Source organism: Hemicordylus capensis, chromosome 2 (genome assembly GCF_027244095.1).
Source record: "Hemicordylus capensis ecotype Gifberg chromosome 2, rHemCap1.1.pri, whole genome shotgun sequence".
Classification (NCBI taxonomy): domain Eukaryota; kingdom Metazoa; phylum Chordata; class Lepidosauria; order Squamata; family Cordylidae; genus Hemicordylus; species Hemicordylus capensis.
In genome coordinates this window covers 244886652-244957506 of record NC_069658.1, presented here as the reverse complement: position 1 = coordinate 244957506, position 70855 = coordinate 244886652, and the positions used below count along the sequence as shown (strand labels likewise).

The 70855-nt window shown below is 46.0% G+C and overlaps 2 protein-coding genes across 5 annotated transcripts in view; one reads left to right on the top strand and one right to left on the bottom strand.

Moving 5' to 3' along the window:
- LOC128342610 (zinc finger and SCAN domain-containing protein 22-like) overlaps positions 1-13426 on the bottom strand; it is a 14450-nt gene extending 1024 nt beyond the window's left edge. The window contains exons 1-6 of one of the 4 annotated variants that reach the window (XM_053290124.1): positions 13171-13426; positions 10412-10558; positions 9281-10300; positions 8897-9029; positions 3535-3768; positions 1-1171 (exon numbers count right to left, since the gene is read on the bottom strand). The exon at positions 1-1171 is cut by the window's left edge and continues 1024 nt beyond it. In XM_053290124.1, coding sequence (XP_053146099.1) covers positions 249-1171; positions 3535-3768; positions 8897-9029; positions 9281-10087 — 2097 coding nt within the window. In that variant the 5' untranslated portion in view covers positions 10088-10300; positions 10412-10558; positions 13171-13426 and the 3' untranslated portion in view covers positions 1-248. The remainder of the gene's footprint in view (positions 1172-3534; positions 3769-8896; positions 9030-9280; positions 10301-10411; positions 10559-13170) is intronic. The other 3 variants (XM_053290123.1, XM_053290126.1, XM_053290125.1) reach the window with 3 other exon arrangements.
- Positions 13427-20712: 7286 nt separating this feature from the next.
- On the top strand, positions 20713-70546 carry LOC128343916 (zinc finger protein 616-like). Its single transcript, XM_053293347.1, has 10 exons — positions 20713-20733; positions 28084-28213; positions 31035-31117; positions 31751-31877; positions 32324-33409; positions 50149-50344; positions 59376-59460; positions 60923-61049; positions 63607-63693; positions 65923-70546. Exons 2-10 carry the CDS (start codon positions 28162-28164, stop codon positions 68202-68204), a joined length of 4125 nt encoding a protein of 1374 aa, XP_053149322.1. The 5' UTR covers positions 20713-20733; positions 28084-28161; the 3' UTR covers positions 68205-70546.
- The last annotated feature ends 309 nt before the right edge of the window (positions 70547-70855 follow it).

The following is a 70855-nucleotide window of genomic DNA, read 5'->3' as shown; positions in this document are numbered from 1 at the left end:
AACAGGCTAGGGAGACAGCCCAACTCTGCAACCTGTCAACAGAGACTATTTTAGTTTTGGCAGGTCCAGAACAATATGGATTCATCACAGTGAACCCCACAAAATATTTTCTGCCTGGGTCCCACACAAGCTGGAGCCAGTCCTGTGCCCAGAGGTTCTTTTCTGTCTTACAGGAAGCACCTTTTTAGGTCCATTGCTCTGAATGCCTGCAAATCCCGTTTCTAGGAAGGTGCAATTTGCCAGATTATTCATGTCGTTTCTGTCTCAGCTGCATGGATTCTTTCATGATTAATAAGACCTGAGTCCGAATAGAACCTTTTCTGACACTTTGAGCACTCATATGTTTTCTCGCCGGCGTGGAAACTTTTATGCATAGCATAAAGCCAGTGGCGACTGAACGATTCCTCACACACTGAGCATTTATATGGCTTTTCCCCATTACATTGTTTTGCCGTGGTATGGGTTTTCTCATGGATGATCACCTGGGACTTCCAACTGAAGCTCTTCTCACAGTATGAGCATTTGTAGGGTTTTGCTCCTACATGGGTTGTTTCATGAAGAAACAGCAGCCAATTCCGACTGAAGCTCAGCCCACAAGAAGAGCACCGATAGATGTTCCCCCTGGCGTGGGTTCTCTCATGCGCCATACGCTGCACACACTGGCTGAAGGTTTTTGGACACTGAGAGCATTTGTACACCCTTGTGTGAGCTCTCTCGTGCATGGCAAGACGCAACCCCCGACTGAAGGTTTTGCCACAAGAAGCACATCTGTGTGAGCCGTTCTCTGCATGGATTCTCTGCTGCCTTATTGTTTGGTCCGTGCCACTGGGCCTTTCATCATTCTCACCACACAGATATGGGGTCTCCTGACTCCCACTGGACCTGTCCTGTTCAACGAGGCCCGAGGCCTGTTTGACACTTTCTGCAGACTTGGACTGTGCATTTTGTTCTAACTGTTGCGGGATTTCACGGACGCTCTTCTGGTTTTCCATGCAAGAAACAGCTTGGCTCTTTCTGTTCCTGCGGCGGTATCTTCGCCGCTGCTTTGGTTGGCGTTGATCTGCAGTAGCCAATTCTTCTTCCTCTCTTGCTCTTTTTTTGAATGCTTCCATTTGCTCAGGTCTTTCCCATTGATTGTTTTCCCTCTCACCCTCATTCACTTGTCCACAACCTGTTGGAAGGAAAAAGAAGAGAATTTCAAACAAATCTCTTTGGGTTAACTTGAAAGAAGGCTCGAATGGTCCAACGCGAATGAGAGGCATCACTGAGCTGCACAACTCAGACCTCCAGCTGCTGTTGGACTACAATTTCTATCATGCCCAGTCACTGTGGTCAACGTTCAGGGATTATGGGAGCTGTAATCCAACCACCGCTGGAAGGCCGGAGTTTGGCAGCTCTCAGAGAGCGCTTTCTAGGCTCTCAACAGATGAACTACTAGATCTCTGCCTATTAAAGCTGTACAGGAGAACTTTATTATACGTGGATTCTGTATCTCAGTTTCAGGTATTCGCGGGTGTCTAATTTACACCCAATTTCAGTATCCAAGGATACTAAAGGGTTAAAACCCATGTATCCGCAGTTCCTAGAAGGCCGGAAGTGACTGCTGAGGTCACTTCTGCCCCTTTTGTCAGCAGGAGCCATTTTGTGGCTTGTTTCTTTGAGGAAAGCTCCCCCCCGATATTTTTGAAGTTTTGGGGGGCATTTGGCAGTCTGGCAGACATTGCTGGGCACAAAAAGACCCTACAGAGCAAGATAGAGTACTCACCCCCCACTGTTTTGCACCATTTTTTGCCTATTTCCTTAAAAAAACCAAGCATTCCCCCCACCCGGTTTGGGGAGACATTGCTCAGCACAAGGAGACCCCAAGGAGCACACTACAGTAGTTTTTTTTGCTGGTTTTTTTTGGGGGGGGGCAGGTGTTTGGTTTCTTTACAACTTTTTTGAGCATTCTGGAACCTAACCCCCCTTTCCCCATAGGAATAACACCTCATTACTCGTGGTTTCGTTATTCACAGTAGTAGGTGAGGAACTGAAACCCCCTCCCCCTGAGTAGCACGGTCCTCCTGTACCTGACTACCCAAAGCTGAATAATGTGCACCACCCTTTTGGAACCATGTGGAGATGGCTGCTCCGAGCTCACATGTTCCCACTCAATCCAATTTCCATATTCATTTCAGTTCACTGTAGCAGAACTGTGGGAAGAGAGCTGGTCTTGTGGCAGCAAACATGACTTGTCCCCTTAAGCTAAGCAGGATCCGCCCTGGTTGCATATGAAAGGGAGACTAGAAGTGTGAGCACTGTAAGATATTCCCCTTAGGGGATGGAGCCGCTCTGGGAAGAGCATCTAGGCTCTAAGTTCCTTCCCCGGCTTCTCCAAGATAGGGCTGAGAGAGATTCCTGCCTGCAACCTTGGAGAAGCCGCTGCCAGTCTGTGCAGACAATACTGAGCAAGATGGACCTATGGTCTGACTCAGTATATGGCAGCTTCCTATGTTCCTAACTTCCCAACAGACACACCATTGCTTTCTTCCTTCCACCAACATTTTAGGCTAAGATTGCCTCCTGCCTCCCCACCCTAGTCTCTGCCTCCCATTCTCCAATTACTATTAAGCATCAGACTGCAATTCAGTCTTTCCCACTAACTGAGCATTCATATAATTTCTATGTCACATGGATTATCTGATGAGTGGCAAGTACTGAACCCAATCCCCCAAATTTCCTCCACACAATCCAAGTTGTGAAATTTTTTATTCCCTCCTGTGGATTTTCATACATATATGATGGGTGTAATGTAATACTGGTCGTAGCTCAGTGGTAGAGCATCTGCTTTGTGTACAGAAAGTCCCAAGTTTAAGCCCTGGGAACACCTCCAGATAGGGCTGGGAAAGACCCCCCTGGAAAGAGTCTGGAGGGCTGCTGCCAGTCAGTGGTGATAATACTGAGCTAGCTAGTCCAATGGTCTGACTCAGTATAAAGTAGCTTCCTGTGTTCCTGTTTCCAAGAGTGGATGCAGAAGGTCCCAGCTTCAATCCTTGGCATCTCCAGTAGAGCTGGCAAAGACCTCTGTTTCTAACTGCGGCCAGTCAGGACTAAGCTGGTCTTGTGGGAGCAAGCATGAATTGCCCCCTTTGCTAAACAGGGTCTACCCATTGACATTTGAATGGGAAACTACACGTATGAGCACTGTGAGATGATGGGGTCGCTCTAGGAAAAGCACCTGCAAGCTTGCATGCAGAAGGTTCCAAGTCCCACCTCCACCCCGCACCTCCAGCATCTCCAAGATAGGGGAGAGACTCCTTCCTGTAACCTTGGAGAAGCCACTGTCCATTTGTGTAGATAATACTGAGCTAGATGGACCAATGATCTAATGGTATAAGGCAGCTTCCTCTGCACCTATGAGCTAGATGGACCAAAGGTCCGACTCCGAATAAGGCAACTACCTATGCAAGTGGTGAGCCACAACTGAGGCTCCCCGGAAAATACTACATGTGGTTCGTCCCTCACCCATGCAGATGTTTTGGTGGGCTGTCATACCATTGAGAGAGTGGCCCTGCTCACCTCCCCTAGGCAAGCTGCACAGCCTCTCCTTGTGCTGCAGTTCCTTGTGGAATTCTGCCCTGTGTTGAGCCTCAGAGGCATTTTCTTGTTCATGACGACATAAGGAAATATAATCTTCTCTCCATCCAGATGCCCCATGGTTTCCCTCTGGCTCTGACTGTTTCGGTGCCTCTCTCTCCTCCTCCTTTAGGCTCCATTGCTCTTTGCCTGCTCAAGATGAGACAATCACAAATATATACATCAAGCAATACTCAAGTATCTACATGCTGCGGTCATCCTTATGGGTGATTTCAATTCTAGATGCGGTACAGATGACAGTGCCTTAATGGCTTCTCATTTATGGAACTGGGGGGATTGCATTGAGGGATCTTCTGTACCAAATCAGCTATCAAAAGATCAAGTTATCAATAAGTCCGGAGTTCAACTGATCCACTTAGCTAGAATATTTGAGCTGCTATTATTAAACGGTACTATTTCGCCGGATATTCCTGGCAAATATACATTCCTTTCTTCGCGGGGGAGTAGTGTAGTCGACTATGTTATGGTTTCGCGCTCCCTACTCCCCCAGGTTAATCTTTTGAGGTGGGTGAGCAAACTTTTAGTGACCATCTCCCGATGCTCACTTGTTTAGATCTACCTCGGGTGAAGGGGGACACCTCTTTCTCTTGTTTGTTTGAGCAAAGATCAGCTAAGTTGGGTTGTAAAATCAAGTGGTCAAAGGAAGTTGAAAATGAGCTGAATACTTTATATGATTCCCCCAAAGGAAGTAATCTGTATAATTTAATTGTATTTGGAATATATACATCAATTTGTTTAAAGAAAAATAATGATCTTGAAATTGGGAAAAGCTTCATAGCTCAGTTTTCCTCTCCCCAATATTAAAATAATTTATGTAGAGTTACTACTACTACAACAATTACACCGCTTTTCAACAAAGTTTCCAAATCGGTTTACATAGAAAGAGAATAAATAAATAAGACTAGCTGGGCTGGGAGCAGAGTATCTGCGCCTCTAGTTCTCCTCCTCCCGCCCTCCCTCTTGGTTTCCCTTCTGTTCTCAACTAGCCCCCCACCCCCTTCAGCCTGTCGGCTGGCACCACTGCTTTCCTCTCCCCCTGCTGGCAGCTCACTCGCAAACTCTTGCGAGGACTGCCACACATGAGATTAACTACAGGTTTACAGGGGGCGGGGCGGGGGGGGGAGAAAGAAATATGGTTACCTGTCCCCGAAGGGCTCATAATCTAAAAAGGAAATATAAAGTAAACACCAACAACAGCCACTGGAGGGATGCTGTGCTGAGGTTTGTAGAACCCTAGGATGGGGAAACATAATAGCTAATTTAGCCACTTGGCTTGACCAAAGTTTCAGGTTTTGAGATCTGTGCTAGGCCTCTATAGAAGGAAAAAAAGTTTATCTTCTTGCGCGCGTATGTGTGTGCGCGCATGTACACACACTGAACTGTCAAACAACAGGAAGGTGAGAGGAGAGCTGGTCTTGTGGTAGCAAGCATGACGTGCCCCCTTAGCTAAGCAGGGTCTGCCCTGGTTGTATATGAAAGGGAGACCAGAAGTGTGAGCACTGTAAGATATTCCCCTGAGGGGATGGAGCCACTCTGGGAAGAGCAGGAGGTTTCAGGTTTCCTCCCTGGCAGCATCTCCAAGATAGGGCTGAGAGAGATTCCTGTCTGCAACCTTGGAGAAGCCGCTGCCAGTCTGTGAAGACAATACTGAGCTAGATAGACCAATGGTCTGACTCAGTATATGGCAGCTTCCTATAGGACAGGTGTAGTTCCGTGTACCCAAGAAATATGCCCACCACAGAGCCCTGGCATTTTAAGTTTTGAAAAAACAATGGCTCCAGATATAAGGCTCAGGACTTGCAGGGGCAATTTGGGGGCACCAACCAATCACTGGAAAAGAAACAAAGGGATGGGTAATTAGGTGAAAGGTAACAAGATTGTGCAGCCTTGCTTCCTTGGGTGAGTGGCACTGTTCCATCTAAGGTGTACGTGTGTGCGCATGCTCACACATTTTTTGATGTCTGTTCACAATTTTAGATTCTGCTCAGGCTGAATCAGGAAGGTCCCACTCTGAACGCATGTGCGTGCACACTGCTTTGATACTGCCGTCCAGAACAAAACTCATTCCGCACACAGGTGAAAAAGATTAGCGAGAACACAGGTCAGTGGGCAACAAATGAACAATAACCCTAGACTTCCAATTCCCTTGAGGGATAATTTCCATATAAAAATCTCTAACAGATTGGATAGGGCCAGTTGCTCTCCCCACTGCTAAATATCAGAGAATCACCACTTTAAAAAGGTGCCCCTTTGCTCAGTAAAGGGGTTAGTATCCATGCTACCTTATTTATCAATATTTGCATAATGTATGTATATTTTAGGTTAATTCAAATCTTTTGGGTGCAGAAAAAGACAAACAAACAACAACACAGTCCTGCCCTGGAGACAAGGAGGAAGATCAAGACGGGGATGGATGAGCAGCCCTTTGAGGGGCTTGTTAGCCTCAGGACAAGATTCAAGTTTGGGATGAAAGAAATCCTGAGTTAAGATCCCAGACAAGCCCATAAAACCAGAGAAAAAAGTGCAGTTCAAAAGAGAGAGCGAGAGAGACAAGCGGCCACATTTGGAATACTGTGTACAGGGGAGCAACAGCAGGAGAGAGAGATGCCTTCACCTTCTTGGCTGTGGGCAGTGTCCCCTCTAACAGGGATTCCCAGATGTTGTTCACTACAACTCCCAGCATTCCCAACAGCAGTGGCCTTTGCCTGGGGATTCTGGGAGTTGTAGTCCACAGCATCTGGGATTCCCTGTTAAAGAGAACACTGGTTGTGGGCTTCCAAGGGTAGGCCACTGGGGAGAACAGGGTACTGGACTAGATAGGTCTTGGGTCTGATCCAGCAGGGCTCTTATGTTCACAGCTCAATTGCTAGAGCACATGCTTTACAGATATAAAGAAGCCAAGTTCAGCTCCAGTTTAAAAGATCTCAGGTAGAAAAAAGACCTCTGATCAAGACCTTGGAGGTCTGCTTCCAGCCAAAGCAGACAAGGTTTTGTTCAATGGGCAAACTGACTGACTCCGCATAAGGCAAGTCCACAGATCCATGTTTAAACACATAGGGCTCATAGGCTGAGCAACACAGTGGGAGTAAATTCTCCGCAGGGCGAGGTGATCTAGAGCAGGGATTCTCAATGCTGGGTCTCCAGATGTTATTGGACTTCAACTCCCATAATCCTCAACCAAAGACCACTGGGGCTGGGGATTATGGGAGTTGAAGTCCAATACCATCTGGAGACCCAACGTTGACAATCCCTGATCTAGAGCAGGAATTCCCAATCCTGGTTCCTAGATGCTGGACTACAATTCCCATCATCCCCCAGCCAAAGGCCATTGTGGCTGGGGGATGATAGGAGTTGTAGTCCAACATCAGAGGACTCAAGGTTAGGAACTCTTGCCCTGGGGCACAGCCTAAAGGCATATGGAAGAGCCCCTGGTGGCGCAGTGGTAAAACTGCCACCCTGTAACCAGAAGGTTGCAAGTTCGATCCTGACCAGGGGCTCAAGGTTGACTCAGCCTTCCATCCTTCCGAGGTCAGTAAAATGAGTACCCAGAATGTTGGGGGCAATATGCTAAATCATTGTAAACCGCTTAGAGAGCTTCCAGCTATAGAGCGGTATATAAATGTAAGTGCTATTGCTATATGATGCAACCACCTTGCTGAAACTAAGCAGGTCTGTGTATGATCAATTTTTGGATGGGAGATTACCCTGCAAGTCAATTTATGCTACCTTGAGGAATGGGAGAAAGATGAGATACAAATTATATAATGATAGGACTGAAAGGAAACCTGGAAGTCTTCTAGGCAATGTGTGGGTCCCCAGACTTCAACTCCCATAATTCCAAGCAAAGGCCACTGGGGCTGGGGATTATGGGAGTTGAAGTCCAATAACATCTGGGGACCCACACGCTGATAAACCCTGTTCTAGGCCAAAGCTCTTGTTCAGTGCAGGAAACTGCTACAGCCTCCCTGAGAGACGGCCATCCAGCCTTTATCTACAAATCCACTTGCTCACCAGTGGCAAGTGCCCCCAGCTGTCTGGCAAGCAGGACACCCAGCACCATACAGATCTCCTCAGAGGTCTCATTTTCACTACCATTTCTGAGACGGGAAGGAACAGCAGCAAACCTCCTTTAACAGTAGGTGAGGACTCCCACTGTTTCTTACCATCTCCATGTCCGAGTGCAAAAAACCCTTAAAATTACTTATTTATTGTATGTGTACATCGCCCCAAACTCACATCTCTGGGTGAAAAATAAAACAGAGCATACATAAAAGAAAACACAGAAATTAAAACAGTTTAAAACCACAATTCTCGTTTTAAAAGCTTGGGTGAATAAATGTGTCTTAAGAGGCTTTTTAAACGTTGTCGGAGATGGGGAGGCTCTTATTTTGACATGTAGTGTATTTCAAAGCTATAGGGGGCAGAATGACAGAAGTTCTGCTTCTCTCCCAAGCCCTCTGTCTGTGTGCCAGAAAAGGATCAGAGGGAAAGAGGAGAAACTGGTGACAACCACAAATCATGGCTGGCTAGTGAGCTAAGCCTAAGTTTGCAGATTTCCGACTATCACATCTCCCTCGAGTCTTCCCTTCCCCAGACTAAACACACCTGGCTCCATCAACCATTCCTCACAGGACTTGGTTTCCAGACCAACCATCTTTGCATGTTTTATCGTCACACAGGACGCTTGAGCCTGTCCCTTTTGCCCTATTGGTCAGTTCCACTCATGAGGTATGGCCGAGACTGAATGCTTGCACCCCAGGGGAAGGGGCTGTGCCCAGTATTCCCTCTAACAGGTATTCCCAGATGTTGTTCACTACAACTCCCAGAATTCCCCCCTTCCCCTACCAATGGGTACCAAAAATAGGACCTTACTTAAAATGTGCAGAAGCACAAATGTGCAGGAGCATGCTACTTGATGCCGGACTGGGAGGAAACTATTAAGACAGCAACTTATCTACAAGACAGATTACCCACTAAAACCAAAGATTTAACAACATTTGAATTGTGGAACAGGGGAGAAAAAAAAACACAGCTTAAAGAGTGTCTGGAAGTAAAGCATATGTGTTCATCCCCAAGGAGCAGAGGGGGAAATTAGACTGTAGAAGCGAGGAAGAAATGTCTGTGGCAGATGAATCAGGCAGTAAAAATGAGAGAATCCTCGACCCTGCTAGAGACACTATCAACCTGAAATAAAGTGGACAGGTGAGCTACCCAAGGTACTCTGGAGCATTTTGAAATTAAAACATAAAAGAAAGCTTACTGCACAAGGTCACTTCTCTGTCGTCGTCCTCCTCCTGCTTCACTTCCCTACACAGCTGCTTCTGCCCAGCATCCGACGGAGCCTGCTCTACCTCAGAGGAACTCACAGCCACTTCCACAAGTGGTGCCAGAACCTGAAACAACAGTAAAGATGCCCTTCAGGGTTAAGTGCGGAAAGGAAGTCAATGGGGTCAAGCCCCAGTGCAGTCTTCAGCTGTCATTCATGCCGCCAGCAACCCACTGGAATTCAGAGTTGCTTTCCACCTTGGTCAACAGTCGAGACCTTTCCTCAAACAGAAAGGGGAGCTGCAGTCCCGACACCAAGGTGATGTCAGCCATGTCCCCCTTTGGGGCCATGAGAATTCCCAGAAGAAACTGCCCTCACCCGCTGTGGCCACCATCTTTCGGCTTCTTTCTGTCTCTGCAGGAAAACCTCAGCCAGGATCACGGCCTGGGCACAGGTCTCTGGGCCACGTTCCTGGACCCAGCTCCGGATCTCCGGGGGCAGGATGGCCAGGAACTGCTCCAGGATCAGCAGCTCCAGGATCTGCTCCTTGGTGCGTCTCTCTGTTCTCAGCCACTGATGACAACGTTCCTGAAGTCGGCTGTGGGCTGCTCTTGGTCCCTCAGCCTCTTGGTAGCAGAACTGCCTGAAGTGCTGGCGCTGCTTCTCCCTCCTCTGGGCGGCCCCTTGCAGGATGGCCACCTTCACCTTTCTGTAGTTCCCTGCAGTTCCGGCCTCCAGTCTGTGGAAGGCCCGCTCGGCTTCCCCGCTGAGGGCCGGCCGGAGTCGGGTCACCCACTCTTCCTTGGGCCACCGGCAGGCTTCGGCCACTTGCTCGAAGGAGGCCAGGAAAGCTCTGGCATCGTCCCAAGGAGCAGGCTCCTCTGGCAGCAGAGGGGCTCCCCAGTCTGAGTGAGGGGTCTCCACCGTCTTCAGCAGCACCTGCCATTGGGCCTCCCATCGCTGAAGTGGCCCCTCAGCCAGCTGCTGTTTAACTACTTCTTCTGGTCTCCTTTGCAGGAATTCCCCGATACTTCCAGCCTGGATAATGTGAGGGGTCTTGTCAAATCCTGGTTTGGGGCCTAACGAAGCTTCCTCCTCCACTTTTATCTCCAGGCGTTTCCATGGTTCCAATGGAGATGGGGCCTGGGGACTGGAACCCAAGCATCTCCCCTCCTCCCCAGCCATGGTCTCCCTCCGAACACAAACGCTCAGAGACCCTTTGCCCCCAATGTTTACAGCCAAAGGGCCCTTTGAATGGCTAAGTGTTTTGCATATGAATTTCTGCCCTTGCTACAACAGGCACACTGGTGCTGCCTTTCTTCACAGCACTTGTATTCATAGATCAGGAAGCTGATATGCAGCAAGCGGCTTCTGGGGTCCAGGAATGGAAGGATTTTCCTACAGAGAAGGGAACAGGAAAATGAGAATAATGAACACTTTACACTCACAAAATGCCAACAAAGGTGAGGAACACAGGAAGGGGTGGTGACACAGGAAGCCATATTCTACCATGTCAGGCCCCTCTTGGTGCATCTATTTCAGTGTTGTCTGCAGTGCAGAAGTTCTGGAGAGCTTCTCTGCACTGACTGGCAGAAGTTCTCCAGCAGGATTTCCAGTCTCCTGCCTTTGGGCTTCTCGGAGGCATCTGGTGGGCCACTGTGGGGAACAGAAACAGACCAGATGGGCCTTGAGCCTGATCCAGCAGGGCTGTTCTTATGTTCTCGCCCTACTTGGAGATGCTGCCAGGGATTGAACTTTTGGATCTACTGCATGCCAAGCGGGTGCTCTGCCTCTCAGCTACAGCCCCTCCCTATATTATGGAGCCCTACTACAGCAAGTCAGACCCGTGGCCTGTCGTGCTCCGGATTGTGTGCTCTAACTGGCAGAAGCACTCCAGGGTTTCAGGCTGCCTTTCCCAGCCCTACCTGAGGATGTCAGGGGTTGAACCTGGGACCTTATGCATACAAAACAGCAGCTCTACTACCAAGCTACAGGTCAATATGATGCTGCCTTATATCGAGCCAATCCCTTGGTCCATCTGTCCCATTATTGTCTATACCAGGGTTTCTTAACCTTGGGTCCCCAGATGTTGTTGAACTACAACTCCCATCATCCTCAGCCACAACGGCCATGTCTGGTGATGGGAGTTGATGATGGGAGTTGTAGTCCAACAACATCTGGGGGGCCAAGATTAAGAAACCCTGGTCTACACTACAGTGACTGATAGCAGTTCTGTAAGGATCAGGCTGGTTTTCCCAGCTGTACCTGGAGATGCCAAGAACAGACCAAATGAATTGGGGCAGCCCGATAGGCTTATGGTAGCAAGCATGGATTATCCCCTTTGCTTAGCAGGGTCTGCCCTGGTTTGCATATGAATGGGAGACTACATGCATGTACTATTAAGATATTCCCCCTTAGGGGATGGGACCACTCTGGGAAGAGCATCTATGCACTTGCAATCATTCCCTGGCAGCATCTCCAAGATAGGTCTGAGAGAGACTCCTGCCTGCGACTTTGGAGAAGCTGCAGCCAGTCTGTTCAGACAGTTCTGAGCTAGATGGACCAATGGTCTGACTCTGTATAAGGCAGCATCCAATGTTCCTTCCATGACCACTGGTGCCATATAACTGGTGAGATAACAGAAACTCATATCTTGGATTTTTGCTGTAGACAAGCCACAGGACAGAAAGAAAAGATAATTCCAGCCATGACAGGAAGATAAAGGCCCTATCTACCCCCAGCACAGTACCTCCAGTGACTGTTGCTGGTGTCTAACTTCTGTTTCTTTTAGACTGTGAGCCCTTTGGGGACAGGGATCCATCTTATTTTTGTTGTTATTTCTCTGTGTAACCCACCCTGAGCCATTTTTGGAAGGGCGGTATAGAAAATAAATAAGTACTGTAAGTAAGTTCACTGTCATCTGAAAGGTTTCTGCCAGAGGGTTACATTGCCCATCAACCAATCCCCAAATCTGGAGCTCTGCTGACATCCCCTTTATTATTATTATTAATTTGATTTCTATACCACCCTTTCAAATATGGCTCAGGGCAGTTTACACAGAGAAATAATACATAAATAAGATGGATCCCTGTGCCCAAAGGGCTCAGTCAAAAAATAAACATAAGATAGACACCAGCAACAGTCACTGGAGGTACTATGCTGGGGGTGAATAAAGCTAGTTACTCTCCCTCTGCTAAATAAAGAGAATCACCACGTTAAAAGGTGCCTCTTTGCCAAGTTAGCAAGGGTCCTTTAATAGATGTGGTGGCCACTGACAGCATATGATTCTCCTGCATTGCTCTGGTATATCTGAAAGTCTGAGCCATGCAGGTGTCGGAAACAGACAGCACAATCCCCTTCTGCACTTCCCCTCTCAGATCCCAGAGCAGTGCTGGAGTGGCAAGGAACCTTGTCATGTGGCCCAGAACTTCTGACAATGCTGGAGATTCTGGGAGGAGTCTACAGTTGCTATGCCACTCAACATGACTTTAGGATGGGCCTTGCTGAACTCAAGATTCAGCCCCACTCTGGGGGAAGTTACCAACCAGCAAAGTACTACTAGACTACAAGTTCTCAGTGGTGTTTACTTTTTTTTTAAAGTGATGGTTCCCTATCCCAAAAGGGCTCACAGTCTAAAAAGAAGCTTAAGACACCAGCAACAACCACTGGAGGAATGTTGTGCTGGGATTCAATAGGGACAGTTGTTCCCCCCCCTGCTAAATAAGAGGACTATCACTCAAAAAGATGCCTCTTTACTCAATTAATAGGGCAAACTAAGGAATAAGCCTAGGAATAATCCCAGCCACACTTGTAGGGACTTATCTCTGTTTTAAAAGGGCTTACACTACACTGAAAAGCTGATGGGCTCTCTACCAATGGAGTCCCATAGGAAGGTACAATTTTCTTCTTCTTCTTCAGAGAGAGGGGGTGGGGGGGACATGGCATACCAGGCCATTCGAGGCCCACAAAAGCCAGGGTGCAATTTTTCTGAATCCCTAGCTTAATATATATAGCCTGACCCCTAATAAACAATGCAGCCTTTTACAGAGTCAGACCTTTGGTCCATCTGCTCAGTTTCACCTACTCTGACTAGCAGCAGTCCTCCAGGGTTTCGGACAGCAATCTTTCCCAACCCTGCCTGCAGAAGCCAGAAATTGAACCTGGCACGGGTTACTTTTAGTAGAGAAAGAACTAAACTCCCGTCTCCCTCCCTTTGCCCATGACCTAAGCAGGCTGCACAGACAGGGATAAAAAGGTTTTTTACTCACTCCATCCACCGGTTGATTCACTCATTCATTCTTCCAGCAAGAGACGTCTTGCATCTTCTCTTTTAATCGCATTCCCCCCTCCCTTTCACCCAACTCTCTAAAGTCACTCCTCTTCCCGCGTTCTCTTGCAGCAACACAAGTCGCATTCGCACAAACATGCAGACGGCAGAGCATTTTTTTTAAACCGAAGGCGGGGCTACAACAGGAAGAAGCTTGCCAGCACCGAGTCTCTCGCAATTCTAGGTCCTTTCTAGGAATCGGAAACTCAGTCTTTTTAACCCTTTATATAGCTCTGCAAGAACACCTCAATGAAATGCTAATACTCTTTACTGGTGGTGGCTAGGCTTACCTTTTGCAAAGGGGTCTCTCCCCTTCAACGTTTTTCCTTCTTGGTGTTGCACCGATTATATATAAAGTATTTCAATAGTAAGTTGTTATTTATTTATGTATTTATTTATTGGATTTATATACCACCTAGTATAAAAATCTCAAGGCGGTGTAGAGAATTAAAACATTATTAAACAGAATTAAAAAGTATAAAATATAAAACACTAAACATTAATAAAAGGATAAAAGTTATAATAGATAAATAGTTATATCAAAGTGGCAAATGTAATCATTATTAAATGTTTGGAATCGTATGTAGTAGTTCAGCAGCAGTAGTAAATTGTATCCTGTTCTTCCTACAAGGAGCCCAGAGCAGTAAACATGATTATGTTTATCCTCACAACAACCCTGCGAGGTAGGTTAGGCTAAGATAAATGACTGTCCCAGAATCACGCAGCACATTTCAGGGTGAGGCTGAACAGGGATTCAGAAATGTCTCCCTCATCCTAGATCAGGGGTAGGCAACCTTGGCTGTCCATGCTGTTGTTGACCTATAACCCCCATCATCCCCAGTGACAATTTTGTGGCTGGGGATGATGGGGGTCGTAGTTCGACAACAGCTGTAGAGTCAAGGTTGCCTATCCATGAACTAGCCCAACATTCTAACCCTTTCAACACACGGGTAATAATTCAGTAATTATTTGCATAGAAAACATATACAAATAATACAACTGAATACACATATTTACAAATGTAGGGGAGCTGTATAATGGAACATTTTAGAGTATCCGGGGTGTAACTATAATAAGGCAAGGGGAGACAGTTGTCTGGGGGCCCACTGCCTTGGGGGGCCCCCAGAGGAAGTCACATGACTGACTCCTCCAGCCGTGCACCCGCCTGGGCTTCCTTCAGTTGTATTCATCCTCCGAAACTGATGTGAGAGTTAAGACCTGGAGCTACCAGAACAGCATGTCTTTCTCTAGTCCCATGAAATGACTTGCATCGTCCACAATTTACAAAGCCTTTTAAAAATAATTTAGGATGATGTTCTATTGTGGCACATAGGTTTTAGTTTATATAGATATAGATATAGATATAGATATAGATATAGATATTTGTTACCACTATTCAGCCTCATTTAAGATTTCTTTACTTCATGAGATGAGCTTCAATCGGGGGGGGGGATTTTAAAACCTTGTCTCTGGGCTCACTCCAACCTTGCTATGCCCCTGGAGTAGATAACTATAAGAGTACATTAGATTCAGAGAGATAGTATAGCGCAAAATACAGTTTAGCATAGAAATTTTAGAATAGACACTAGAGTTGAGAACAGTGTAAAAGAAAAAACTGCACAAGCCAGAACAACTGATTAAAAATCAAGCTGGACCCCCTCAAAAAACACCCCCAACAGAGTGCATGAGAGATATTTGAGAACAATATTTTAGAACTGAAATATCTTCACTATACTTTTATTAACCAATTCCAGCCAAAAATGAAACAGAATAGTCATTTTGTAAACTTTTTCTTTGCCAAAAAAAAAGGGATACATTAGAGACGTGGAAACAGTATTTTAGAACTGAAATATTTCCAGTTTTATACTTTTAGTAGCCCCTCCATGGCCAAGAATGGAACTGAACAACCTGGAATGGCCATTTCATAATAATATATTTGTCAAACACAGTGGGGGCTGCTAAATACATTCAAACTGAATTTGAATAAGATGGAGGTACTGATTGTGTGGGATCGGGACCCGAGAAATGGTTCAGATCTGCCTGTTCTGCATGAGGTTACACTCCCCCTGAAATATGAGATACGTAGCTTGGGAGTGCTCCTGGAACCAACACTCAGGTTGAGGCAGTGGCCAGGAGTGCTTTTTATCAGCTTTGGCTGATTTTTAGATTGTGAGCCCTTTGGGGACAGGGATCCATCTTATTTATTTGTCATTTCTCTGTGTAAACTGCCCTGAGCCATTTTTGGAAGGGTGGTATAGAAATTGAATTAATAAATAATAATGATAATAGTAATAATCTCAATAAGTCAGCAAAAACATTCAGATATTTATTTTTTTTAAAAGCAATTAGCATGTGGAGTACAAAGTTAACAATCAATTGTGAGACACTTGGACAGGTTAACATCAGAAGAGGTATTTTCCAAGGGGACTCACTATCCCCTCTGTTGTTTGTAATCGCCATGTCTCCACTTTCACAAATAGTGAACAAAACAGGCCTTGGATACCAAACATCTAAAACCTCAAGTTAAAAAAAAACATCTGCTCTGCATGGATGATTTGAAGTTGTATGGAAAGTCCCAATCAGAAATCGAATCACTGCTACTCTGTCTGCCTATTCAGTAGCGATATAGCAATGGAGTTTGGTCTAGATAAGTGTGCCGTATTAATAATGAACAGAGGAAAAATAACAAAAACAGAAGGAATAGAACTGCCCAATGGAAACAACATCAAGAACTTGGAAGAGAAAGAACATTACAAATACTTGGGCATTCTTCAGTCTGATAACATCAAACACACTGAAGTTAAAAGAAAAATTGGAAGAGAATACATCAGGAGAGTTAGAAAAATTCTAAAGTCCAAACTCAATGGTGGGGACACCATAGAAGCCATAAACACCTTGGCTATACCCATCATTAGATACAATTCGGGAATAATAGACTGGACCCAGGCAGAACCAGAGATGCTAGTTTGTAAGCCTAGGAAAATAATGACCATCAATCACGCTCTGCACCCCCGCAGTGATGTAGATAGGCTATACCTCCCTTCCAGCTCAGGTGGAAAAGGAATGCTTCAAGTGCATCAAACAGCAGAGGAGGAGAAAAGAGGCACTGAAGAATATATGAAGGACAGTGAAGAAGATTCACTTCAAATGGTCAATAATGAGAAACTATTCAACACCAATGAAACAAAGCAGGCCTACAAGAAAGAACAAGTCAAGAACCGAGCAGAAAAATGGAGAAGTAAACCACTGCATGGTCAATATTTGCACAAAATAAGTGGAAAATCAAACCTCACCAAGACCTGGCAATGGCTTAAGAATGGCAACTTGAAGAAAGAAACAGAGGGTTTAATACTGGCTGCACAAGAACAGGCACTAAGAACAAATGCAATAAGAGCCAAAGTCGAAAAATCCACCACAAACAGCAAGTGCCGCCTTTGTAAAGAAGCAGATGAAACAGTGGACCACCTAATCAGCTGTTGTAAAAAGATCGCACAGACTGACTACAAACAAAGGCATGACAAGGTAGCAGGGATGATACACTGGAACATCTGCAAAAAATACAAGATACCTGTAGCCAAAGATTGGTGGGACCATAAAATTGAAAAAGTTGTAGAAAATGAAGATGTAAAAATATTATGGGACTTCCGACTATAAACAGACAAACGTCTGCCACACAATACACCAATGAGAAGAAAGAAAGAAAACCAAGTCAAAATAATCGACATAGCAATACCAGGTGACAGCAGAATAGAAGAAAAAGAAACAGAAAAATAACAAAATACAAAGATCTACAAATTGAAATTGAAAGGCTGTGGCCGAAGAAGACCAAAATAATCCCAGTAGTAACTGGCGCCCTAGGTGCAATTCCAAAAGACCTTGAAGAGCACCTCAACACCATATGGGCCACAGAAATCACCATCAGCTAACTACAAACAACAACTTTACTGGGAAGAGCCTACATTTTGCGGCAATACCTATAATAACAACAACAATATTGATAATAAAATTCAGCCATCCCAGGTCCTTGGGAAGGACTCGATGTCTGGATAAAGCAAACCAGTCAATAACACCTGTTTGACTGTCCAAAGAAATAATAATAAGAAAACAATTAAACACAAGGACCTTCAGATAGAAATTGAGTGGCTCTGGAAAAAGAAAACAGTGGTGGTGCCAATAGTTGTCGATGCCCTTGGTGCAGTACCAAAAAAGGCCCTGCTGCCGCCGCTCCTCCTCATGGGTGGCAAACAGGGAAGTCCCGCCACCTGGTTCCCTCCCACCCCAGCATCCCACGGCGCCTGGCCTCAGCGGCCGGTCCTGCCACCTCCTGGCCGAGAGCCGCCTCCGCGGCCAGGCCCAGCACCTCCGTGGTCTGGACCGCCGCCAGGCCGAGTGCCACCTTTGCGGCCGGGCCCGCCGCGGCAAGTGCCATCTCCGCGGCCCGCCGTGCCCGCTGCCGCCACTTACCAGCCTCTGCGGCCAGCCTCTTCAGGGCCAGCTACCTCTCCCCAGCCCCCACCCCCACATTCTGCCCCAGTCTCCGGGCGGGGACGGGCCCAGGCTGCCGGGCCGAGTGCCGCCTCTGCGGCCGGGCCCGCCACCTCGCCTCACCTCTGCGGCTGGGCCGGACGCACCGCCACCATGGCCTGGCCCGCTGCCAGCCAATTCTCCTGGGTGCACCAGCCAATCAGGTGCCTCCTCCGCCCAGCCAATCAGGCTGGATGCTGACATATCTATATATGTATTTCTCCTGGGTGTGCCTTCGAATGTGTGTCACACATTCGAAGGCACACCCAGGAGAAATACATATATAGATATGTCAGCTACGTCCATTTCTGAAGGTAAATGATCTTAAAACAGTGGTGCATATGCTGGTAACCTCTAGGCTTGACTACTGCAATACAGTCTACATGGGGCTGACTTTGTACCTAGTCTGGAAACTACAATTGGACCATAATGCGGCAGCCAGTTTGGTCTCTGGGATACCCGAAGCGACCATATAACATTGGTTTTAAAAGAACTGCACTGGCTGGCTGCTAATAGGTTTCTGAGCAAAATACAAAGTGCTGGTTATTACACATAAGGCCCTCAATGGCTTGGTCCAGGGTACTTAAGAAAGTGCCTTCTGTGTCATGAACCCTGTCACCTATTAAGATCAACTGGTGAGGTCCATTTACGGTTGCCGCCGATGGCTTGTTTGGTGGTGACTTGGGACCAGGCCTTCTCTGTGGCTGCCCCAGGGCTTTGGAATACAGTAATCCCTCGACCTACGAACTACTCAACTAACGTTGTTTTCAAGTTACAAGCGACAAAAAAGACCGGAAGTAGTTGCCGGTTTAGATTCAGCTTACTCGACCTACGAATTTTTAGATGCGGCTTCCTCGAATTACGAATGTTTTCAGACTTCCGTGGTGCGCTCCTCGACTTACGAAAATTTCGACCTCCGAACGTGCGTTCGGAATGGATTATTTACATAAGTCGAGGGACCACTGTATGTTCCCTGTTGAAATAAGAGCATCACCTTAGGAAGACCCCCTCAAGATGCACCTGTTTTCTCAAGCTTTTAACTGAATTAATTATTTAATCTGTTTTTATTTTATAAGATTGTTTTTATTTAACATGTGAAATTTTAATGGTTTTTATTCTGTGTTATACTTCTGTTTTAATTCAGTACACTGCCTAGAGATGCACATTTCAGGCTGAATAAAAATATGATAGATAAATAGATAGATAGATAGATAGATAGATAGATGAAATGGTACGTGGCAGAAAAGGCTTTACAGCAATAAACCCACAAGAACATATTTAGAAATTATTATAGCAATGGTTTATATGTATAGTTAATGTGAACCGCGCAGACAGGTAAGCGGGAAGTCAATATTTATTTAATCAAATAAATGCAAGTAATTTGAATGTAAAGCTATTGTAAAAGCCAATAAAAATTTTAAAATGCAAAAAAACCCGCAAACATATTTAGAAATTAGGAGAAGGGGCAGTTTGCCAAGTACCCTGAGAAGGATTTACAGGAGAGAAGGAAATCTTGTTTTCCTTAATGGCAATGAGACTTTAGCTAGGCAATTCTCTATTTTCTCTTATGAACCCTGTCTGTTTTTAGACACCTTGGAAGGGTTTGCTTGTTTAAAGAACATAAGAACAGCCCTGCTGGATCAGGCCCAAGGCCTATCTAGTCCAGCATCCTGTTTCGCACAATGGCCCACCAGATGCATCAGGGAAGTCCACAGGCAGGAGTTGAAAGGGGCATGCCCTCCCTCCTGCTGTTACTCCCCTTCAACTGGTATTCAGAGGCATCCTGCCTTTGGGGCTGGAGGTGGCCTACTGCCCTCCAACTAGTAGCCGATGACAGACCTCTTCTCCATGAAGTCACCCAAACCCCTCTTAAAGCCATCCAGGTTGTTGGCTGCCATCACATCTTGTGGCAGAGAATTCCACAAGTGGATTATGCATTGTGTGAAAAAGTACCTCCATTTGCTGGTCCTAAATTTCTGGGCAAATGTTTTCTGGCTCCTAATGTCTTTGGAACCCACCTAATGGCATAGCGGGGAAATGACTTGACTAGCAAGCCAAAGGTTGCCGGTTCGAATCCCTGCTGTATGTTTCCCAGACTATGGGGAACACCTCAATCGGGCAGATGTGATATAGGAAATTGCTCAGGGGCATAACTATAATAGGGCAAAGGGAGACAGTTGTCTAGGGGCCCACTGCTTTGGCTCCTCCCAGAGACAAGTCACATGACTGACTCACCCAGCCGCACACCCGCCCAGGCTTCCTTCAGTTGTATTCATCCTCCGAAACTGATGTGAGTGTTAAGACCTGGAGCTACCAGAACAGCATGTCTTTCTCTAGTACCATGAAATGACTTGCATTGTCCACAATTTACAAAACCTTTAAAAAAATAATTTAGAATGATGTTCTATTGTGACACATAGGAGATATATATAATTTTACTCTGCTTTTTGTTACCACTATTCAGCCTCATTTCAGATTTCTTTACTTCATGAACTGAGCTTCGGGTGGGGGGGGGGGCATTTTAAAATCTTGTCTCTGGGCTCACTCCAACCTTGCTACGCTCCTGAAGTTGCTCAAAAGCATCATCTCATCCTGCGCAGGAGATGTCGACCGCGGACTTTACTTTGATGTCTTTGGAACTTGAACTTTCATGCTTCCTCCTTTGTGTCTCCGCCTTCCCCTCCCGATTCTATCAATTAATTATTTCACAGAACGGTTAGCAGTCAACGGGGTCAGAGTTGTATGGAAGTTGTATCAGAACTTCACGTTCTGCATCGACATTAGCAATATGGAGGGCACGTAATGCAAACAGGGCCCTTATTTTAACGTGCTGACCCACAAATGGAGGCGCTCCAATGGGAACCAGAAGTGAAGGCTGCGTGTGTGAGCTCTTGTCTCTTTCCGTGCTCTGCTCAGAGGGTTCCTCTTTTCAGGTGCATGTGCACGCTCAGTGGGGAAAGGGAATCTGGAGTCTGGACTGGTGAGTTTCCTTAGCGAGGGAGTGGAGCTGCAGGGAGGGAGCAACGGGTTCCAGTCGCAGCGCTAACTTAAAAGGAAGGTGTGTGTGGGAGAGGGCTGCAGTTTGGAAAAAACGGGGCTGGATAAAGAAAGAAACTTTGCCAAAAGAAGGGAGGTGGGGCTTGCTAACTGGGCAAAGAGGCACCTTTTACCGTGGTGATTCTCTTTATTTAGAAGGGAGAGAGTAACTGGCCCTATCCACCCCCAGCACAGTACTTCCAGTGACTGTTGTTGGTGTCTGTCTTATGTTTCTTTTAGATTGTGAGCCCTTTGGGGACAGGGATCCATCTTATTTATTTATTATTTCTCTATGTAAACCGCCCTGAGCCATTTTTGGAAGGGCGGTATAGAAATTGAATTATTATTATTATTATTTCTTGTTTACACAGTCAGACAGGTGTTATTGACTGGTTTGTTTTATCCAGACATCAAGTCCTTCCCAAGGACCTGGGATGCCAGAATTTTATTGTCAATTGTTATAGATATCGTCGCAGAATATAGGCTGTTCCCAGTAAAGCTGCTTTTTGTAATTGGCTGATGGTGATTTCTGTGGCCCCTATGGTGTTGAGGTGCTCTTCAAGGTCTTTTGGAACTGCACCCAGGGCGCCAATCACCACTGGGATTATTTGGGTCTTTTTCTGCCACAGCCTTTCAATTTCAATTTGTAGATCTTTGTATTTGGTGATTTTTTTCTATTTCTTTTTCTTCTATTCTGCTATCCCCGGGTATTGCTATGTCGATTATTTTGACTTGTTTTTCTTTCTTCTCGACTACAGTTCTATCTAGTGTATTGTGTGGCAGATGTTTGTCTGTTTATAGTCGGAAGTCCCATAATATTTTTACATCTTCATTTTCTTCAACTTTTTCAATTTTATGGTCTCACCAATGTTTGGCTACAGGTAGCTTGTATTTTTTGCAGATGTTCCAGTGTATCATCCCTGCTACCTTGTCATGCCTTTGTTTGTAGTCAGTCTGTGCGATCTTTTTACAACAGCTGATTAGGTGGTCCACTGTTTCATCTGCTTCTTTACAAAGGCGGCACTTGCTGTTTGTGGTGGATTTTTCGACTTTGGCTCTTATTGCATTTGTTCTTAGTGCCTGTTCTTGTGCAGCCAGTATTAAACCCTCTGTTTCTTTCTTCAAGTTGCCATTCTTAAGCCATTGCCAGGTCTTGGTGATGTCTGATTATTATTATTAATAATTAATAAATTATTATTATTATTATTATTATTATTATTATTATTATTATTATTATTATTATTGGTTGCCAGATTGGCTTGAGTGAAGACTGTGGGGCAGGAGAGCTGGGGTTGCCAGTTCTCCAGGACTGACCTGGAATCTCCAAGAATCTGCACTGCATCCCTTTCCAGGTGGCTTCTGAAGGCCATGCTGGATAGTTGAATGACATGAAATTGGGGGGAACTATTTCCTGTACTGAGCAGGGGCTGGACTAGAAGACCTCTAGAGCTCCCTCCAACTCTAAAGTTATATTATTCTATGGACAAAATATGGGGGGGGGGTGTGGATAACCAGAAATACCTCCATTCAGAGTTGGCAACCTAGAAGAGATAGACAAGCATTTGCAGAGAGCAGAAGGTATGACAGAGGGAGACCCGAAAGAAGAAAATGTGGGTGCAGCCTGACACCAGGGAGCCCCTTACAATCTACTGTGAAAACTGATAAAGTAACGACCCCGAAAAGGCCTTGGCTTGACTTGTCTGAAATGGGAAAATGTACTGGAGGCAAAGGAAGGGGGGGGAGCAAAGGAGTGAGGATGTCTTGAGGGGAAGTTACTACCTAACAGGCTGAAAACTGCAAGGCAATAGACAAAAAGATGTTTTTTGCTCAGCACATGTCTCAATGGGCATTAGCTTGTCTTGCTACTTCTGCTTTGCAAATATATAACATGAACTTTTTTTAAAAATGGTTTTATTAGTATTATAAGTAGAAATAGAAAAAATTACATCTCTGAGAGTCCAACAAAACCATACAAACAGATCTTATCCATTAACCCCCCACAAAAACCCATACATAAAAAAGATGCAATAATAGTAATTGTATATGTATATGTGTATGTATGTGAAAAGAAAGAAATATTGTTAATAACAAACCTAGCAAAATCTAATCCTAAATCTAACCTTCAATAAAGGACTTTGAACCTCTCAAGGAAAACTCCCCATGAACCAATTGATCGTCCAACAATTATGTAGTTTAAAGAAGCGAAAACCAATCCTACCATGACAAAAAAGATATAGATAATATAAGTAATTCAAGCACAGAACCAAACATCTGCAGTGTTCTGCAATAGATATTCCCATCCCAGCTCGCACGCTGAAATAGTATTAATAAATATTAATGATTAGCTTCTATATTCTTTAGGAGAGAAAGAAGGAGTGGAAAGAAAGGTGACCACACCCTAAAGAGGATTTGGGGGGCCCTGTGGGTTGTGGAGGCCCTGGACTTCGGCCCCAAAATCCAGGGGTAAGAGCGCCTCTGCCTACTCTTCCCCTCTCCCTCCAGCGACACAGTCTCCATTTGAATCCCCCATCCCAGGAATCCTGGTGTGTGTGTGTGTAGGTGGGGAGACATTAAATTAAATTAAAATTAAAACCACAATGTTTGCATGAGTTTCGATCAAAACACCTATGATGCAGTTTCTGTAGGTTTCATTTACGCACATTCAAGAATTGACCAATGGGTCGATATGCCAAAAGGGGTGACAAATTGGGTTATAGGTTATCCGTGGTGTGGATTCTTCTGACCAATCATTGTTCGGAAGAGTGGGGAAGCAAGGTTGTGAGGGTGACTCCGCAATTGAGCATAAGAGAGGGGCTGTTGAATGCTTTGAAAAGAAGAAGAGGAAGGAGTGCAAGAGGGGAGAGTGAAAGGCAAGAGGTTCAAACAGAGAAGCAACCACAACGTGTAACTGCGAGAAACAGGAAGAGGTATTATAAAAATAACAAACCTTTTGGTTTCTAACCATAAGGTGTGTGTGGGGGGGAAACTCTGTTAATTGACTGAGGTGTACTGATGGAATTTAGAATTGTCTCTTGCTTTTGTTTACTGAAAGCTGTCAGGATTTGAGTGAGAATAAATACTGTTCACTTTTTATTTCTTGTCTGTGTGCTTTCATGAGTCTTGGGGGAACAAAGCAAGCTAAGCATAAGGCAAATAACCTAGACTTCTGAGGACTTCTGAGTTTTCCATTCCCCACATGTGAAGGGAGAATTCCGAAGTAGCTAATTTCTTACAGCAGTTCCTTGAAGATAATGAGCTCAGAACTATGGTGCACTCCCTCCCTGATAACTTCTAGGCTTGACTACAGCAATGTGCTGTAGCAATGTGGGGCTGCCTTTGTATGGAAACTTCAGTTGGTCCAAAATGCGGCAGCTAACTTGGTCTCCAGAGTATCTCAGAGAGACCATATTATACCTGTCTTACAACAATTGCATCGGCTGCCAATAGGTTTCCAGGCCAAATACAAAGTGCTGGTAATTACCTTTAAATCTCTAAATGGCTTAGGAGGACTGGGTTACATGGGAGAGTGCCTTCTTCTGCCTGAGCCCCACTGCACATTACATCACATCTTTGGATGCCGTCAGCTCGTCTGGCGGTGACTTGGGAACGGGCCTTCTCTGTGGTTGCTCCTGGGCTATGAAATGTGTTCCCTCTAGATGTCTGTGGTTTAACATCTTTGATTGAGATTGAAATTGTGCCATTGAGTCAGTGTCGACTCCTAGCGTTCACATTCCATGTGATTTTCTTGGTAGGAGGGGTTGACCATTGCCTCCTCCCGCGCAGTATAGGAGCAGAGCAGTATTGCCTCCTCCCGCGCAGTATAGGAGCAGTATAAAAGCAGAGGGTGCTTTTCAGCACCTCCCTGCTGCCCAATATAGGTGACTGGAAATGTATTTACTAGGCACAGTTTGGGAAGCACTCCAGCGGGCATTTGAACTAACAGCCTCTTGCACTCTAGGCAAGCTGCTTCCCCGCTGCGCCACTGCAGCTGATTTACCAGCCTTTTAAAAAGCCCTTAAGACACATTACTTTAGCCAAGCTTGTTGGGGTCCCCCGGAGGGAGCTTTCCACACCTCCCAGCTAACCTGGCAAGGCTGACTCTTGTCTCCGGTTTTATTTATGTCAATCAATCAGAGGCAAGAAAGGAGATTCTTTTTTCAGTCACTTTATTCAGCTGAGCAAAGCGGACCGGGCTCCTCTCAAGCTCGCTGGCAAGAGAAAAGGCGCCCCAGAAAGTTTTACATTCAGTTTATATAGCCACGAGTAAACAACCTCACCCTACTTCCTTATTTCCAGATAGGTCCCCCCCCCTTAAAAGCAGTCTTATTGGTTACTTTAAACAAGCTATTCTTTTATACATCACATATCTCGTCAGGCTGTCCTTTTTGCAAGGTCCCCGCCCCATTTCCTTGTTCCTTCTCTTGCGGTTTCTAAGTTTGCACCTGTCAGCAGCTGTCAGCAGCTAATTGTCTGCTTGTGGTTTAGCATACGCAGAAAACAAAAATCCCCTTGGGGGGGGAGCCCTTCTCTGACCTTCCTTTGCCCTTGCAGGCTGTTTCTCTGTATCTGTCCCCTATAGTTGCAAGCAGCTTACAGAAGCAAGATGGCGCTGGTTATGCTAACTTGGCTTTCCCAGAACCCTTCAAGCTTTTAGTAATCTTTGCATGTTTTAAATTGTTTTAACACTTTGTCATATTTTGGGTTTTTTGTGTTCGTTGTTGTGAACCGCCTAGAGCCTTTGGAGTCAGGTGGTATATACATTAATACAATACAATAAAATATAAAATAAATTGTTTTTAAAAGACCATATAACCTGGCCCACCCGCATTTTGTGGTGCCCCCTGCCAGACATTTAAGCTGGCTACAGGCCCGCTGGGTGGCTCCACATTCCTCTTTCCTTACACAACAAACAGTTTCCCAAGAAACACAATTCAAACAGCCTCATGTAGGCCGACCCCAGAAAAGCCCATCCTCTATAATAAAGTGCCTGGGTGTGCGCCCATGTCCTCTGGTGTCTGCGCCCATGTCTCCCTTGGCCGTTCTGGGCATGCGCGGAGCGCATGCCCAGAACGGCCGAGGGAGAAACGGCCGCAGGCACCAGGCGGCCATGTTGGCCGGATGGCCGGCCCGGCTGTGGGAAGGCTGGAGGCGGCGGCGGCGGGACCGGACAGACTACGGGGAGGGCAGAGGCGGCAGCGGCGGGACAGGCTCAGCTGCGGGGAAAGCCGAGGCGGCAGTGGCTAGTCCGGCCCGGCCGCAGGGAGGGGAGAAACGGCGGCGGCGGGTCTGGCCTGACCGCAGGAAAGGGAAAGGCGGCAGCGGTGGGATCAGACCGGCCGCGGGGAGGGGAACTGCGGTAGCGGCGGGTCCGGCCCAGCTGCAGGGAAGGGAGAGGCGGCGGCGGTGGTGGGTCCGCCCGTTATTTTAATGGGCTTAAAAAAACTAGTGAGAAATAAAATGACAAGCATCTGTCAAACTGCTGGGCTCACTGGTCATTCTTTAAACTTTGATAAGCAAGCCATTTCTAATGTTTTCTACCTCAAAATCAGCATGGATCCTCCTCAAACTCATTTCTCCTGCACTGCCACGTTTTAAAATGAACTGTTTTCTAATTGTACGTCATAGCACATACTGCGTCTCTGATTTTTGTTTATGGCAGAATACAATTCATTTGACTGATCCTTACCATAGGGCCCTGGCTGTAGCCCTATCAGCTACGAAACTGCCTTCTGAGTCAAATGATTAGTCCATTGAGCTCAGAGTTGTCTAGGCTGATCTGCAGTGTTCAAAATTTAAAAAAAACCTTTATCTTCCAGTGTAGAACAAGGAGATCTTTCGACCTTCTTGGAATCTGTGTTGAGCACAAATAAAAGATGGGAGAGGAGGGCTCTTCTGGCCCCGGAGCAGGGAAAGGCCCAGATGTCACCCCAGCTGGGATCAATGGGGAATTCTGGGACAGGGCGGCACCAAAGATCCTGGGAGAAGACACCACCAGCTCAGATGTATCCCTCCCGCGCTTCAGGCAGTTGCACTATCAGGAGGCTGAGGGTCCTCGTGAGGTTTGCAGTCAGCTTCACTGCCTTTGCCATCAGTGGCTGAAACCAAAGCAACACGCCAAGAATCAGATCCTGGACCTGCTGGTCCTGGAGCAGCTACTGTCTTTCCTGCCCCCAGAGATGGAGAGCTGGGTCAGAGGATGTGAGCCGGAGAGCAGCTCCCAGGTGGTGGCCCTGGCCGAAGGTTTCCTCCTGAGCCAGGCAGAGGACAAGAAACAACAAGTGAGAGAGCCACTCAACCTGGGCAGAGAGGTTAATTTTCTGAAAAAAATTGAATTGGAGAACTTTATCGAAATGTTGCCAAGCAAGTTTGCATAAAATTGGCATTAATTTTCTTTCCACTGGAAATTTTGCTGTGCAAATGTTCCTGATGCCCTAAATAGATTGTGATCTCATTTCCATGCTGTACCTCAAAGGTTTTTCAAGTAGCTGAGTAGTTGAACTGAAATATATGGTGTGGTGTGGGTGGGAAATCCAATTTAAATCCTCAGTGGGGTTTGATTTTATACTGAAACAAATTCGAAGCTTCATATGGAAAGATATCATTTCAAATTAGTTACTGATTTATTAAGAAAACAATATCACACTCTCACTCTCTCTCTCACGCTTCCTAGAAGTTCTAGCCAGAAAAACATTAATTGCAACTTTGCCAAACTTGCTTAATATGGCATTGGCATCCACTGATTGTTACTAATGAATTTTATGAACTATAGATTGGCATCTGGACTAGCATTGGGTGTGTATAGCCATGCACATTCCATACTGGTGCACTTCCAGATTACCGCTGCATTGTCACCTGAGTGGGGGAAGGGATGGGTTTTTTTCCTTCTTATTTCCCCTTTCCCCCAGAGCATCACTAAATATGTCCCTGAGGACTGCATACTCCTGAGCGACATATTTAGGTGATGCACTATGAGCTTCAGAGTTTAGGCAAGATGGTGAAAATTGCCCATTCTGCTGCAAATCTGGATTTTGGCCAGTGAATGTTTAGAAATAAAGTTTTCCATGGGACAAGTAAATGATGGGACATTTTTTCATCCCCCATCTCTCTTGTTGGGAGTTGTAAAGGGCTGAAAGTGTGAGATATGATAGCTTAAAAGACATCCAAGAAAGCAACTTGGAAATAACTCAAGGGATGGCCACCCATCCCAATCCCTTTCCAGGTCTTTCCCTGCACCATTCCCTTTCTACACTCCATCCTCCCCTTTCGCTGCCTGAGAACTTCTCCTCTCTTTCAGATACAAGGAGTGTTCTCAGAAGCGGCCCCTGATTTTCCTGAGGCAGAAAAGACTCCATTGGACACCACCAGGCAGTGGATGCTTTCCAGGAGGAACTTGCAGAAGGTGGATGGAGGTGTCCCCTTGCAGGGTAAGGAGGGTTGTGTCGTATGTCCCCTTGGTCTCCCTCTCTCTCAAACATTCTCCCCCCGTCCCCCCCACCCGTGGTCTGCTTTGATAGTCACTTGAGCCCTTTTGAGGAAGATGCTTCTCTCTAGCCCCTTGCAAGATTTAAAAAATCTTTCATTTGAGCAGTTTAAGAATTTGTGCATCCAAACCTGCACTCTCAGAGATTGTGCAAAGGCATGCTTTCTTTATGGAATTTAAAAATAAAGCTGTACAAAAATACAACATTCATGTTAAGGATAAATCATTAGTGGAAAAGTGTCTTCCTTAGGCTGGCATATTTCCCATCAGATGTGTCTTCTGCATTGGCAATGCAAGAGGATGAGGAAAATATACCCACTCTCTTGTTATTTATTTATTTATTTATTTCATTTATAAATCACCCCATCCAGAGGCTCTGGGGGGTATACAACAACTTTTAAAAGACATAAACCCCACAATTAAAACAATGCAAAAAACAATATAAAACCAATTCAAAAATGATTAAAATTATTTTAAACCAATTAAAATACATTGAAAAACAGCAACACTTTACAAGCCTTGGAAGGCCAGGCCAAATAAATAGGTTTTTAGGGCTCTCTTAAAGGCTGACAGCGAGCCTAAACTGTGGATATCTGCTGGGAGTGCATTCCAAAGACCAGGAGCAGCTACAGAAAAGGCCCTGTTCCGTTGCCACCAGACGTACCGGTGGCAACCGGAGTCAGACCTCTCCAGATGACCTCAACGAGCAATGGGGGTCATACCGAAGAAGGCGCTCTCTAAGGTAACCCGGACCCAAGCCGTTCAGAGCTTTAAAGGTAATAACTAGCACTTTGTATTTGCCCAAACATATCGGCATCCAGTGCAGCTGTTTTAAGACAGGCATAATATGGTCTCTCCAGGTTGCCGCAGAGACCAATCTGGCTGCCGCATTTTGGACTAACTGAAGTTTCCAAACTACGTACAAAGGCAGCCCCACATAGAGCACATTGCAGTAGTCAAGCCGGGAGGTTACCACCTGATGCACCACTGTTTTGAGATTGTTCATTTCAAGGAATGGACACAGCTGTCGAATCAGCCGAAGCTGATAGAAAGCGCTCCTGGCCATAGCCTCCACCTGAGATACCAGGGTGAGGTCTGGATCCAAGAGCACTTCCAAGCTGCGTACCTGTTCCTTCTGGGGGAGTGTAACCCCATCCAGCACAGGAATATCTATCTCATCCCTTAAATTCCGATCCCCCACAATGAGCACCTCCGTCTTGCTTGGATTCAGCTTCAATTTGTTATCCCTCATCCAGCCCATTACTGCCTGTAGGCAGGCATTTAGGGAGTTAATGCCATTTCCTGATGATGATGATGATGATGATGATGATGATGATGATGATGATAAGGAGAAATAGATTTGGGTGTCATCAGCATACTGATAACACCCTGCACCATATCTCCTGATGACCTCACCCAGCGGTTTTGTGTAAATATTAAAAAGCATTGATGAAAAAATGCAGCCCTGAGGGACTCCATATAATAGCTCCCTGTTGCGGGACCCCTGTGGTTACTTGAAGGGAAGTCACTCTTTACCTACATCACCGAAATGTGCCCCTCTCTGTATTGTTTCTGGTCTCTGTACCAGTTTTCTGCAGTCGAAAGAGCTCAAGGGACGGCTAGGTAGGGATGTGCATGGAACCACGGAGGCATGGTCCGGCACTGGGGGGCATGTAGCTTTAAGGGGGGGTGGTAGTACTTCCCCCCCCCCACCGTTCTTTCCCCTCCGGCGCTGGTGCATTTAAAAATCTTCTTGGGGTGGCAGAGTTCCTCCCTGCTGCCCCTGCCCCCATCGTTGTCCTTCAAAGCCTTCAACGGAGTACAGCTAGTGGCATGCATGCGCCCTGCGCGGCGCGCGCACTCGTCTCCGCCGCTGGTGCGTGCGCTGCGTGATGTATGTCTTGCGCGCGTGCGCCAGCGGCGCAGACGAGCGCGCGCGCCGCACAGGGCGCATATGCACCGCTAGCTGTACTCCGTTGAAGGCTTTGAAGGACAACGACAGGGGCAGGGGCGGCAGGGAGGAACTCTGCCACCCCAAGAAGATTTTTAAACACACCAGCACCGGAGGGGGAAGAGCGGCGGGGGGGGGGGGCGGGGGGTTTAAGTACTACCACCTCCCCTTAAAGCTACATGCCCCCACCCTTCTGAACCTCCGGACCGCCGGACTTCCGAACCGGTTCGGAGGTCTTTTATATTGTGCCCAAACCGAACCATGCACACTCCTAAGGCTAGGAGCAGGCTGGTCCCTGGAGGCAAGGAGGTATTTGGCCAGGTGACTGAAAGGCTGCTAAGTTGTGTGACCCTCACCCTTACCAGAGTGATATTCAGGTGAAGGAGCCTCCTTGCTGCCACAGTCTCTAGTTTGTCTGGCATTTCTAGCCTTTACCTGCCTTTTCTGAAAGGAGAAGACCTGCAGGTGGGCTGGAATATCCAACCCCTCCCTACTGAGGCCTTTCCATGTCCCATGCCTCTTTTAACCTCTTGCCCTTTTCCTTTCTGGTATACTTGATGGAGCGAGGAGGCCATGTGAAATCCCTGCCCTGCTTTTGTGCTCAGACTCTCTCTTGTGTGGGAAGACACTTCTCTTCAGCCTCTCCCACAATTTAAAGATGTAGTGAGTTCTGACAGTTGTAGATTATACATGTCCAAATCTACATTTTGAATTGTGAACAAAGCCAATGTCAAGAGGTTTCCTTTTGTTCTGTACTCGATTCTCTCTATATCTTATTCATCTACATCTTCTTATCACTGTTGTGTCCTTTTAGGTACTGGGCTTAGGTTGGCAGTGCATTCTCAGCCATCTCTTCTTTCTGGTGGCGGTGAAGGAGCTTCACTACAAGCAGATCAGGTAGGGGAGGGATCACTGGGGAATGAGGATGGACACATCCCCCTGGAGCATCCCCCTGGAACATCCCCCTGGAGCTTTCCCAGACAGCAGACTTTACTGTGGATTTGTTGTGAGGCTTTACTGTGTGTTTGAGGCATATTGGATACTCAGATGGGGTATATAGGATACTCACCTTTTTTAAAAAGTGGGTTTTATTATCCCGAACATAAATCGGGCTAGGCTTAAATACGCAGAGAAAAACCCAAATTGTTTATGAAGTGCCCTCTGATATGTCGCACGGACTTTGGGGGTAAATCTGGCCGATATATGAATGCACACCCTCCATTCTGGTGGATATGTGAGCTAAAAGCCCTGTCTGGAAATGCTCCTGCAGTTAGAAGACTCTCTCCTTCCTCTGGCTGCTGACAAAGCTGTCTGCTAGGAAGACTGTGAAGGCCACTCTGAAGGCTTGCATCTTGCCAACTAGGTAAGGAGGCGCCTTTGAAGGTGTGACTACCCAAATTTAGAAGGGGACATCCCCTGCCCTTCTCACACCACCTCACCTGAATGACTCTTTTGGATTATGCTTAGGAGGGGAAGAACCATCATAGTATCTGCTAGGTAGTAAATGGTTTCTTTTCCTTGTTATTTCAGGTTCTGGTAACTTTTGAGGAGGTGGCTGTGTATTTCAGCAAGGAGGAGTGGGCTCTGCTGGATCTGGACCAAAGAACCCTGCACAGGGAAGTCATGAAGGAGAATTATGGGATTGTGGCCTCTCTGAGTAAGACTCCCTCTTTCCCTAGGTTCAAAAACATGTTTTTAAAATGTTTAAAAGAACCACCTCTAAAAGATCTAGTCCCATGTCGCTTTGTACTTGCATCTTCTTGTAGCTTTGCCAGAACCATCCTGGAAATCAGGTGGTTGCCCAATGTGGTACCCAGAAGGAAGATGAAATCCTAATAGTTGGCCACCAGTTAACCCTGGGTTGATGCTGCCATGAGCTCCCAGATGGACACAGCTAGGACTTCCCCTTCCGATTCCACAAAAGCCGCCCAGAGACATAAGTTTGGGCAGGGTATAAATCTGATAAATAAAAAAATAAAAAAAATAAATGGCGGATTGGATTTGTGGTTCTTCCATTGTTGGGAAATGTAACTGGAGTTTATTTATTGATCTGAGGCTCCTTTTTTATTCCAGGGTCTGACCAATTTTCTCTCTCCATTCCAGGGAGTGACAGGTGGGAGAGTGAGAATGAAGGAAAGTTCCACGGAGGATTGTTGGAAAGTACCCCATCTAAAAAGAGAGGACAACAGAGAAGGACAACTGAAGCAATACAGAAGAGGAGAAATGGATCTTGTGTTTCTCAGCGCAGTGACTTCCATGAAATTCTCACCCAAGAAAAAACAGAAAAGGAAGCCCGGAGAACTCTGTACTGTGCATATAGGAGGAGCTTCCGTTTTGATCCAAGCCCTCACTCTCAATGGAAAATGCACCCAGAGGAAAAACCTTACAAATGTTTGGAATGTGGGAAGACCTTCAGCTATAATGGAAATCTTAGAAAACACCAAAGAACCCATGCTAGGGAGTGTGGAAAGAGCTTTAGAGGGAAAACAAGTTTTACTACACGTCAAAGATCCCATACCAGGGAGAAATCATATGAATGTTTGGAGTGTGGTAAGAACTTTGCTCAGAGAGGAAAACTTACTATACATCAAAGAACTCACACTGGAGAGAAACCATATAAATGCTTGGAGTGTGGAAAGAGTTTCAGTGTGGGTGGAAAACTTATTGTTCATCAAAGAACCCACACTGGGGAGAAACCATATAAATGTTTGGACTGTGGAAAGGGCTTCTATGAGAGGTCAGATCTCACTATACATCAAAGAATCCACACAGGGGTGAAACCATACAAATGCTTTGAGTGTGGAAAGAGCTTTTACAAAAGTGGAAATCTTACTACACATCGCAAAATCCACAAAGGGGAGAAACCATATAAATGCTTGGACTGTGGAAAGAGTTTCAGTTCAAGCTCACACCTCATTTCCCATCAAAGAATTCACAGTGGGGAGAAACCATATCAGTGCTTGGAGTGTGGAAAAAACTTCACTCGAGCTGACTCCCTTGCTAAACATCAAAGGATTCACACTGGGGAGAAACCATATAAATGCTTGGCGTGTGGAAAGAGCTTCCATCGAGCTGACTGCCTTACTTCTCATCAAAGGATTCACACGGGGGAGAAACCATATAAATGCTTGGAGTGTGGGAAGAGTTTCAGTCAAAGCCCAACCCTCACTTTTCATCAAAGGATTCACAGTGGGGCAATATAAAAGCCTGAAACTTGGGGGGAAAGTCTCTTCACGTCAAAGAATACAATGAATTGTGTCATAAATGAATTCCAGCAATACAACCACATTAATTTACGGTGAAGGAAAATAGCTTAAACCCATTTAAAACTTCATTTTTAAATTTTTGCACGAGCCGTTTTGGGGTGCATTTGACCAGAGAAGGGTTTTGCTCATGAAAATTCTTGATTCATAGTCTTGAATGTATTGGAGTATTATGAAAAACATAATGACAAACAGATGGCGATGATTTTTCTGGATGCAGAGAAAGCCTTCGATAATGTTTCGTGGCAATTTATGTGGAGATTATTAGATGTAATGGGTGTTGGCAACAACTTTAGTAGGGCAATTAAGACAATTTATTCGGAGCAATATGCTAAGATTATTGTAAATGGGGAATTATCAGACAATTGTGAAATACAAAAAGGGACCAGACAAGGATGTCCACTTTCCCCATTGCTTTTCATATTGGTCCTAGAAGTGCTTTGTAGAAGTATTAGAGAAGATGATAAAATATATGGCCCTAAAATTGGGAAACAAGACTACAAGTTGAGAGCCTTTGCGGATGATGTTGTGCTTTTTTTAGAAAACCCAATGGACAAGATTGGAAGACTCTTGGAAAAAATACAACAATTTGGCCAGCTGGCTGGATTTTATATAAACAAGGCCAAAACTAAGGTTCTGACTAAAAATATGGATCAGAAGTCCAAGGATAGATTCTCTGAAATAAGTGAGCTGAAAGTGGAGAAGAAAATCAAATACTTGGGGGTCTGGCTAACAAATAATAATTCTTTGTTGTTTACAAATAATTATGTTAAAATATGGAATACAGTGAAAATTGATTTACAAAGATGGTCTAAAATGAATTTGTCTTTAATGGGAAGAATCTCAGTGGTGAAAATGAATGTCCTGCCTAAAATGTTATTTCTCTTTCAGACTATTCCTATAATCAATACTTCAACATGTTTTAAGCAATGGCAGAAGGATATAACTAAGTTTGTTTGGGAAGGGAAAAGACCAAGAATTAATTTTAAGAATTTAACAGATGCAAAGGAAAGAGGTGGTCTTACCTTACTGGACTTAAGGTTGTATTTCGATGCTGTTTGTTTAACGTGGCTAAAAGAATGGATAACATTAAGAAACCCTAGAATACTTGACTTGGAAGGATTTGATAGAAGGTTTGGATGGCATGCATATCTGTGGTATGAAAAAAGTAAAATACATAGAGATTTTTTGAACCATTATGTGAGAAGGAGTTTAATGAGGGTGTGGCTAAAATATAAAAATGGTTGGAACCTAAAACTCCGTTATGGGTATCTCCAATTGAAGCTTTATCACGTAAAGAAGTAAATATGCAACTGCATTGGGGTACCTATAGGGATTTGCTATATTTTCAGGACAAGGATTGTAAGTTAAAAAGTTTAACTGAAGTACAAAATTTGGTCAGAGATTGGTTTCAGTACCATCAGTTAAATGAGTTATACAAGAAGGATTTTAAAGTTGGATTTGAAGATCAGATTTTGAAATTTGAGAAGGAATTATGTGAAAATGATGAAAAATTAGTTTCTAAAATGTATAAACTTTTACTTCTGGAGGAGACAAGAGAGGAAGTGGTTAAAACGACAATGGTAAAGTGGGCTCAAGATGTGGGGCGTAATATAGAAATGGCAGCCTGGGGAAAATTATGGAAAAATGATTTAAAATTTACTGCATGTTGTACTTTAAAAGAAAATTATTATAAAATGATGTATAGATGGTATCTGACACCAAAAAAATTGGCATTAATGTATAAAAATGTTTCAAACAAATGTTGGAAGTGTGGACATTCTGAAGGTACTTTTTTCATATGTGGTGGACATGTGGGAAGGCTAAAGCCTATTGGGATATGATATATAACGAATTAAAGAAAATATTTAAAATGACATTTCCTAAGAAGCCAGAATCCTTCCTGCTGGGAATAACACAAGGTGTAATTTCTACAACTAATTTAACATTTTAAATGTACGCTTCTACGGCGGCCAGAATAATCTATGCACAGAAATGGAAGAGTAATGAACTGCCTTCAAAAGAAGATTGGCTGATAAAAATTTTGGAATATGCGGAGATGGCAAAACTTACAACATTGATAAGAAACCCAAACTTAGAATGTTTTAAAGATTGGAAACCATTTTTGTTGTATCTAAAGAACTATTTTCCTACTATGGACTTTACAGCAGGGTTTGAAATTTAGTAAAAATTGCAGGTTGGGTAGACTAACTGTGTTTGTAAGGGTTTAAATTTATGTTTTGAATTATAATTATAGTGTTGGGGTCAGCCGTTAGGCTGTAGGCTTATGCCTTCCAGCTATCTGGTAGGCTGGCTCCTGTCTCTGTATCTTATAGAAATTCAAATTGACAGAGGCAGGAAATGAGATAGATTCTCAGTCAGTTTATTTAGCCAAATAAAGCGGACTGGGGCTCCTCTCAAGCTCGCAGGCAAGAGAAAGGAGAGCACCGGGAAAGTTCTACAAGCAGTTTTTATAGACCCCAGTAAACAAACTCACCCACCTCCCTGTTTCCATGAAAATCCCCCACCCCTGCCTTAAAAGCATTCTTATTTGTCACCTTAAACAAGCTATCTAATTTCCTATACATTACATCAATCATCAGATGAAAGCCCCTTGTCAAAAGGCCTCACCCACTTCCCCCTTGTTCCTTCTCTTGCGGTTTCTAGTTTCTCATCTATCAGCAATTTAACAGTAGCTCGTTGCGGTTTTGCATACAGAAAAACAAAAGATTAAATTCCCCTCATACATGGCAAGAACTCTTGACCTTTTGCAAGCTGCTAACAAAGCTGTTTCTCTGTCTCTGTGTTTTCCCCTCAAGCTTGCAAAGCAGGTAGTACAGAAGCGAATATGGTGCTGGTTATGCTAACTTAGCTTTTGCAGACCCCCCAGCTTTTTCAGACCCCATTAATAGCAAGGGTAAATCTTATAGCTGATGATTCACGAAGAGATGTGTGCGGGAAGTCCACTTTTGTTTATTTGTTAATGATAATATTACTATTGTTAAAATCAATAAAAATTGAATTTGAAAAAAAATAATTCTTGATTCACTGTACATTTCATCCAGCCTCCTTCCCTTTTAAAGTGAACCAGAGGAGCAATATATCCATTGACCACCACCACCACCACCACCCGCCACCCATTTAGTTAAACTTGAGATGCATTATGCTTAGGACTTTCTGCAAGGAAAGTCCACATCTTCACCCCTTTTTCTCCAAAATAAAATGTGTGAACCCTTCTCCCATTACAGGGTGTCAGAACAATGCTGTGTTTAGAACTTGCAGAATTAGCCTAGAGCGTATTTTGGAGCAAGGACCAGTAACCTGGGTTCTGTGCCAGTATCAACTGGGACTGGAAATCTCATAGAAAAACCATTACAAGTGCAAAGCTGAGGGAACAGGAGAAGGAGTATTCAAATAATGAAGGAATTCTCAGTAAGAATGACACCTACTGTCTTCAGAATCTAGTAATGCAGATTAGAAGTATTTACTCTGCTTTGAAGTATTATAGCCTATTCTATGCTTGGGTGACTTTGTGCCATAATTAGAGATTAAGGAAGCATGTAAGTAATGTTAGGGAACAATCATCACCAGAGAGAGAGTATGAGTGTACTTGATAATAGAAGAACAAGCAGCAGACATGAAAATGGTGCATGATCAGCTATGGAGCATGTTATGGGCACTGTGATGGGGTGGGGGAAAGAAAGAGATACAGGCCGGGAACCCTTTATCTGGACTCCCGAAAACTGGAAAGCTCCGAAATCTGGACACCACGCTGAGAGGGGGGAAAATATGCTTGTAGCTTCAACCTCTCTCACACACAAAAAACTTCAGCCCCCAAACCATTCCCGGCCCCAACTCAGCAGCTAACAGAGTATATACAGTACTGTATAACAAAGCAGCAAAAAGCCCGCAATGTAGAATTATGCTAGCTTTGTGATAGTAGCGATGCATAACGTACTTGGCTAACTCACAAGTTATAAAGATGCAGAAACAAGAAACAATATATTAATGTGTAATATTGAAATAACTGGCTGAACCGCAAGCTTTCAATAATCTGGAAGATAAGAAACAATATATCAATTTGTACTAGCTCTTTTCTGTAACCCAATGAGCCATGTGATCTTGACAAATTGACAAATTAGTATGCTTAGGTAGTGCTTACGAACGAACGGTATGTATGGAGGAACGCATGAGTGAGCAACATCAAGTATGCCCCTAGCCCCACTCCCTCTCTAACACAGACAATGTTTGGAAAGAAGCCAAGGGCCTGAAGAATCGGTGAAATCCAGGGAGGACTGCCAGAGACATTGTAAAGGAGAAAGAACTGGGAAAGACAGGATGAGTACGTCTTGTAATCACAGAGATGAAAGTGGACTGCAAATGTACCAACCAGAGTGGAAACTTCCCTTTATAAGTCAGGCAGGAAACCAGAAGACCCCTGAGAATCACCACCACCCCAAGTGAGGCGTCTATGCTTCTTCCAATACCCCTTTCAAAGACTGATCATCTTTGGAGTGGGGCTAGGTGAGTGTGTGTGTGTGTGTGTGTGTGTGTGTGTGTGTGTGTGTATGAATTAGAAGCTAGCTTGCTGTTTAACTGACTATAATAAACATGAATTATTGATTGACTAAAACCAGCTGGTGTCTTTGTCCGTTTCCTGGGGCTACCTTGTTGTTGGGCCGTGCAGTGCTAAAGGACTTAGAGTGAATAGAGGTCCTACAGCAACACACAGAGAGAACATTATGGCAGCTCTGTAGGCTGGGAAGCGTTGTGGCCAGGATTGGGCGGGACTTGCAGTTTGCAGGAGCAATTGCTTACAGCCCCTAAACTCACTGTTGTTGCTTCTTCAGCTCATTAGCTCCCTTTTTAGTTCTTCCCCTCAGGCTTTGCTATCTGCCTTTTGTTTCCTGCCTCTCAAGCACTGCCACTCACACGCTCCTCAAGCCGCTCTGAGAGAGGGGAAGGAGGGAAGGAGCTTGGCGGGAAGGTTATTTTCATCTGAGTTTCATTTCCACCTAAAATGCCATGTTTGAGTAAATTCAATGCTATTTGATTATATACTTTAAAATAAAACATTTTTTTAAAAAAACCAGTAACCTTTCATGCCCAAGATATCTCATTTATGAAAATATTCCAAAATCCGGAACACCTCTGGTCCCAAGCAGTCTGGATAAAGGATTCTCGACCTGTAGTATAATTTGGATTGGTTGGGAAGGTCACTGCACTAGTCAGTGTACACTGTAAAAGAGGGACTCTTAGGGACCCAAGAAAAGAATCATCTGTGAGATGCACCCATTGCTTGAGTGAAGAATGCCACTCTAACCCTCCAGCAAGAATGAACCCTGACGTTTGCACTGTCTGGCCAACACTGTAGTAGAAGGCAGCCAAGTGTAGACTGTAAAATTATCTGCAGAATAGGGCTAAGTTGATAGGTTTAGAGATTATGCTACAGCATTTTCATTGTGCAGGGGCATCGGAAGCTGCCAGTGGCTGGAGTACAAACCCCTGCCGGGGGGCCCTGGCAGGCACGGGCGGAGCCACCATTGGGCGAATGGGTTCAAAGAACCCAGGCCGCCACCAATCAGGGACTGCGTGTGTGGCCCCAGGCACGCCCCCCACATCTGATGTTATTTCGATCCCAAACGGGGCCGCGCAGCCCTGTTTGGAGCCAAAATTGGCCCACATTGCATTGGAAGTGCAGCCAGAGTGACTCTCAGTGCCTTAAAGCCAAGGAGAGCCGCTCCTGGTCTCGCTGCCAATGCAGCGGGGCCGATCGATCTCCCTCCCAAACAGGGCCACGTGGCCCCATTTAGGAGAGAGATCAGCTCGTGCTGCATTGGCAGCGTGGCCGGAACTGCTCTCCCTGGGAGAGTCGCTCCGGCCCACACTGCCCAATGCAGCGCGAGCCAATCTCCTTTCCAAACGGGGCTGCGTGGCCCCATTTGGAAGGGAGACCATGACCCCCGCGTCTGGTGGCAGACACAGGGGTGTGGCTAGCCAGGCCCCACATCTGATGTCAGATGTGGGGGGCGGGGCCAGGCAGCCATGGCAGCAGCCGCACACAGGCCTCGCTCCGCTCCTGCTTGCAGGGGTTGACTATTTTAAATAGGCATGCATGCTAGTGTGTGCCTAACCACACCCCCTGTGTTTGATGTTTGTGTAGGGGGCGTGGCCACTATAGAGCATGGGGCCACTCAGCCTTGTTTTTCAGTGCTACTCAGCCAGCCCTGTGTCCCAGCCTCTGCCTTGTGAAACAGAGAAAGTTGCTCCCCGACAGCCTAGAACACAGTGCTGGCTAAAAAGCCTGGCAAATGGAGCTGAGCGACCCCATTTTTGATACTGGCCACGCCCCCTGCATCAACATCAGAAGCAGGGGTGTGGCTAGGTGCTGCAGAGCAGCCCCAGGAAAACAGCGGCTCATATTCTTTGAACACATCTGCACAATGGTGATGGGAACATAGGAGATTGCCTTATAGCAAGTCAGACAATTCATCCATTTATAGCTTGTTACTGTCTACCCAGACTAGCAGCGGCTTCTCCAAGGTTGCAGGCAGAAGTCTTTCTCAGCCCTATCTTGGAGATGCTGCCAGGGAGGGAACTTGGAGCCTTCTGCACGCAAGCATGCAGATGCTCTTCCTCGAGCTGCCCCTTTCCCTAAGGGGAATATCTTACAGTGCTGGCACTTGTAGTCTCCCATTCAAATACAAACCAGGGTGGAGCCTGCTTAGCAAAGGGGACAATTCATGCTTGCTACCCCAAGATCAGCTTGGCTCCTCCCTTGTGTGTGTGTGTGTGTGTGTGTGGGTGGGTTAATAAACAAGGCTTTAAAAAACAAAAAACTCGCAACGAGACACAAAATGTGAAGTTCAATTTTTTTTAAGTGCAGTTCTGAAAAAGCATTTGTGCAATTCAAAAATCCAAGTCCTTCAAAAGTGAGTGATAACAATGAGAGAGGTCAAGTGTGTTGGGAATTCTCTCTGGTAAGAGATACCCTTCTATTGCAGCAGTGCACAGAGGCACAGCACAGTGGAGTTTGCCTAGGCATGCGTGTATGCTGAGAGTAAAATAACTTGGAGCCAGTTCATAGTTTCAAATCAATATAAGGAGTCTTTATTAGTGAACTCCATTCTAGATAGGAAAGTGGAGAGATAGTATCTCTAGTCTATCTATCTAGCTGGATGCAGAGGGATTCTGCATCTCTGCACACACGGTGCAGGGAGAGAGGGGTGTGGGTGTTGCAAGGGAGAAGAAAGGGAAAGAAGGAAGAGGAAGTGGCAGGAAGTAAGTAAGTCTCTAAGAGTAGCAATCTACATACCAAAGGGATAGTGTCAGAGCAGTAGAGAGGAGGAATGACCAATGCCTTGACTCCTCTAGCCCTCTGACTCACTAGTCTGTCCCCCCTCTGTCACTGAGGCATGAGCCAGCGCAGAGTCCTTCACTTCCAACAAAGTGAGTAGTCCAGGCTGCTCTAGAACCCAGCCCCTGATCAAGTGTCTCCATTTCTCTTCCCTCTGCCCAAGAAGTTCCCAGCAGACTCCACTGCTGCTTCCAGAGTCTCCCTCAGTGACCATTACCCTCTTCTGCAATAGTGCTGTCAAATTCTCAGTTCTGAGGATTTTTCTCCCACTCTGTGTACGTTTCTAAATGTTATTGAATGTGACCCTGGGCAACAAAAAATGTGTGCACAGACAAGAAAGATGTACAGATGTGTGTTGTAGCAGCGCATGCTATGTGTGTGAACGTACCATCGTACCATGAAGTTTCCCTTAAAAAAAAAAAAAGCTTTGTTGTAAGAAACTAAGAATTGTAATAGAGAATTCAGCTATGACATTGACATATTAACTCACAAGAATGTAAGAGAGCCAGCGTGGTGTAGTGGTTAGAATGCTGGACTAGGACCGGGGAGACCTGAGTTCAAATCCCCATTCAGCCATGAGACTTGCTGGGTGACTCTGGGCCAGTCACTTCTCTCTCAGCCTAACCTACTTCACAGGGTTGTTGTGAAAGAGAAACTCAAGTATGTAGTACACCGCTCTGGTCTCCTTGGAGGAAGAGCGGGATATAAATGTTAATAATAATAATAATAATAATAATAATTAATTAAGAATATAAAATAAGTATATTTATGCAAATATGCATTACCAGAAACATTTCAACACACAACATATTCCCATCCCACATATTTCCCCAATCCCCATTCTGTCCCTAAAGCAGGTCACAATCACACTCTGCTCCCTGGTGCAGCAGAGGCCGGTGGTACAACGTGGCAACCACACCACTCAGGACAGAGAGGATTTGGGGGCCCCCATTGGATATGGAGGCCCTGGACTTCGGCCCCAAAGTCCAGGGGTAAGAGCGCCTCTGGCTGTGTTTAGGGAGAAGAAATCCCTGGTCTTGTGCTGTGCCTAACTATTTTGGGGTGAAAAACCAGATTGTGTTAATCAGTTAAAACTGTGCTGTGCTGCCCCAACAACATCACGGGTTTGGTAAGCATGCATTCCCACTTCCTTCCCACTTCTTCTTCTCTTAATGAATACCTAATGTTTCTTCATTTATCCAGAAAGCTCACAAGTCCTTGACAATTAGGACTGCTTGCCATGTTTCTTGGAAAGAGTTCCTGAACACAAAAGTGAAGGCGCACATTTTAAAGCACAACTTTTTGGAGTGGAAAGAATGCTCAATCACTGGCTGTTTTGCACATTTTTATAGTGGAACATAGGAAGCCACCTTATACTGAGTCAGACCATTGGTCTATCTCGCTCAGTATTGTCTGCACAGACTGGCAGCGGCTTCTCCCAGGTTACAGGCAGGAGTCTCTTAGCCCTGTCTTGGAGATGCCAAAGAGGGAACTTGGAACCTTCTGCATGCAAGCATGCAGGTGCTCTCCTTAGAACAGCCCTGTCCCCAAGGGGGAATATCTTACAGTGCTCACATGTACTCTCCCATTCAAATGCAAATGAGGGCAGACTCTGCTTAGCAAAGGGTAAAATTTATGCTTGCTACCACAAGACCAACTCTCCTCCTGTTCTTTGTACAGGAGAGGGGTAGGAGTGTTTCACCTCAATAAACAGAAAGACATGTACAAAAATAAATATGAAAATAAATATGACTGTAACACAAGTACAGGCGAGTACGGCATGGAACATGCACTGTGTAGAATAGCAAATGACTGTTTACACACAGTTGAACTTGGAACCTTTACATTTTCTTTTTCTTTGTCCCCTATTGTTCCCTTCAGATGATCTTTTGATTTGTGGCCACTTGAGGGGAAAGGGTTTACTCACTGAGTCATAGTTATATAAAGAGAGCCAACCCAGTCAGTAGCACTGGTGCCAGAGAAAGGTAAGAATATGGGACTTGTATATTGACAGTAGGGATGTGCATGTGTATTTGTGTTCAGTTCCAAGCTCAGAACGGAATGCAAATCCCTGGAATGTTCCATTGGAACAACCGGATGAGCCAGTTGTTGTGATGGAATGAGCTCAGAATGTTCCGAGTGATCCGAGTTCCATTTTGGAGTTGTGTTTTCTCCTTGCTGACCTGTTTTTGCACTGGCTGCCAACTGACTTGCAATCTCCGTGCTTCTTGGTTAGCTTGTTATCATACAAGCTGCTGCTGAATGCCAGGTCAGTTAATACTAAAACATCTCTCATCCACGATCTGATTGTGGATGAGCCTGCTGACCTGGTATGTGTGACGGAGACCTGGTTGGATGAGCTGGGCGGGGTTGGTCTCTCTCAGCTCTGTCCTCCAGGTTTCCTGAGTGTGCAGCAGCCCCGCCTGGAGGGTCGGGGAGGGGGCGCTGCGATCATCTATCAAGAGACCCTCCCCATTTCCAGGTCAGGCAATCTCGGAATTTCGAGTGTTTGTCCTTGAGGGTGGGCCTCCGAGATAGGCTGGAGATTCTGTTGGTGTACCAACCACCCTGCTGCACTTCAGTCTCCCTCCCTGAGCTGGCGGGGGTGATCTCGGAGGTGGCCTTGGGTTCTCCCAAGCTTATTGTCTTGGGGGATTTAAATGTCCACGCTGAGGCCCCCCTAGTGGGTGTGGCTCAGGATTTCATGGCCTCCATGGCAACCACGGGCCTGTCTCAATTGGTATCGGGGCCTACCCACATGGCAGGACATACTCTGGATCTGGTTTTTGCCGACCGGGGAATAAATGATCTAGAGGTGGGGGAGTTTGAGATAACTCCCTTGTCATGGACAGATCATCATCTGGTGGGGTTTAGTTTGACTGCTCCGTCTGCCCTCTGCAGGGGTGGTGGACCGATTAGAATGGTCTGCCCCTGGAGGCTTATGGATCCGCTTAGATTCCAGAAGGCCCTCGGGGAGTTTCCAGTGTCCAGAGCTGGTGATCCTGTCGAGGCCCTGGTTGATCTCTGGAATGGAGAGACGGCCCGGGCTGTTGACACGGTTGCTCCTAAACGCCCTCTCCGGCTTGGTGGAGCCCGTTCAGCTCCTTGGTTTTCCTTGGAGCTTAGGGTGATGAAGCAACTCGGGTGACAGCTGGAACGACGCTGGAGGAAGAGTCGTCATGAATCTGACCGAACACGAGCTAGAGTCCATTTTAGGGACTACTCCGTGGCGGTGGGGGTGGCGAAGAAACACTTTTTCTCCGCCTCCATTGCATCTGCTCAGTGCAGACCGGCGGAGCTGTTTCGTGTAGCTAAGACATTGCTGCACACATCCCCCCAGGTAATGGGGGAGGAACCATCCACAGCCCGCTGTGATCAGTTTGCGTGTCACTTCGCAGATAAAGTCGCTCGCATCCGTGATGACTTGGACTCTAGAGTTTTGGCAGTTCCGGCAGACGTGCCTCTGGTACCATCTGGTCCTATTGTATTGGATTCTTTTCAGTTGGAACAACCTGAGGATGTGTACAAGATCCTGGGCAGTGTGCGGGCGACATTGTGTGCTCTTGACCCTTGTCCTTCATGGCTAATAAAAGCTGCCAGGGAGGGGGCAGGTAGATGGTTGGAGATGATTATCAATGCCTCATTAAGGGAGGGCAGGATGCCATCGTGCCTCAAGGAGGCGATGGTGAGACCATTATTTAAAAAGCCCTCCCTTGATTTCTCCAACCTGAACAACTATAGACCGGTCTCTAACCTGCCCTTTTTGGACAAGGTGATAGAGCGTGTGGTGGTGTCCCAGCTGCAGAGGGTCTTGGATGATACGGATTGTCTGGACCCTTTTCAATCTGGCTTCTGCCCCAGATATGGGACTGAGACTGCCTTGGTCGCTCTAGTGGATGACCTACTCCGGGAACTAGACAGGGGGAGTGCGTCCCTGTTGGTTCTGCTGGACCTCTCGGCGGCATTCGATACCATCGACCATGGTATCCTTCTGGGCCGCCTCTCGAGTATGGGACTCGGAGGTACTGTGTTGCAGTGGTTCCAGTCCTTTCTTGGGGGGAGGGTCCAGAAGGTGGTGCTGGGGGACTGCTGCTCGGCTCCGTGGCCATTGGCCTGTGGGGTCCCACAGGGTTCAGTCTTGTCCCCCATGCTGTTTAACATCTACATGAAACCGCTGGGAGAGGTCATCCAGGGACTTGGACTGAGTTGTCAGCAATATGTGGATGACACTCAGCTCTATCTCTCCTTGTCATCTGATCCCAGGGAGGCGGTGGATGTCCTGAATCAGGGGCTGGAGGCCGTGATGGTTTGGATGTGGGCTAATAACTGAAATTGAATCCAGACAAGATGGAGGTAAGGTTGGTCAGCAGGAGAGCCAATCGGGAAGATTTTACTGGTTCTGGATGGAGTTGCATTCCCATGAAGGAGCAAGTACGCAGCTTGGGGGTATTACTGGACCTGGCTCTGCTTTTGGAAGCTCAGGTGGAGGCGGTGGCCAGGGGTACCTTTGCATGGCTTCAGCTAGTGCGCCAGCTGCGTCCCTTTCTCGAGAAGGCAGATCTGGACACAGTTACCCATGCTTTAGTCAAATCGCGGCTGGATTACTGTAACACGCTCTATGTGGGGCTGCCCTTGAAGAACATCTGGAAACTGCAGCTAGTGCAATATGCGGCAACTAGGGTTTTATCCAGAGCTGCTCAGTGGGAGCATATCACTCCCATTTTGAAAGAGCTGCACTGGCACTGGTTTGTTTCTGGGTCCAATTCAAGGTGCTGTTTTTGACCTATAAAGCCCTGAACGGTTTGGGCCCGGGATACCTGAGGGACTGCCTGCTTCCAAGGGTTGCTGCCCGCTTGACAAGGTCATCTGAGGGGGCTGTGCTCCGGGTGCCGACAATGAGTGAGGCTCGGTTGTCGTGCACGTGGGACAGGGCCTTCTCTGTTGCTGCCCCCAGACTCTTGAATGCTCTCCCAGTGGCTATTCGCTCCTTGGTCTCCATCACAGCTTTTAGAAAAAGTGTAAAATCTTGGCTTTTTGCCCAGGCATTTATTTGATTCTCTGCTGCTGCTCTTTATAGTTTTTATTGCTTTTATGCTTTTGTTTTTAAATTTTTTAAATCAGATTTAATATTCCCCCCCCCACACTTAATATTTTAATTGTGTATTTTTTTTACCATCTTGTGTTAATTTTTTTTTTTGCTGTAAACTACCTTGGGATTGCTTTAATGAAAGGCAGTATATAAATTTAACAATAAATAAAATAAATAAATAAATACAAATCAAAAGCCTGTTTCAAGTCAGAAAGTTCTCAGCTTGGAATGTTCTGCACATCCCTAATTGACAACATGTCACTACAATGCCTGGAGAGAAGCCAGAGGCACTCTTAGCCCTGTACTTCGGGTTGAAGGTCCAGGGCCTCCGCACTCCCTGGGGGCCCCCAAATCCAATTTAATCTGTCCTGGGAGGTGTGGTCACTGCACCACGCTGCCAGCAGCCAAGTGTGACCTCTGCTTTGGAGACAGAGTGGGGAGTGGGGAAAGCAATATGTGGGATGGGAATATGTTGAGTTGTGTGTTAAAATGCATAATGCATATTTGTATAAATATGATAATTCATTAGCATATAATAAATATATTTATTATATTTGCTAATAAATGCTAATGTATATTTGCACAAATATGCATTGTGAGTTCAGTTTCTGTTTGTGCCCTCAAGAAGACATGTGTTAAAAATACTGCTTGTTTCACAGTCTGTGTGTGTGTGTGTAGGGGGATGATGCTTAACTTGCAGTGTGGGGTGGGGGTAGGGGCGGTTCCGGCTCCAAAGGCCTTTAGGTCCAGGCTCCAAAATTACCTAGGTTCACCTCTGAGAGAAGCAGCAGAAAAATTGGTAAAATGTGTCAAAGCAATCTTTCCACTCAAATTCCTGGACAAGATGTCTGATTTCTGGACTGTCCATGTGAATCCTGGACATGTGGCATCCCTATTCTCATTCTATTGGGGTGAGGGTTTGTGTGTTTAAAATGCTTTTGCTGGTAAGCACTAAAATGGCTTTCATTTGAATGAGCTCAGGCAGCAGCGTAGGGAGGCTGGCAGTAGCCCATGTGCGGCCACCACGGCCCCTGGCCCTGCCCCCTGCGTCTGAGGTCAGATCAGGGGCGGAGCTACCATTGGGCCAACGGGTTCAAAGAACCCGGGCTGGTGGCCAATCAGGGGCTCTTGCCCCGACACGCCCCCCGCGTCTGATGTCAGACGCAGGGGCGGTAGTTTAGCTCCCGAGCGGGGGCCGCGCGGCCATTTCGGGAGCCAAACAAAGGCTGGTGCTGCATTCGCAGCGCTGGCCAGGAGCAGCTCTTCCCTGCAAAGGCAGGGAAGAGTCACTCCTGGCTGCTCGCTGCAAATGCAGCGCCAGCCTAACTAGCTCCTGAAGGGGCTGCGCGGCCCCTTCAGGAGCTAAGACTGGTGCTGCGTTCGCAATGCAGCCCAGAAGCGGCTCTTCCCTGCAGGGAAGAGCCGTTCCTGGGCTGTGCTGAGAATGCAGCACCAGCCTTCGTCTAACTGCCGAAGGGGCCACACGGCCCTTTCAGCAGTTAAGCTGCTTCTCAACTCCCAAACGGAGCCTCAAGGCTCCGTTCAGGAGCCAGACCACGCCCCCCATGTCTGACGTCAGACGCGGGGGCGTGGCTACCCCCTGCGTCTGATGTCAGATGCAGGGGACGGGGCTATTGGGGCGCCTGCTGTGGCCGCACACAGGCCACCAGCGGGCTGGCTACACCCCTGCGTCAGATGCAGGGGCCCAGCTAGCCACGCCCCGCATCTGACGTCAGACACAGGGGACGTGGTCTCCCTCCCAAACAGGGCCACGCGGCCCCATTCAGAAGGGAGATCAGCCCTCGCTTTGTTGGGCAGTGTGGTCCGGAGCAACTCTCCCTGCCTTAAAGGCAGGGAGAGCAGTTCTAGCTGCGCTGCCAATGCAGCGCAGGCCGATCTCTCTCCTAAATGGGGCTGTGTGGTCCCGTTTGGGAGGGAGTTCGATCGGCCATGCTGCGTTGGCAGCGAGACCAGGAGCGGCTCTCCCTGCCTTTAAGGCACTGAGAGTCACTCTGGCCGCACTGCCAATGCAGCGCAGGCCTATTTTGGCTCCAAACGGGGCCACACGGCCAGAAATAGCACCTTGACATCCGACATAGTACGTGGGGTGTGTGTTGGGGCTGCGCTTGAAGCCCGTTTGGCGGCGGCCTGGGTTCTTTGAACCCGTTCGCCCAATGGTGGCTCTGCCCCTGCTCCTCAGTCTCTATCATGGCTTTTAGAAAGCATGTGAAAACTTGGCTTTTTGCCCAGGCTTGTGATTATCTCCACTGCTGCTGCTTTGCATTTTGTATGGTTATTTTATGCATGCATTTTAAAATCTTTTTCGTTAGATCTCTGCTTTTATATTTTAGCTTAATATTTTAAGTGTGTAATTTTTATAGTCTTGTTTTAATTTTTCTATGTGAACCACCTTGGGATTGTTTTTAATGAAAGGTAGTATATAAATTTAACAATAAATAAATAAATAAAATAAACAAACAGCTGGGCTGCTGTACTAAACACTCTCTCTATTATTTATTATTATTATTTTATGGTAAATTTATTAAATTGTGTACAGGAGTAAAAATTCAAACAATAAAATGTAGTCATATAATACAAAGCAACAATAGCAGTATTTCCAGGTAATTCCAAAGTATTAAAAAAGGGTGGGGGGAACCATTCCTGCCAGATGAATGACATACGTTATAGATACCTGAAACTCTTCTGGCCTCTTGATGTCTTGTCCTGGAGAGAAGCTCGCCCTGCTGTTCTCTACAGGGTAAGACACCAAGAGGCTCGTCTTTGCTTTCTGGTGAAAGTTTATCTAAGGGTTAAAATAAAGGAATCCTTTTTCCTAGAGGGGCAAGTAGGAATAAAGGAATAAAGGTGGAAAGTCATTTCTTGTTTCTCTCTGCTGTCCGCTGCCAAACGGCCTTGGCTGCTTCCCCGCCCCGTCAGCGGCATCAGGCAGGGTTCCCCTCTTCTGGGATATATAGCACCATAAAGTTTATGAAAGATGGTCAATAATGTCATGTAGTCGATGGATGGGAGAAGTGTAGCCAAACATCCCCATGGGGTTGCTGTGTCTCATAACTGTAACGTTTGGGGTACTCAATCTGAGTGCAGTGGGGAAATGCTTGACTAACAAGCAGCAGGTTGCCGGTTCCAATCCCCGCTGGTACTATTGAAGGGTTCTACATATTTGGTTAGCCTAACCTGCGCCATTATGCTTCTGTAACCATGCTTGCATGAAACTTTAGAATAGTTTGTTGCAGCAAAAGCAGGCCATGGGGCTGAGCCTGAACTATGTAGATCACAAGACAGGGTTGTCTGTACAAACCACAGGCGAACAGTTAGTTGCTGACAGATGCTATTGCTTCAGCCTGAAAACCGCAAGGAAAGGAAAGAAAGGTTGGGGCCCTTGTGAAGGGACGAATCTATGAAATGTATATGATAATGTAAAGGAAAACAGAGCAAGCTTGAAACAGCCAATAAAGTCACCTTGCTGGGGGGAATAGCCTTATATGGGAAGGGGGAAACTGTATGAACTTGTTTACTCAGGGGTATAAGAATGTACATGGCCCCTCTGTCTAGGCGCCACTCCCTGCCTGCATGCATAGTGAGCTGCCCTGTTGCTTTGCTCAGATGAATAAAGGAACTGAAAAGGATCTTCCTCTTGTCTCCTGTTAATTGGCAAGTATCTTACAAGTGGGTGGGCGGGCAGGAACCCGCCTTACCCAGATTAGCTGGGGAAAGGACCCCAACACTATATCAGGCAGCAGCAATATAGGAAGATGCTGAAAGGCATCATCTCATTCTGCGCGGGAGAAGGCAATGGTAAACCCCTCCTGTACTCTACTAAAAGAAAACCACAGGGTGCCAGGAGTAAAAAGAAATCGACTTGACGGCCCACTTTACCTTTGAGCGGGAGGTTTTCAGCAGAAGGGGCACACTTGCCTAAAAAGGTTGGGAACCCCTGATTTGGATGGACCAGTGTGATCTGACTCGGTATAAGGTAGTTTCCTGTGTTCCGTTCGAGGTCAGAAGACAAGAGAGGCACAGCCGTGACTTCGGGTTCCCATTAGATAAGATCGCTGTCATTTGGGGAGCTCCTCTCCAAAGGCCTCTCTAGGTCAAAGCCACCACCTTTTGTTTGCTTCTTGTCTGCCATGGAGAGAAGGAGGCGGCGGGGAGGAGAGGAGGCGGGGCGGGGGAACCAGACCGGATGTCTCTTGCCAAGCAACGGAACGCATTTTTGCAGCCTGCCTTTGCTTGGAGGGAAGTTGGAGGTGGGTGTCCGGAAAGAGCCAAGAGATTTCTTGCTCCTACTTCCACACGCAGCTGCTGCACGAAGCAGCACCCAAAGAAGAAGCTGAAGCTGCGGGGAGAGAAGGACCCTTGTCCTCCCCACACGCCCTGCTCCCGCGGGGGATCTGGTGAGTCCCGGGTGCTTTTGTGGCCGGGGGTCGGTGTGCTGGTGGGCAGCGCGGGCCGGCAAGTGAAAGGGGTGCTCTCCCCTCCTAGACGTAGGCTAGGAGAGGAGAGAGAACGCAGGCAGGCAGATAATGCAGCTGCTGATGGGGCCGAAGGGAGGATATGGGTAGAAAAGTAACTTAAATATCTCCCCCCCCCGCCCCGCAATCCCAGATTCCTCCCCAGCACTTAGAATGCGTTTCCTGCCTCCCTCCTGCAAAGCTCGTTTTCCTTGATCTGAATCTCTTTCCAGCTATTTCCATTTTCTGAAATAGAAAGCTAAAGGGCGAGGGCAGGGGGATCCATTAAGAAAAAACACTTTTCATATAATCTCTGAAATAGCCCAACTCGATCTTCAGCCTGATCCAGTGTTACCACTTTTATCAATTTTATCAATACTCACAAAGATATACCTCATTAAGATCGAATTACTCTGCTGCTGGCAGCAGCCAAGATAGAGGTAGCTAAACACTGGAAACCCTCAGAGGGTCTAATCCATTGGAAATTGGTTCACTAGGGTCTGGAAGATCACATTATCTGAAAAGCTAACCCATCAAATCAGGTTAGCTAGAGGAATGACAAGACAAGTTTTTGGAAATATGGTTTCCATTTATTGAATATGTCAATAAGGGATGGTCAGTTTGCAACCCTCCATCCACTCAAATCAAATTTTGGAATGATGTTCTTTCTTGAATTTTGTTTTCAGTTGTCTGCTATCAAGTTTTACCTGCATTCAACCCACAATCTCTTCTTAACACACGTATAACCTCCAACGGCTCTTAATTTCTGGCTTATATTTCTCTCTCTTGTTTGTTCTTTTCGATTGATGCACAGTTTTTACACATGTGCTGTATTTGTTGAAAAAAATTGGCTTGTAAAAAAAAAGTTTGTGTGTGGGGGACTTTTTAGTTTAATGTGCTCTATTTAGGCCACTTGAACTCTGAAATGCCAGAAAATGGCAGTTGTTAAGGGCTGCACCCTTAATATAAGAGGCACATTATTTGGGCAATATAGAGGTGGTATTGATGTACCACCCCAAATGTGATTCTTTTCTGGGTCAGTGAGCCAAAGACTTCACCAGACAAGAAAGTGTTGGAGGTGTTGGGATATGTGATAGCCTCCTGTGCTGATGGGATTTGTGATAGCTTTTCAAAACATGCTCAAGCGAAAATATTTTCCTGCTCTAGTTTAAGTTGATGTGATATTAAGTGTACATTAGTCTCTTTGTAACAGGATGCGGTTTGTTGCTGCCTGTCTCTCTGAGATAGGATATGGCTCGACCGCAAAATGTTCCAAAAGGTGACTGTTTTGCTATGCAGCTGCAAAACCTAGCTTTAGCTAAAAATGCTGATACGCCAATATGCAGTACAAAATTGCAAGGAACAGACCTGACCTTTCTTAGTGGGGCAGGAACAAGACACGTTTATAGGAAAGGTACAATAAGAGCTATCTCAGCAAATCAAGGCTTGTAGGACCAAGTATATAACCATACATGGACAAAGGTATCAGTTGAGCTAAAGTGTGCAGGTGCGAAGATAAGTTGTATATGGCATACTATATAAGGAGGTTGCCCTAAATTCTCTGCGCGGCCGCCCCCCATTTGAGCTCTGTGCTAACACAATAAACTTTGATTTGAAACTCTGATACTGGTGTCTGGCAAATCACCTAACCAAGAGACCCGAACAAGGGTGGGAAGGGAAGCCCCCTCGGCTTACCCCCAACGAAAGGATTCAAAGGCTTTATTTATTTGCTCTATAGTAAGCAAAGGTTCTGGTCAGCTAATGCTCAACCTCCAGAACGCCTGCTCTATGATGCGGCAGCGTATTTATACAGGGGAGATAAGAAATAAGTTTCGTTTCTCAAGAAAAGATGAGCTCAGTTTCCCAACAGTGTAGATAAGACAGAGGAAATAGGTTTCACTTTCCCCCCAACAGCCCATCCCCCCAATCATCATCACAGTCAAAACTCTTCCACTAACCATCTAAGCGCATGCCCAAGCTTTCCTGCTTGCATGGCCATTACAGCAAAGAAAGATAACCGCTCCTAATAAAATCATACTCCACAGCCCCGCCCTGCTCTTTGTGTGCTACATGCATGTTCCTAAAAGCAAATGACGTTACTGTGGTTCAGGCTAAACATCACTATGGTTTCCTATGCTGTGGTTAGTTCCAGCTTCACTTTTATTTGTTACTAGTGTTTTTAAGCCCATTGGATAACGGGCGCTAGTGGAGCTGTGCGCTCCGGACCCCGCTGCCATTCCCCCTCCTGCCACCCACCGCCGCCCGTGGCTCCGGCCGGGCCCACCGCTGCCCGGGCCCACCGCTGCATCCAGTTTCCCCCGCCGCCTCGTCTGGCGGCCATGTTGGGCGGCCAGAAGCGGCCGCCCCGAAGAAGCTGGGTAAGCGGTGGCGCGGCCAGGCCTCAGCCATGGCTCTGCCGCGCCGCGTCCTCTGGCTGAGGCAGTGGCTTTGCCGCCGCCTCGGCCAGTGTCCCCCGCCGCCGCATACTCGGCTTCTTCGGGGCGGCCGCTTCTGGCCACCCAACATGGCTGCCGGGTGCTGGCGGTCGTGTCTCCCTTGCTCTGTTCTGGGCATGTGCGGAGCACATGCCCAGAACAGGCCAGGGAGGCACGGACACACGCTTGGTGTCCGTCCACGGACGGACACCAAGCCTTTTATTAGAGAGGATAAACAATAAGCTTACCTGTGTTGTAATTGCTTAAGGAAAACTGCTTACTGTTTAAACCATGTGAATTTGTACTGAATTTATTAAAGGCATTGCAGTACTTTAGCATAAGTGTGCCAGGCTGCCCATTTCTTGCAGCCTGAGGCAATGTTAGACAAAGGACTGTCTAACACTTAGAGGGCTGTTTTGGCCCTCTAAGATTCTGTTGCACAAGCCCTTGTCATTCCCCCCCCTTTTTTTTTGCTTGAGACCCCGAGCTGAACAGGGGCAGGTTCAGTTCAAGGCCGGCTCGACATCGAACCCTCGAAGCGGACATGTTTGCACACCCTAGTGTGTGTGTGTGTGTGTGTGTGTGTGTGTGTGTGTGTGATATGTTTATGTATGGATCAACACAGCAGCTTACCATATTTGTTTGCTGGAATTGAAATCATATAATTTTATTCATTTTTATCCCATCCTTCCTCCAAAAGACTCAAGGTAGTGTAGATGGTCCTTCTCTCCACTTTATCCTCAGAACGACCTATGAGAGAGGTTACGGGGGTTGGGGAGAGAGAGTGAGTTGTCCAAGGTCAACCAGTAAGTTTTGCGGCTAAGTAGGGATTTGAACTTAGGTCTTCCCGGTTTAGGTCCAGCACTCTTACTACTATACCACACTGGTGCAATAGATGTGATAGAGGCAAAGTGAAGCAGTCTTAAATCCTTCCCCCCTACCCACTTTGCCTCCATTTCGTTTCCTGGTTAAAGGGATTTCTTCCCTCTCCCATTTCTGTTGGAAATAGCATATAGGCGCTGAGATTTCCAATTTAGATTGGCTTGAAAATAAATCCCAAGATATTTGAACTTGGTAACCTGTTCAATACAGATCTGATTAATCCTCCAGTTATAGACTTTCCTAGAGTTCGAAAATACCGAAACCTTTGATTTGTCGAAATTAATGGAAAGTTTGAGTTACAATAGTGGGCAAACGCTTTGAGAAGTCTCGTTAAACCAAGCCGAGACTGAGATAAGAGCACTGTGTCATCAGCATATAATAGCGCCGGTACTCGTACATCTGCCAATTTAGGGGAGTCCACCTTTCCCAAAACCTGGGCCAGGTCATTTACAAATAGGTTAAACAATGCAGGTGCCAACAAGCAACCTTGCCTGACTCTGCGAGTCGTAGCAATATGACCAGTTAGGGCCCCCGAGGGATCATATCTAACTCGAATGGAGGAATTAGCATAGAGACATCTAATTAGAAATAAAAGCCTTTTATCAATAGATGTTTCGCTAAGTTTGGCTCATAGCAACTCTCTTGGTATAGAATCAAAGGCGCCTTGCAAGTCCATAAATGTAACATAGAGTTTAGGAGAGAGGGCATGCACGTATCTCTTACCTGTGGGCTTCTCAGAGGCATCTGGTGGACCGCTATGTGAAACAGGATGCTGGAATGGATGGGCCTTGGGCCTGAACCAGCAGGCCTGTTCTTATGTAGGCTGGATGGCCACCTGTCAAGGATGCTGTGGCAGATTCCTGCGTGAGCAAGGGGTTGAGCTAGGGTTGGATCTTATCTATGGGCAAAGTGGGCGGCACTTGCCTTAAATTTCTCAGTCAACCGTATTGTCTCTACCTCCACTTTGTGTTCTTTTTGCATCCCTCTGTAGTTCCTTGATGCTCTTGCCTGTAGCCTGATGCTGCTTTAAGAATTGTGAAGTAGATGACAGTAGCGCCTCATAAATGAAAAGCCCCAGATAAGAACATAGGACGCTGCCATATACTGAGTCAGACCATAGGTCCATCTAGCTCAGTATTGTCTTCACAGACTGTCAGCGGCTTCTCCAAGGTTGCAGGCAGGAATCTCTCTCAGCCCTATCTTGGAGAAGCCAGAGAGGGAACTTGAAACCTCATATGCTCTTCCCATAGCAGCTGCATCCCCTACGAGGAAGATCTTACAGTGCTACATGTAGTCTCCCATTCATATGCATGTTGGGGGTTTGTGATTATTTAGCAAAGCACCAAGGAAGCTATCACTCCAGTTATAGTGTGCAGAGTGTAGTTGTTGGAGCTATTTAAATAACGTGCATGGAGATCACTGTAGAGTCTAAACTAAATTAGTTTATTAAAGTAAAGTGTGCTGTCAAGTCGATTTCGACTCCTGGCACCCACAGAGCCCTGTGGTTTTCTTTTAATAGAATACAGGAGGGGTTTACTATTGCCTCCTCCCGTTCAGTATGAGAAGATGCCTTTCAGCATCTTCCTATATCGCTGCTGCCCAATATAGTACCAGTGGGGATTCAAACTGGCAACCTTCTGCTTGTTAGTCAAGCATTTCCCCGCTGTGCCAATTAAGGTGACAAATTAGTTTATTGGTGAAGTACATTTGAGATAGGAAAGACCTATCCTATCTATCAGCTACATAATATGTAGGGGCGGGGGGGGGGGGGGAGAGAGAGATGTTTCCACCTTCTCTCTAAGAAGAAAGGAAGAGGACTAACACTACAGAAAGTACCCGAGGAGTCAAAGCAGGAGTCATAGAGCAGAGGCAAGCAGGGACAGGTAAGGAGACCCTCACTAGCCACCTCTGCTCCCAATGCCCCTAGTGGTCATTAGGATAGTTGGTGCAAAAGGTCGATGCACTGGAACTCCATCTCCAACAATGCAACCAGGGTAGACCCTGCTTAGCAAAGAGGACAAGTCATACTTGCTACCACAAGACCAGCTCTCCTCTTCTGTCCATCTGCTTAACTCAGGGTTCTCAACCTTTAGTGAATATGTCTAATCCCCTTTAGTCCCCAGATGACTGTTGTTGAACTACAATTCCTATGGTAGGACCACAGGATGGGCTATTTTGATGGCCAGCTTGGCCAGGGTTTCAGGGGAAAGCAGGTTTCAGGCCTGTCTGCAAGCAAAGAAATGTTCGTTCTCTCTCTCTCTCTCTCTCTCTCTCTCTCTCTCTCTCTCTCTCTCTCTCTCTGTATTTAGAAACAAAATACTTTCTCCTTTCTCTGTGTGGTTTGAACCAGCGAAGGCATGAAAACAGGAAAGGAGGTATAGGATGTAGCCGACCACAAAAATTAATAATACTTAATAATACCTAATAATAAAAAATAATAAATAATAAAATATTTATACCCCACCCCTCCAGGACACTACTGCTTGGTGCGGCTCACAACAATAAAATAAATACAATATAAAATAGAAATAATAACCAAATTAAGTTAAGTTGAAAATCCAGACTAAAACCACAATCAGAATTATCGTTGCCGTTTACAAGTTTAAATTAAAAGTTATTTAAAAAGCAAAAAAACAATAAGAATTATAAGAACGAAAGGACCAACCAGACATGACCAAGGATGGAACACGGGGGAAGGCAAGAAAGGAGGCGCCCAGGCCAGGGGAGAGCATAACATCAGCCCCCATAGAGACCAGCTCTGGCCTGTGAGCACTGTTGGGGCAGCCCCCTTCCCCCTCCTTCCCAGGAGTACAGAAAGACCAGTGTGCCCTGAGAGGAAGGCCTGAAAGGAGGCACCCAGGCCGGGGAGCTCTTGTCCTCGGCTCCTGGAAAGACCAACAGCCCGAGACGTTTTATTAATCTTCTGTAATTGGCTCCTTTTAATATTGTAAACCACTTTGGGTGTCTTTGTCAAGGCAGAAAGGTGATATAAAAATGTCGCAAATAAATAAATAATAAACATTTAAAAGCCTCTTTAAAAAGATGTGTTTTAAGTTGTTGTTTTTTAAAAACACTGTGGGAGGGAGCGTGGGGAAGCTCTTCAGGGAGTGCGTTCCAAAGCCAAGGGGCCACAACCGAAAAGGCCCTATCTCTAGTAGGGGTGTGCATGGACCGGTCCGGGGCCATGCAAGAGGCCTCCGGACCGGTCTGGAATTTGGCCGGTCCGGCGGTGGGGGAAGTGTGGCTTTAAGGGCGGGGGGGGGTAGTACTTACCCCCCACCCCCGCCGCTCTTCCCCCTCCGGCGCTGGACTTTGCTAAAACGTTTTTGGGGCGGCAGAGTTCCTCCCTGCCGCCCCTGCCTCCATCGTTCTCTGCAGAGTTTTCAAGCAGTAGAAGCTGGCGTCATGCATGTGTTCGTCGCAGCGCGTGCGCCGCATACGTACGGCGGCGACCTACGCATGCGTGGCGCCAGCTTCTACTGCTTGAAAACTCTGCAGACAACGACAGGGGCAGGGGCGGCAGGGAGGAACTCTGCCGCACCAAAAACGTTTTAGCAAAGTCCAGCACCGGAGGGGGAAGAGTGGCGGGGGGGGGAGGAAGTACTACCCCCCCCTTAAAGCCACACTCCCTCCAGTGCCGGACCACGCCTCCGTGGTTCTGTGCACATCCCTAATCTCTAGTTCCCACCATCCAGATCTCTGTTAGAGGTGGGGCCATGAGCAGGGCCTGAGATGATGAGTGGAGGGCCCTGGCAGGTTTATATGGGTGAATGTGGTCCAACAGTTACCCCCCCCCCACCCAGACACTGTAGAGCTTTAAAGGTCAAGACCAGCAACTTGAATCTAGCCCAGAAATGGACCAGTAACCAATGAAGCTGCCTCAGGATGGGTGTAACACTCATGAGGCAACTTGTACCCATGAGCATCCTTGCAGAAGCATTCTGGACCAGCTGAAGCTTCCGAATGGTCTTCAAGGGCAGCCCCATGTGTAGTGCATTGCAGTAGTCCAATCTGGATGTTACCAAAGCATTAGTGACTCAGGTCAGGTCCGACTTCTCCAAGTAGGGTCGCAGATGCGGACCAGCCTTAGCTGGTAAAAGTCACTTCTGCACACCACCACCACCTGCACCTCCAAGCACAGTGTTGGGTCCAGAAGCACCCCCAAGCTGTGGACTTTGTCTTTCAGAGGGAGTGTGATCCCGTCCAAGACCAGATTTACCTCATTACTCGGATTATCAGTTTTCCCAATCCAGAGCACTTCTGTCCAATCTGGATTAAGTTTCAGCTTGCTTGCCACCAACCAGTCCAAAACAGCCTCCAAGTCCTGATTCAGAACATCCACTGCCTCCCTGGTGTCTGCTGACTTAAAAAATAGGTAGAGCTGGGTGTCGTCAGCATACTGACGACACTGCAGACCACACCTACAAATGACCTCTGGCAAGGTTTATGTAACACTGAGGTATTAGAGATGATTGTCAATAAGGATCAATAAGGTTATTTTGCATCTCTTGATTTTCCTTATTCTCACCTCCCCCCCCACCTATCTCTTATCTTTGGAGCTGCAAAATTTGTTGTACTTTAGTCACTCAGAGAGAAACCCAGGGATAGCAAAATTTAAGATGTCTTGGCTGCAAGAAAAGACAATAGAGGCTGTATGAAGCTGGCAGAAGCGATATATTTGCAGTGATAAGACGGTAAAGTTCTGTGTGAAAGGTTTCCCCCCCAAAGCGATGGGCAGGAACAGTTTTTCACTGAAACAGCATGAGTGAAATGGCTAAAAAGAGACAGACATAGAGATTTTGGGAGGAAAAGGGACTGTTTGGCTTTGACTTCTGGCTCTTTTGGATGGGTGCTGTGGAACATGATCCAAAAGGAGACTGTTGTGAGCCAGGCCTGATCCACAGCATGGAATCTCTGTTTGTGATCTCTGCTGAAGGGCAGAGTTCAGGATAGAAATTTTACCTGGTGTCTGATCCTGCGTTTTTCTGGGCCTGGTGTAGGCATGAGCCAGACCGAAGCCATGTTACCCTTCATATAACCTGGCAGTGTAAAGATGGGCTAGGAGACACTAGATAAGAAGATGTTTATGCACTGACTCAGGTACATGTGCAGAAGTTAGCTGGAAATTTACAGAAAGTACAGACAAAGAAGATGGGCAGTACCTATGTACGTGACTCCCAGACTATAAATATATCATGTTTGTGTATGTTTGGGGTCTTGGACTTGAGCGAGAGCTGGCCAAGACCTTTGGCTACTGTAGAGCAAAATAAAGCCTTTAAAACCTTCTCAACTGAGAGGAGAGCTGGTCTTGTGGTAGCAAGCATGACTTGTCCCCTTAGCTAAGCAGGGTCCACCCTGGTTGCATATGAATGGGAGACTAGAAGTGTGAGCACTGTAAAGATATTCCCTCCAGGGGATGGAGCCGCTCTGGGAAGAGCAGAAGGTTCCAAGTTGCCTCCCTGGCTTTTCTAAGATAGGCTGAGAAAGATTCCTGCCTGCAACCTTGGAGAAGCTGCTGCCAGTCTGTGAAGACAATAGTGAACTAGATAGACCAATGGTCTGACTCAGTATATGGCAGTTTCCTATGTTCCTATGACTGGTGATGTGTTTGGCTTGCTGACCAAGAAAAACAACCTCTCTTTGTTGGGGTACAACAGGCCTACATCCTCAAATGCTTCAAGACCCTCCAACACCTGTAGCCAGCTTCCAACAAGACCAGCCTCAAGCCTATCCTCAAGCCTGGTAATACAAACTTTTCCTGGAAAACCTCAGCTCCACCCCCTCCCATAACCCAAATCTCTCTATTTCTCCCTACCTTTCTCCCACCTTTTTCCTTTTCTTACAAAGTTAAGATATTCTTAGTAGTTATATGTATTAGTTATTGCTAATAATTAAGGCAAAACGCATCTGCACCATCTGCCAGCGATGATTTCTCTGTAAAAGCTTCTATTAGTTGTCAACATTTATTATTACTTATTATTATTATTATTACATTTATATCTCACTCTTCCTCCAAGGAGCCCAAAGCGGTGTACTACATACTTAAGTTTCTCCTCACAACAACCCTGTGAAGTAGGTTAGGCTGAGAGAGAAGTGTCGGGCCCAGAGTCATCCAGCAGGTATCATGGCTGAATGGGGATTTGAACTCGGGTCTCCCCGGTCCTAGTCCAGCACTCTAACCACTACACCACACTGGCTCCCTTAAATTTAAAAGACAGCTTGATGTCTGTGTCTCTCTCATGTCCCTGCCAAGAAATTGCTATATCTTGCTAAAGGACCAGAGAGTCCCAGGGGGTAGTGTTCCATTCCTCTGGCTCTGAGGTGCTTTAGAGCATATGCAGAGTGCAAGGTGACTGAGAACCCAGCATCTGAGAGATACTTTGTTTGAGAAATGTATGGGCCCAAAGTTGAAGACCTTGGATTACATTCACTGGAATTGGACAGATCCTTGGAATAAGGATCTAAATTTGTGACATTGGAATTGGGCTAGTCTGCACATTATTGACACTTAGTGGCATAAGCATATTCACACATAGAAACAGTACAAAGAACAAGGTATTTGGAGTACCCCTGTGGGTACAACACAGCCACAATGGCCAATCAACGGGGATGATGGGAGCTGTAGTCCATCAACACTAGAGGGCGAAAGTTGTCCAGCTCTGGCTTAACTGCTGGCATTATCAGAAGATTACTGCTGCTGCTTGCTTTTTCTCTGTTTGATCATCTGTGCTTTTCAGTTGTACTTTATATTGTTTTGATGTTAAAGTATTTTCTTAGAATTACTGTGAGTTCCCTTGTGCCTGCTTTGCAGAGAAAGGCAAGATGTACATCCTGTAAAAATATACATATGAGAAACAGGAAGCAAACATACCCAGTCCTCTCCCAGGAGCTGAAGGCTAACTTTGATCCTGCGGGGGGCGGGGGGAGCAGGGAGTTACCCTACCTTTTGGATTTTGGCACCTCTCTCTCTCTCTCGTACGTGTGCGTGCGTGTCTTAGGGCTGCCAACCCTTCAGAACTGGTCTGGAGTCCCCAGGAATCATTACTAATCGCCAGGTGACTACTGAAAGCTATCCTGGAGACTGTAATTGTTTGAGATTGTAAAAAATATTAGAAAGACATCGCTTAAAATAGCTTCAGCCAGAGTTTTCAGCCTTAGTTTGTGTGGAACGATTTCTGAGAGAACATTTTCTTTCCCCACCCAGGGAATGGTGACCTTTGACGAGGTGGCTGTGCATTTCACTCGGGAGGAGTGGCCTCTGCTCGATCCAGACCAAAGGGTTCTGTATGCGGAAGTTATGTTAGAGAATTATGAGAATGTGGCCTCCTTAGGTAAGAAACTGCTCTGTTGATAGATTCATAAAGGTATGAATTGCTGTGTTTTTGCTGTGAGGAGTTTCCATGGAAATGGGTATCCTGGACCTCATAAGAACAGCCCTGCTGGATCAGGCCCAAGGCCCATCTAGTCCATCATCCTGTTTCTCACAGTGGCCCACCAGATGCCGCTGGAAACCACGGGCAGGAGTTGAGGGCGTGCCCTCTCTCCTGCCATTACTCCCCTGCAACTGGTTCTCAGAGCCATCCTGCCTTTGAGATTGGAGGTGGCCCACAGTCCACCGACTAGTAGCCATTGATGGACCTCTCCTCCATGAAGTCATTCAAACACCTTGTAAAGCTATCCAGGTTGTTGGCTGTCACCATGTCCTGTGGCAGAGAGTTCCACAAGTGGATCACACTTTGTGTGAAAAAGTACTTCCGTTTGTTGGTCCTAGACCTCCTGGCAATCAATTTCATGGAGTGACCCCTGGTTCTAGTGTTGTGTGAGAGGGAAAAGAATTTCTCTCGCTCCACTATCTCCACACCATGCATGATTTTATAGACCTCTATCAGGTCTCCCCGCAGTAGTCTTTTTTCTAAACTAAAAAGCCCCAGGTGTTGTAGTCTTGCCTCATAAGAAAGGTGCTCTATGCCCCTGATCATCTTGGTTGCCCTCTTCTGCACCTTTTCCAGTTCAACAATGCCCTTTTAAAGATGTGGTGACCAGAATTGTACGCAGTACTCCAAGTGTGGTCGCACCATAGTTTTGTATAAGGGCATTATAATATTAACCGTTTTATTTTCAACCCCCATTCTAATGATCCCTTGCATGTAATTGGCCCATTTTACAGCTGCCGCACATTGAGTCGACACTTTCAACGAGCTGTCTACCATGACCACAAGATCCCTCTCCTGGTCAGTCACCGACAGCTCAGATCCCATCAGCACATACTTGAATTTGGGGTTTTTCGTCCCAGTGTGCATCACTTTACACTTGCTAACATTGAACCGCATTTGCCGTTTTGTCGCCCACTCCCCCAGTTTGGAGAGATCCTTTTGGAGCTGCTCACAATCCGTTTTGGATTTCAGTACCCGGAAGAGTTTGGTATCATCTGCAAATTTGGCCACCTCACTACTTACCCCTGCTTTTAGATCATTTATGAATAAATTAAAAAGCACCGGTCCCAGAACAGATTGATGGGGGACCCCACTTCTTACTTCCCTCCATTGTGAAAACTCTCCATTTATACCTACCCTCTGTTTCCTGTCTTTCAACCAGTTAGCAATCCACACATGTACTTGTCCCCTTATCCCAAGACCGCTAAGTTTCCTCAGGAGTCTTTGATGAGGAACTTTGTCAAAAGCTAGCTGGGTGACTCTGGGCCAGTCACTTCTCTCTCAGCCTAACCTACTTCCCAGGGTTGTTGTGAAAGAGAAAAGTATGTAGTACACCGCTCTGGGCTCCTTGGAGGAAGAGCGGGATATAAATGTAAAAAAAAATAAAAATAAATAAATAAATAAAGTCCAGGTATACTATGTCAACTGGATCACCTTGATCCACACACTCGTTGACACCCTCAAAGAAGTCCAAAAGGTTGGTGAGGCAAGCTTTACATTTGCGGAAGCCATGCTGGCTCACTCCCAGCAGGGCCTGTTCTTCTAGGTGCTTTACAGTTTTATTCTTCAGGATGCTTTCCATCAGTTTCCTTAGAACGGACGTTAGGCTAACCGGCCTGTAATTTCCCGGATCGCACCTGGGTCCCTTTTTGAAAATCAGTGTTACATTTGCTACTCTCCAGTCCTCTGGTACAGAGCCTGATTTCAGGGATAAGTTGAAAATTTTAGCAAGGAGGTTGGCAATTTCACGTTTGAGTTCTTTGAGGACTCTTGGATGGATGCCATCCGGCCCTGGTGATTTGTTAGCTTTCAGTTTTTCCAGACAGTTTAGTTCATCATCTCTTGTCACTTCTATCTGACTCAGCTCTCTAGCCTCCATCTCTAAAAAGCCTGGTTCAGGAACAGGTATATGCTCAGTATCCTCTGCCGTGAAGACAGATGCAAAGAACTCATTTAGCTTCACTGCAACCTCCATATCCTCCTTAATAATCCCTTTCACTCCCTCATTGTCTAATGGCCCAACCACCTCCCTGGGTTATCCCAGGGTTTCCCATTCAAATGAAAATCCCAGAATCCTTCTCCACCAGAAGTGGTCCCCTCTCTCTAAACTTCACATAGAGGAGAATACCTTTAGAAGAGGGAGTACTTGGTTGGGAGCTCCCTTCCTCGTGAATTCCTACAGCGCATTCAATAAAAATGTCAAACTCAGTAACTCTAAACTCACAAATGCCAGAACAAGCATGCAGGTGTTTCTGTTATATATACAGACTTCTAGGAATTAAATGAACTTTACTCCTTTGGCCTCAGAAATTCCAGACCGATGATGTTGTGTCGACTCGGCCTTACAATTTCAGTTACATACCTATATGTGAAAGTTGGGATTTTGGGAGGCAGGGGCTTGAAATGTCCCAATAGCTTGAGTCAGAAGAAACTAATCTGTTTGTTTCCTCCAAAGAATTCTCCAAACCTGACCTCATCTCCTGGCTGGAAGAAGAGGAGGATCCATTTGTCCTGGACTCCAAGGAAGTGGGCCAATTAGCAGGTAGCTGTCTTCCTGTTGTGTAGATGCTGACTTTTCCTTTTGGAATTGAGGGGTTTTCTTGGTGGGAAGGGATTTTCAGGTTGTGTTTGATCTCTTCAAAGGCAAATTGACCTACCTGACTGTGAATTCTCCAGTGGATATTTGGGATGGGGCTGTAGCTCTGTGGGAGAGCACCTGCTTTGTTCTCTGGTTTGATCCCTGGCATCTCCAGGTAGGGCTGGGAAAGACTTATTTCTGAAACCCTACAGAATTGCTGCCAGTCAGAGTGGACAGTAGAAGGCAGCTGTCTTTATACTATGACATTTCTTATGTGGTGACCATTCGTGTTTACTTTGACACCTGGCGGCTTTCCCTTCTTCTGGTAGTTTTTACACCAGACTGTAATTGGGATGCGAAGGGGGAAATCGTCTCATCTGCTAGACTAAGCCTCAGTACCTCCCTCATTGGGAATTAAGTACTTCCTCCTCTCCCCCTCCCACCCCTCACCTCCTTTGCCAGAATAATGTGCAATTAGAGAATCCAGCCCTTCACAACTCAGATCCTGGTTTCCCCAAATCCCTCTTTTAGCAGCAACTCAGAGAAGTGCATATTTTCCCCGCTTGTGAATTTCCCCACTCGTCCTGCCTCGCCCCAAAGCCCCACATCTAGCAGGGCTCTGTGCAGGAATCCTTCAACACCAGGACTGCATCTAGAGTAGGGATTCTCAGCCATGGGTCTCCAGATGTTATTGGACTTCAACTCCCATAATCCCCAGCCCCAATGGCTTTTGCTTGGGGATTATGGGAGTTGAAGTCCAATAACATCTGGAGACCCATGGCTGAGAATCCCTACTCTAGATGCAGTCCTGGTGATTTTGCTTGGGGATTATGGGAGTTGAAGTCCAATAACATCTGGGGGCCCAAGGTTGAGAATCCCTGGAGGCCACACTCTTTCGCTTCCTTCCACAAAAGAAGTCCACAGCCTGCTCTGCTCCTCTTCTGTGTTGGAAGGAGGGAGAGTCAGCAAGGGATCTTTATTAATGACCAGGGGGAATGCAGATTTGTTGAGATGGGGAGATGAGTGAGAGATAGCAAAGAGAAATCCCAGCCTATCTTCTTTAATGACCTTTAAAATAGCCTGGCATTTCATGGTTCTTAAATGGTTTTTGATTAATTGGTTAATTGGTTGTTTTAATTGTCATCTGTCTGATGTAATTGCCTAGAGCCATTTGGGTTGAGTGGTACAGAAATATAATAATTTGGAATTGTTTGCCCTTCTCATACAAGGTTGTGTTTGCCAACACACAACACCCCCGCTGCTCTGCCTACCAAATGGGGCTGCAGAAAGGTGGCAACACTAATCTCTTGGCAGCATCATATAACTGCCAACACATCAGTATGTCAGGAGTGCATTGGGAAGTTTCGGTGAACTGGAAGTGCGTGCTCCCAGTGGGCCTGATGTCTGAATGCACCCGAGTCTGGTTCCCGCACTGGATTCCCAAGATATTCTGCCCACTTGCAACCTACATTTCAAGTTGGGCAGAAAATCTTTGGAGAATTTGAGTGAAATTCGGGATCCAGCCCAAGAACCAGACATGGGTGGGTTCAGACATCACGCCCATTGAGATGGGACTCTCAGTTACTAACATGTTCCCAGGTTACTGACTTCTTGACAGTCTTGTGAAGCACCCTCTATCTCTCTCTTTCTCTTTCCCTTGCCTGCCTGAGATATGCCCTGCTCATGATGAGCCTTCACCACCACATGGGCAATATAATATGAGATTAAACGAGATGGCTGATCAAACAGGTTCTGGGGAAATCCACAAATCATCACACGGTTTGTGAGGCTGAACTCTGATAACCAGTACATGCCATGTGTGAACAGTTTATTATAAAAGCATGGAACCGCTCCTGCTGAAGCCCTGCCTTCCCAAGCAGATATGTTAGCATGCCTAATAAAATATTGTTACATTAAAAGCTGCTGAGAGGTCTGAAAGAATCTGCACCCCCTGCTAACTGAGCAAAGAGCACTTTTTAAAACAGCAACTCACTTATATTTAGCAGGGGGAGAGCAGTTGTCCATATCCAACCCCAGCATAACATTTCCCCTCTGGTTTTTGCTGGTGTCTACGTTGAGTTTCTTTCAAAATCATCTTTAAATAACTTTTCCTATGTAAACCGCTTTGTGAACTTTGTTGTTGTTGTTCCATTTCTCAACTGCACTGCTCATTGGGAATCTCCTTTATTCCAGCAGGTGGTGGACAGGAAAATGAAGATTCCAGGGTGGCATCTGGAGTATCATCAGAAATCTCCATGCAGGAACTAGAGGAAGAGAGTTTGAGTGATCAAAACAGATGTAGTGGGGAAGAGGGGAGCCAAGCACAAGTCTGGAGGGAAGGATCTGTTTGTCAGAGCAACAATCTCCATGAGATCCCAATCCAACAGCAACATTGCAAAGGAAAGAGAGATAATACCTGCCCTTTAGATGGAAAAACAGCCAGTTCTAAATCAAATATAAATACACATAGCACCAGACCCCACAAAGGAAAGAAACCACATAAAGGTTCTGAATGTGGAAAGAAGTTTAGTAAGAGCACGCACCTTTCTGCGCAGCAAAACATCCATACTAGAAGGAAGGCTGGGAATCGAGATGAATCCAAGGGACAGCAGGGAAAGCAGACACACGGAAGAGTAGATTTGGTGCTTGTCAGGGTCGGGACTTCAATGCCATTCAAAATAGTCAAGGAAAAAAGCAAGGGGAAAGAAGGGGAAGACGCTCTCTTCGTACAAAGGCTTAGAGTAGTAAATCGAACCTTGGAACCCAGCACAGAATGCAACCAGGAGGAAAACCATATAAATGTAGTGAATGTGAAAAGAGCTTCAGTTAGAGCACTAAGGTCACTTCACATCAAAGAATCCACAAAAGGGAGAACTCCTATAAATGCTTTGACTCTAGAAAGTGCTTCAGAAAGTACAAAACCTAATTCATATAAAGGAATTTGCACAGAGGGGAGACTATACAGTTGCTTGGAGTGTGGAAAGAGCTTCCGTGACAAGGGATACCTCATTAGGCATCAGAAAACTCATACAAGAGAAAAAAGATACAAATGTTCAGAGTGTGGCAAGACTTTCCAGTCTAGCTCAAAGCTCACTGTACATCAGAAAATTCATACTGGAGAAAGACCCTATAAATGCTTAGAGTGTGGAAAATGTTTCCGTCGGAGCACACAACTTACCCTACATCAAAGTCTGCACACTGGGGAGAAACCATATACATGCCTTGAATGTGGAAAGAGCTTCCGTTTACGTTCAAGTCTTACATCACATAAAAAAACTCACACAGGGGAGAAACCACATGAGTGCCTAGAGTGTAGAAAGAGCTTCAACTGTATCAGAGACCTCACTAGACACCAACTAATTCACACAGGGGAGAAGCCATATAAATGCTTGGAGTGTGGAAGGAATTTCAGAACGATATCAAGCCTCAGTGCACACCAAAAGGCTCACAGAGGAGAAAAACCATATACTTGTTCTGAGTGTGGAAAAGCTTTCTCTTCTAGCACACACCTGTTTTACCATCAAAGAATTCACACAGGGGAGAAACCATATAAATGCCTGGAGTGTGGAAAGTGTTTCAGCATGAGCACAAGCCTCACAGTGCATCAAAGAACCCACTCAGGGGAGAAACCCTTTAAATGCTTTGAATGTGGAAAGTGCTTCAGTGTGAGCACCAGCCTTACTGTACATCAAAAAATCCACACAGGGGAGAAACCATATCAATGCTTGGAGTGTGGGAAGCACTTCAGGGAAAGTGGGAAACTTACTATACATCAAAGAACTCACACTGGAGAAAAACCTTATAAATGTTTGGAGTGTGGAAAAAGCTTTGCTCAGAGCTCAGGGCTTAACACACACAAAAAAATCCACACGGGAGAAAAGCCACATAAATGCCTGGAGTGTGGAATAAGTTTCATTTTCCACACAACTCTTATAGATCATCAGAGAATCCACAAAGAGGAAAAACCATATAAATGCTTGGAGTGTGGAAAGTGCTTCCGTCTCAGCACAAGCTTGAAGACCCATCAAAGAATTCATACGGGGGAGAAACCATATCAATGTTTGCAGTGCAGAAAGAGCTTCACTCAGAGCACACACCTTTCCATACACAGAAGAATTCATACAGGGGAGAAACCGTATACCTGTCTTGAGTGTGGAAAGAGCTTCCGTGTGAGTTCAAGCCTTACTTCCCATCAAAGAATTCACACAGGGGAGAAAATGCATAAGTGTTTGGAATGTGGGAAATGTTTTAGACATAGCACACATCTCAAGGAACATCTAAGAATTCACACAGGGGAGAAGCCATTTGAATGCTTGGAGTGTGGTGAAAGCTTCCGCCAAAGGGAAAGTTTGAAAGCTCATCAAGGGAGCCACACAGGGCAGAAGCCATATAACTGCTTGGAGTGTGGAAAGGGCTTCAATTGGAACACATCCCTTAGACTTCATCAAAGAATTCATTCAGGGAAGAAACCATAAGAAGCCACTTGGAGCGTGGAAAAAGTTTCCGTAATGATACAAATCTCATCGTGCATCAAAAGAACAAAACCAAACAAAAAACAATGGAAGAACTTTCAGTACTTTGATTTCAATCATGTTCATTATAAGGACAATTGGAATTGGCTTTTTTTTTTTTTTTAAAGTTATGGTCACACCAACTTGAAAGAAATATTTACACCGATGCAACTATTACAAATGAAACTTAAACATAAATGAATGTAAGAAAATGGGGTTTAAAATAAAGTAGAAATCATTACAAGCCTCCCGTTAGATGAAAGGAATAAAATTGCTCCAGCTGATGAAACTGAAGAAAGATACATGCTTCACCAAATCCAGTTGAGATGTTCCCTCTTGAGAAGTGACCCCTGTGAAGTGAAACGGGGTAACAGTTTGAAGTGGCACAGGCTGGCTCTCTTATGGAGCCAGGGGACAATCCAAAGGACTTGAATTTTTGTTATGGCTCCAAATATTTCAAATTCTTTCATTTCTCAGAAAAGTCACTTCATTGCCTTTGCAATGTTCTTAGAGAAACCTAAAGCTACTAAGCCTGCCGGTTAAGCTGTAGTCTTTGTCATCTGACCTTTCTCCTTTCCTTGCCGTGCCTTCTTTTTCAAGACTTCTTTCCTTGGATCAGGAGGTGTCGCAACATAACCACATCCAGATGTGAAGCTTGGAGCATCCTTGAACCCCTTCTCTCCAGTGCTTGAATTTTGGGAGGAAAAGCATGGGTGTCGTTAGAGTTGTGACCCTTACGTTAAGGAGGTGGGACCAGCCAATAGCAGTCCATGAGCACCGCTCTGGGAGTAGGTGAGAGTAGGAAACTATACCTTTAGAAAGCTGCTCCCCTTGCTGCTGTGGTCACCCAGCAGCATCTGGGCAGCACAACAGCTGACCCAGTAGCTCACGGGGAAACTGCCCCACTCCCACTGCTTAGCTGGCTTCTGTGCATGTGTGGCAGCCATTTGAGTGGTCATGGCACTGGGCTAACTTGTGCAGAGGCCAACTGAGAACCAACGACCCTACAGGCTGTCCGGCCAGTTGCAGTTCTTCCCAGAGGCTGCTGGGTGCCTACAGTGGCAAGATGAGTGCCTTTTGGGACCAGCATTAGACACAATTTCCAGGCCTTAATTCTGGGCTAGAGCTTGAATGAAACACAGAACTAGAGGCCATGATGCCCAAAGGTTATTTTACCAATAGCTTTGTAACATGCTAAGCATAACTAACAGTAAACTCCTGCTATCTGGGTAAAGGAACACCTTTAAAATATTTAGCAAAGGGAGATCACCTGTCCCTGTTCAGGCTCAGCACAGAGTCCCTCAATGGCTGTTTCTCTTGTCTTCCCTGTGTTTCTTTTTAGGCTGTGAGCCCTTTGGGGACAGAGAACCATCTTTAGGCCATCTTGTAACACCTAGTTTGGTGCTCGCCTCTGCGAACTGAGCAAAGAAACACCTTTTTGAAGTGGCGGCTCCCTTATATTTTGCAAAGGGAGAACAACTCTCCTGATTCAGTCCCGCATAATCTTCCACCCAGTTGCCGGTTGCTTGTGCTGCTTTCAAGATTTTCTTTTTAGGCTCTCTTTAGAGTCAGATTGTTTTTAGATTGTTTGTTTCTTTTTAGAACAGGGACAGGGAACCATTTTTGGAACAGGGAACCATTGCCTCTACTATATGAACTACTTTGAGAACTTTTTTCTTGAAGTGTCTTTGTAGTGATAGTCAAGTTTGAGGGAGGACTAGGCCTCAGAGTAACTGCTTGGAGGGTGGGCTTCTCCAAACAAGGAAGAAAGCCCAGGAGAATAAAATCCTTGTGGTTCAAGCAGGCCTGCTCAACTTTGGCCCCCCAGCTGTTTTTGGACTCCATCTCCCATAATCCCCAGCCACATTGGCCAATAGCCATGGATTATGGGAGTTGTGGGCCAACATCTGCAGGAGGGCTGAAGTTGAGCAGCCCTGAAAGAATGAGGGGCAGGGTTTACTGGACAAATGCCTATAGAAGAGTAGGAGAGGAGTGTCCTTGGAGGCCTCTGAGTGAAGTCTGATCAGCAGCTACTGTAGGGAAAGGGGAGGCTAACAAACCTGAACAAAAATAAATCCCCTGATGTGTCTAGCTAAATTCGAACTTCCTTACTTGGAAGTAAGTAGGAAGGATAGGGACCACCAGTTTAGCTAGACGCGTCAGTGGATTTATTTTTGTTGGCTTGGATCTGACTACATGGTTCTTATAGTTTCTGGGGATGGGTTTTACCTGAATGGAAGTAGGGATTGTGATGCCTCTATAGTTTTTCTTATCATCCAGTTATTAATAAACCTTTCTTGTTTACAGAGTGTCATTCCTTATTGGGTCCTGCCCTCGCCACACACTCCTGACGGTCTAAGGCCGCTCAAGCCTTTCTTGTCGGGAGGGGTTTTCCACTTTCCTCTACCAGAACATTCCTTTGGGAAGGGTGAATCTGCTCATTAAAAAAAAAGTGGATTTTGGAAGCCTACCCAGGATTTCTCACAGCCAGAGGAGGAATTTTGTATTCTCCCCCTTTTTATCATTACAATGTTGTATACCTTTTTCTAATAACAAAGCCCAAAGCTATAAAGACAGAACGTCTTTCTATATCAGGGGTGGGTGACCTGTAGCTC

What these genes read in the sequence shown, in the direction of transcription:
- LOC128343916 (XM_053293347.1), top strand. Translation starts at nt 28,162, where the DNA reads ATGCTTTCCAGGAGGAACTTGCAGAAGGTGGATGGAGGTGTCCCCTTG. An exon ending in TGGAGGTGTCCCCTTGCAGG is followed by an intron (nt 28,214 to 31,034) that starts GTAAGGAGGGTT and finishes GTGTCCTTTTAG; the next exon opens with GTACTGGGCTTAGGTTGGCA. An exon ending in TGAGAATGTGGCCTCCTTAG is followed by an intron (nt 61,050 to 63,606) that starts GTAAGAAACTGC and finishes TTTCCTCCAAAG; the next exon opens with AATTCTCCAAACCTGACCTC.